At 37.6% G+C, this 72,089-nt stretch overlaps 3 protein-coding genes across 7 annotated transcripts; 2 read left to right on the forward strand and 1 right to left on the reverse strand.

Annotated features, from left to right (window-relative positions):
- Positions 1-4,637: 4,637 nt before the first annotated feature.
- LOC126701248 (uncharacterized) lies at positions 4,638-11,488 on the reverse strand. Of its 3 annotated transcripts, none has more exons than XM_050399357.1 (4): positions 11,264-11,488; positions 10,392-10,566; positions 5,772-5,889; positions 4,638-4,886 (listed from the first exon to the last, which is right to left on the reverse strand). In XM_050399357.1, exons 1-3 carry the CDS (start codon positions 11,427-11,429, stop codon positions 5,796-5,798), a joined length of 435 nt encoding a protein of 144 aa, XP_050255314.1. In that variant the 5' UTR covers positions 11,430-11,488; the 3' UTR covers positions 4,638-4,886; positions 5,772-5,795. The 3 variants fall into 3 exon arrangements, with proteins under 3 accessions (XP_050255314.1, XP_050255315.1, XP_050255313.1); XM_050399358.1 differs by having other exon boundaries at positions 4,638-4,954; XM_050399356.1 differs by lacking the exon at positions 4,638-4,886 and having other exon boundaries at positions 5,553-5,889; positions 11,264-11,487.
- A 212-nt stretch (positions 11,489-11,700) lies between these two features.
- On the forward strand, positions 11,701-20,337 carry LOC126701247 (uncharacterized protein ycf45). Of its 3 annotated transcripts, none has more exons than XM_050399354.1 (9): positions 11,701-12,076; positions 12,846-12,908; positions 13,357-13,434; positions 15,414-15,634; positions 16,403-16,475; positions 16,652-16,936; positions 17,444-17,587; positions 19,135-19,185; positions 20,047-20,337. In XM_050399354.1, the coding sequence occupies exons 1-9, from the start codon at positions 11,777-11,779 to the stop codon at positions 20,077-20,079; spliced, it is 1,248 nt and encodes a 415-aa protein (XP_050255311.1). In that variant the 5' UTR covers positions 11,701-11,776; the 3' UTR covers positions 20,080-20,337. The 3 variants fall into 3 exon arrangements, with proteins under 3 accessions (XP_050255311.1, XP_050255312.1, XP_050255310.1); XM_050399355.1 differs by lacking the exon at positions 20,047-20,337 and adding an exon at positions 19,510-20,040; XM_050399353.1 differs by having other exon boundaries at positions 11,702-12,076; positions 20,063-20,337.
- Positions 20,338-38,000: 17,663 nt separating this feature from the next.
- Positions 38,001-41,446, forward strand: LOC126699114 (uncharacterized). Its single transcript, XM_050396696.1, has 2 exons — positions 38,001-38,291; positions 41,113-41,446. The coding sequence occupies exons 1-2, from the start codon at positions 38,032-38,034 to the stop codon at positions 41,315-41,317; spliced, it is 465 nt and encodes a 154-aa protein (XP_050252653.1). The 5' UTR covers positions 38,001-38,031; the 3' UTR covers positions 41,318-41,446.
- The last annotated feature ends 30,643 nt before the right edge of the window (positions 41,447-72,089 follow it).

A 72,089-nucleotide genomic window follows, 5' to 3' on the forward strand; every position in this document is an offset into this window, starting at 1 on the left:
AACGGGAGAACAATCAAATGCAAAGGCGACTAGACCATTTTCATGTAGTCCAAAATGCTAGGAAACATCTATCAGGGAAGGTGCAAGAGTGAGCCATCAAGTCTAATGAAATTACTACTTTAGACGATGATAAAGATATTTCAAATTTCTTAGATTTAAGAAATGATGATTTTAAAAAATTCCTACCTACAAAGATTAAACATTATTGTTAATGTCTAGACATTCTATGTAAAACGTAGTGTTGTTGTCAATGTCTGACAATGATGATTATGTACGTTCAACTAAAGTATGGAATGTATTAATACATGATATGTGAGTTCCACCACCTATGGATGCATATTAACAAATAATAGATAGGGAGATTAGCATACAATTTCGTCTATAGTAACCACTTTTTTTGCTTTTGCATTGTTGATTTGTTAATAAAAGCCTTCTAGAGTTATTAACATGACCATAAATGCTATTTATCATATTCTTATAATTATGTGTTATCCTTCATTTAACTAACCATCTTATAACAATCTAAGAAAAATAAGGTATATAGTTGATTACTTCTTGCTATGCTAAAGATTCTCATTCTCTTGTGATTAAAATTTACTACAAGAAACAACCAAAAACACACTAATGTACTCACATAACACTCATTCAACCAAAAAAAATATATATATATGTACAATATCAAATGAAAATACCATTGCCATAAAATTCTGGTATTGAGATGATAGAAATTTCAGTTTAGTCCGAAAGGAGCCGTGGATCTGTGGAGTAGTAATGGAATTCAATTCGGACTGAAAGCAAGACAGTCTAAATGGGAGCAGATGTAATGGTATAACATAAACATATCTTGATTTTAGAAATATCAATTTTTCTTTATAACTCGATAATTTTATAGTCGGGCATATAACTTGATTTTACAGTAATCGAGTTATGTACGGATTAAAAAAATAAAAATGCCAAAATCTCATAAAAACATGATTATAAGATCATCGAGTTTCATGTAGAACTCGATTATTTTAATGTTGAGTTTTAAAATAGGAGTATATTCCTATATAGTTTCAGAAAAGGGGCAAAACGCTGAAAAGTTTTGCTGAAAGGGGCAAAACCCCATTTTGGCCCTTATAACCATTTCCCACTTTCATTTTTTAACAAATGGATGTTCTCTTTTAATGAAAGGAAAAATACAAATTTATAATAAGTTTTTTGAACTCTATTCAATGGCACGCAATCTATTGATAATTTAACCGTGAGTGCTTACTTGCTTTTGAATAAACTTGTAATATTTGTGGTAAAATTCTTACTCACTATAGATTTTGTTGATTTCATGGATTTGAATATAATATATAATCCATTTATAGAATAATCATAGCTATAAAATTTTAGTTCTATATTGACTTATTTTCATTATACTAGAATAATATTAAAATTTTATATTGTATATCAGAATACTAACAAATTACTAGCCTTGCCAACTTAAAGTGCAACTCTCAAGTACGTGTATACAGATGTAATCCATTTTGATTGTTTCCCCAACCTCACTGTAGCACTTGATGACCCTCACATCTTGAAGGTCCTTACTCTCAACATCAAAACCCATGGAACTCTCCTGTTACATGGAACCAGACAGCTTGCCCTTATAGACAGAGTGTATTATAAGTGCATGAGAACAAACATGTCTATCCATGCTATAGACAAAAGAAAGGCTGGTGAAACCACCCTTAATAAAACCAAATCTAGTTTAGCACAGCAGCCAAGTTGGCAGTTACAAGTCTACAATAATGCAGACCGTTACAATCCATAGCTAGAATGGTATCAAAATCAAAAGAGGGGAGAAAATCAAAAAGGGCAAAATCTTCCTGCATTGAGCAGCCCTTCTTAGCCAAAAGGTCAACGCATTTGTTAGCTTCCCTAAACACATGAGCCACCCTGACTTGTGGAATCCCAGCGAGGAGTAACCTGCAATCGGATAAAAGAGGAGAGTAGGCTGTGTTAGGATTGTTATTGGAATTAAGCAAGTCAACAATCACCTTGGCATCAAGTTCAACTTCTATCTGTTGTAATCCCAGTTGAATGGCTAAGTTCAGCCCGTCTCTCAATGCCCATAGCTCGGCAGTGTTGCTAGTAGTGAAGCCAATAGATCTCGAATAGCCTTTAATCCAATTACCTTGGCTGTCTCTAATAATGCCCCCACCCCCAGCCTTACCTGGGTTCCCAAAGGATGCACCATCAGTGTTGAGTTTATGCCAACCCTCCAAAGGTTTAATCGATCTAACTGGGATAACAACTTTCGGAGCTGTGAGCTTAGATTTGCTCACACAAAAGGAGTATTCAAGAGCTTGGCTCAGGCAGATTTTATGGAGAGAGGGGTTGGGGATGGCATTGTCAAAAACTATCCTATTTTTTGTTCTGCCACAAAGAACACAAGGTGAGCAAGAAAAGTGTGCTCCACGGGTTGGCGGTCTTATGCCTTGCATTGCTTAAAACAGTTAGATTGTAGCCATTCCTCAAGATTTCTAGAAAAAGTGCAAACTAACCTGGGGGGACCTCAAGCTTCCTCCAGCAATCTCGGGCTAGTTCACAATCTCTGAGAAGGTGTAGTATTGTTTCTTCTTGGGATTTACATAGGGGGCAGATTCTGTCACACTTGATGCCCCTAGAAGCCAGGACATCTCTTACAGGGACCGTTGTGTAGACATAGCCATAAGAACGTAGTAATCTTTGGTAAAATGTCTAGCTTCCATATCCATGATCCCTTAAAGACCGGGCTTGGGCTTACTCCCTTGATAGATAAAATATAAGCTGAGTTAGTTGAGAACTCTCCGTCTTTTGTATGCTTCCACATAATGGTATCCTTCCTATGGCCATAGTTTTGGATTGGGATTGCTTTGATTTTATCCTTGATGATTTCAAGGAGATCAAAGGTTAATAGCTCCCAATTCCATCTATATTTCCCACGGATATCTTCCATAGTTAGCATATAATCTTCCTAACTCAGTGGACCTTCAATCATTTCCCTTAGAGATTCACTTTGTATCCAACTATCCAACCATACCCGGATACTTGAACCATTTCCAACTCCCTAACAAACTCCTTTAAGGAAAAAAGGGAAGCCCAATTTGACTACCTTCCAGTTAGGGGATGAAGGAAGCTTGTCCAGGTCCTTGGCTCTTGCTCTCGAGGTGGAGCAATATTTCTTTAAGAGTACTCTAGCCCACAGTGCTTCTTGGTCCTGGTACATTCTATAATTCAGTTTAGCAAGTAAAGCTATATTCTTGGCTTTAGCTACTTGTATCCCAAGTCCCCTTCTTCTTTGGGTTTCACAATTTTGTTCCAACCAACAAGGGGATCCCCATAGAAAGTCTCAATTTGTCGCATACATGTGTAGGGAGAGCCACCCCTTGCATCACATGGTTAGGAATGGCAAACATGAAGGATTTGATTAGGACAGCATGTCCTGCAAATGAAAGGAACTTCGCCTTCCAACCCGCAAGTTTATTCATACCCTTTCAGCAATGAAGTTGTGCTGCCTTGTACTTGCTCCTCTATGGTTTATAGGGAAGTCGAGGTATTTCCCATTGTTTCGGGTTACTTGGAGGCCCAACTTCTCACAAACTTCCTCTTTTACATCGTCACTCACATTAGCTGAGAAGTAAATGCGAGATTTTTCCATGCTGATTTTTTGGCCAAACTCGGAGCAAAACTTCTCTAGAACCTCTTCCATGGCATCACACGTTGAATTTTCAATTTTGTTAAACAGAATGATGTTGTCTGCAAAAAGAAGGTACGAGATGCCCAAGTTGCCTCGGGATGCTCTCAAGCACACATATTTTCAATACTGGAACTATGACTAATGTTGAGAATATAAAGCTGCAATTCCTATTATTTATTTTTCTTTATATGTGTCACCTTTAAAGTATCCTAACTTTTTTTATTATTTATTTATTATTTTTTTTTTTTAACAATTGAACCTAACATGGTAGTTGACATGATATGGTCCACATCTAGTTTTTGTTTCTCTCTTCTTTTTGTGGAGAAGGTAAGATTAGCGAAAAATTTTGGACTATATAACCTCAAGTATTTATGTCTTATTTAACTTGGATGGTGTAATTTTAATATTTTATGTAATAGTTAATATTTTATTTTGAAGTGAGTTTGATAATTTGTTCTTTTGTTTGTATTGAAAGGAAGATAAAGACAATAAGATTAAGTTTTTTTTTTTTTTTTTTTGATCTTTTAATTCTATATTATTTTTTCATGTGAAAAAAGTAGCGTCATATAAGGTCGACCTAGCCCTTGAAAGACCAGATTAGGGTCACAAATTTAGTACCCCATTTAGAATGACATGTTTTCTTACCCAATCCGATTGGCCCAAACCCAACTAGATTGAATTCGAAACCGATCAACCCGACCCAATTCGAAACCGATCAACCCAACCCAATTGCAAGGTTTGAGAAAGAGCATCTTTCATATTTTAAACCAATTTATTCAAGTGATAATCCTATGACTAAATGTCGCAAATCTATTCTCCTTTTACAAAATTGGCTTCACCAATCTCCCATGTGATATTTGCTCCGTGGATTGTTTCATGATTAACTTACTTGATCGAAGGCTGGGCTAATTACACGAGTCAAGATTGGAATGGATTGGTCCTGTAGAAAATTACCGTTTGTAGGACAAACTTCAATTATTGTAGTCCATCCTATATAGGATTCAAGATTCTAGTGCAACATTTTAATATTCCCAAAGGTCATTGCTATTAACAACTATAGAGTATAGAATACAATTTTAATCAATTCCTTACAAGATTCAAACTCTGAGAACACTTTTTTTCTTAGATAGTTACAATATGCTCCTTAACCTGCAGCTCGAATTCTCTTTCCTTCCTAAACCTGCAAGCAATTTGTGCATAAAAAGGTGCTAATTAAGTTTCAAGACTCTTGGCAACCTCTGAGAACACCTAAAAACATTAGGCTTTGATTAGCTCATGTTCACTATAACTCACTCATACTAACCCAAATAAGTTTCATCAACCATAAGGAAAATGATTTAAGATTAGTTACAACTATCCATGATTAAATATTCTTATACTTTAAATAAATGCACTATTATTACAAAAATCTATAACTAGAACATTAATTTAAATTAGCATAGTTTTAGAGTGAATGATAATGAATGGATCCAAGTAATCCAAATCTATATCTAAATCTTATTTTACATCTTAGACATCACCTCCATTTGGGTTTTAAGATTTTCCACGAAGTGCTCACCTTTTAAAAAGGACAAAGTTTGGGTCCAATCACCAATAATAAATTGATAGTTGTCCTTGTCATGTGCAATGTACATGTTGAGATTGATTAATGCACCTAACTCACTTAATTCAAACAATCAAGTGAGTTATGTCTATTGCACATGACAGGACATGTCACCTTTTTTTTATAGGTAAAAAAAAGATAACATGTGTCATCTTTCTATTCTTTCTATTAGGAGTGGGAGCCTGGGGCTCTAAATTGGAACCAAACCTTTTTTCATTTGGAAAACAAATTTCCAGTCACATCTATGGACAGAGATGAGTTTTTTTATAAGTACTGCTAGTGGAATCCACCAAAACAGACAATTGTCTCCAGAAAACCAGAAAGGGAAATAATTTTTAAAAATAACCCAGAACAGAATAGATACATGACCAAACATGCATGGAAATCAAAGATCTTTTTTATATTGGCCCAGGCAAATGCATGTATACAGAAACCAACAAGAGGGCAGCAACTAAGACGTACTAGATTAATTGATTTGATTATACATCATCTTTTCCACTTGTCAATCTCTCTCGAAGTTGCGCGGATAACCTTCTTGGTGTTAATAATAAGCTCATCAACTAGTGCACCAATCTCATCCCTGACAACACAGTCCAAATGAGAATTCCAAAATATAAAAAGAAGTTTAAAATAATAAAGATCAGCTAAAAATCTAATGCTGGTAAACAGAAGAATACTTTTTTTTTTTTTTTTTTCCAAAGTTTAGCTCCAAATCAGTTATGAGCTATTTCTTTCAATCTATTGCATGATGATGTATAAGACTATTTATGTCTATTATTTAAACAAGCCAAATGTTTTTTTTATTTTTTATTATTATTATTATTTTTTTCTGATAAGTAATAAATTTTATTGATATCAAAAAGGGGACACCCTAGTACACAAGGACTGTACAAGGGGTCAACAAAAATTACAAGAAAATCAAGAAAGGAAGAGAATGATTGGTTTCGCAAAGTAGCCAATCAATCTATTAAAGTTCTAAAGAAAAAAAGCTTAAGGTCTGGTATGGATCTCTCATTATCTTCAAAACACCTACTATTCCTTTTCTTCCAAAGACACCACAATAAGCAATGGGGAACAATAATGTGACTAACCAAGCCACATGTTTGATTAAAAAAATCATGTGACTACACGAATCTTCAATCGCCATGTAACATATAGTGGGCTGGAGGAAGACAGTTTGGGAAGATAACTCCAAACCAATTTAGAGCTAAACCTTTTTTCTTTTTCTTGGCATCACATTATGTGACTAATATTAAATTAGACAGTGCCACCCTTACCAGCATCCAAATTATATAAACTAAATAAATAAATATACACTGAGCTTTATTCCAAGTCAAATGCATGTTTATCAAAGAAACATATTCGTATTGAACAAAACATGGCAACTTTAGAGTATCATAAACACCTCTTATAACTACAAAATTTACATATCACAAAATCTATGGAGCTTATTCCACATTGGGCAAACCCAAGACAAGTATAAAGGCATGGTTCCTCAAAAAAAAAAAAAAAAAAAAAAAAAAAAAAAAAAAAAAAAAAAAAAGGTACAACAGCATGAATAATCTTGGAAATTTTTTGCCATATTTTGTATTCTTGTGAATTTTAACCATGCTTCAAGTTTATTAGTATTTTGTTTCAAGATGTTTGAGAGGGTTAATGTTGGTAAAAGGCTAAAATCTTGGGAAGCACTTAAGGGCAAAGGCTTCTAGAACCTAGGCACGATTCGCAAGCCTTGAAGTGTACATTCAAAAAATAATAATGTATTAAAGACAATATAACAATCAAGTGATCAATTAAAGGGTGAGCCAAGCACACAAAATATAAGCATGTATGATATTTGATAGCCATAATCAAAATGAAGACACAAAGTACATAGTTGTATCACAATATACCCAAAAGAGAAAAGGAAAAAAAACACTAAAATGTTAATTAATGATTTCTATGCCTAACAAAAGCAATGTAATGCGATCTTAAACGTATATGATTATCATTCTCATTAAGTGTAGAAACATTATCATTATAATTACATGATTTATAACCCTCATCATCTTACACATATACTTCATATTTTTTATGAGTAAGAAAATAAATCATTTGAGAAAACAGATGTCATTTCCAAAAATGACAAATCATGTAAGATGTCATTTTTTTCTCCTCAAAATGGGACACATGGGCTTCTTCAAGTTGTCTTTTTTTTCTTCTCCCCTGGACAGTATCATTGCCTTTTTTTTTCTTTTTTCTTTTTTCTAGGCAACATTGCCTCTTTTTTTTCTTTTTTCTTTTTTTTTTTCCTTTTGATTTTCTAGGCCTAGGGTAACTTTTTTTTTTTTTTTAAATAATAAATTTGGGTGATTGCTCTTTTTTGTTGTTATTTGTCACTTTTTTGTTTTAATTGGGCATCATTCTTTAACAAAGGTATATTTCAAACTCATTTTTTTCATCTCTCCACTTTTCAACTCCCAACCAAACAAAAATGATGAGAAAATAAAATCTTTTCTATCCTCCCACTTTTCCATCCTCCAACCATTTTCTATCCTCCCACTTTTCCACCCCTCCAACCAAACAGACCCTAAGGCAGAGGGTAGAGTGTTTGCTCTATTTTGGTTTTGCCTTATGGCTGTGGAAATTTTCTGGTGTTGGTTTGTATTGGTTTAGGGTCCTTCGTGCTTTTGTTGTAATATCATTTTGTGTAATATTCTTACTGATTCATAAAATTAAAAGGTGTTGAAGGTGCTGAAGTTGGATGGTTATGGCTGTGGAAGGCACATTATCAGATTCTCTAGAAACAAGAAAGCTAAAATTCTTTTAAAAAATGAATAAAATGAAAATTTAGACATTGTTTTTTTATAAGTAAAAGTTTAGATATTTTAAAATCAAATGTGAATTTATATTACCATCATTTTATCAAAACAATGAAATTTGTGATTCCTAGGATTTTAAATGATGGGACTTTAAATCCCTTCATCAGTTAATTTTTTTCTTTTTCTTTTAAGGTAAGAATAATTTTATTGAAAAGAGACTACTTCATGAAAAAAGACATAAAGCAGCCTAAAGAATTACAAATAGGAAAAAAAATATCAACATATGAATTGACTTTATGAAAGATTAATAGAATTACTATCTGTAAAACCCGAAGCAATAGACCGCTCATAAAGAGAACTAATAAAGGATGCTAGCAATTTAGTTGACGTGTACTCCACACCTTCATAAGTACATCAATATTTTTCCCTCCATAAAATCCACAAAAACATAAAGGAAAAAGATTCCAAACATTTGATGAAAAATTAGATCCTCCAAGTCCAATCCGCCACCCACATAATAAATCAAGAATTTTCTCAATACCCATTGGATCCCAAACATCCAAAATACAAAACTCTGCAATTCAGATGCCACACTGTAATTTATCAAAAGATGGTCCACAATCTCCCCACTACAAGGGTAGGGTCTATATAAGAGAAATTAAGGGTAGAGTCTATATGAGCATCCTTCTCCTTCTAAGGAGGAGGAGGAGGAGGAGGAGGAGGAGGAGCAGGAGCAGGAGATTCTTATTCTTCTTCTTCTTCTTCTTCTTCTTCTCTCTTTATAGTATTGTTCATACAGCCCCTAAAAACCATAAAAATCTCTCTTTCTTCTTCCTTACAACCCCAAATCAAGCCCTTTCTTATTAAAACCCTAGAACCCCCACATTCTTTTTCCTACCAAATACAAATAGACATCAGATAACTCATCTAACCACCTTTGATTTCCTATCTCAAGTTCAGAACCTCATAACCATTTCTTCAACAATTTTAAACCTTAGTTCCACAAATTTTCCTAACCCTAAACCCACCACAACCATGGGGAGACAAATTCCACCAATTTGTCATACATCATTGCCTCAAACTAGCTAGGGTGCACAATTGGTGGGAGGGTTCACAATGTATAGAGGACAGCTTCAATGTTACCAGATTGCAAAGCAAGATATTGGGAGCTACAACTGTGATCTCAGCTGTGTTAGATTTTTCTAATTTTATCTCTAGTACATCTTCCTCTTGAAGGGGGCTCATACACGTGGTCCGACAACCATACTTAGTGTATATTTTTCAAATTCCCTTTCTTCAATATAGTGCTTAGTGCTTGCCACTGAAGGTTTGAGTTAAAAAGGAGCTTTTTACTCCATTTGGTTGCTCAGAAAATGTGGAAGAGGAATGAAAAATGAGAATTTTAAGAAGGGGCCGCCGCTGCCCACTCCCGCGGGGGGGGGGGGGGGGGGGGTTGTTGAACTAAATATAGAACATATATAATCAAAATCTGATCAAATTATTATGATCTGCTTAAGTTTGTGTTATGTGTTTCAATTGGATGTATTTGGATTTTTTGTTCTTTGGAGTCGCTGGTGGTTGTAGGTATTTTGAAGGTGGAGTACAATTTTGTGGAGGCACTAGCCAGTCAGTGAGGAAAAAATTTATTATGTTTCCACACACAAATAGAAATACAATTTTTTTTTTTTTTTTTTTTTTTTTTTTTAACATTTGCAATCTAAGAAATAGCAAATCCAAGTTGTTTTATGCATTTTAGGGGCACAATCTAGATGGTGGTTAATGGAAGCAGAGCATTGAAAATGGATGAAAGTAGGGGAACTTAAGTGAAAAAATACTGGAACCATTGAAGGGCGTTACTTTTCAAGTTTTCTCTAAATATAGCGGGTAACAGCGTTTAAGTAGGAAGTTAAGGAGCTATTTCATGAAATTATCTTCAATTTGACAAATTTTTTAAGTGATGTTAGGAGTAAATTACTCAATTTCATTATTCAAAGGCATACTGTAAACTGAGTGATAGTTTAGGTATTAATTTACTATACCTAAATAATTGCATTAGATTATGCAAAATTCAAAGAATGACACACTATCTTCTATCAATTGCATTTATCGAGTCATCCAAAGATGATATTTCCTTCTCCCTCAGAGCAGAGTGCAAAGCATTTAAAACTACCTTCTTTTTTTTTTTTTCTTTTTTTAGTAAGAGCAAGCATAGGCATGTAAGTCAAAGATGGAAACAGAAAAACAGATAAATAAATAAATAATAAAAAGATAATGAACATACTGAGATGGAAAATTTATAGGACCACGGGAGAGATGTCCCACATTAGAGTATCTCTGATTCTCATCCAAAGCAATACCCTTTCCCACACCATAGCCAAACCCTAAACCAACCCCACATCCAGCACCAATTCCAATGCCAACATGCAAGCCAGGAATTCCAGGACCAAACCCTGCACCTGAGTAATGAGGAGACAAGAATAAGAAAGAAAGCATGACATCTCGCTCCCAGATTTTTATGAAGATATATGTGAATGTGAGTCCTCAGCATAGATCCCTCCATGATAAGAATTAAGATATTACATAAAGACTGAATAACACTTGTTGGATGACGTGTATCACTATCACATACAAATATCCTAACAAAAAGTAGGTGCTAAAAATGAAATTTTGAGTATCAGGTTTCTTATAGATATACACATATAGTATAACATAATTTAGCAATTTTAAAAAAAAAAAATGTAAAAATTCTGTTATTTCTCAATTACCTTTTTTTTCTTTAAATTTTATTTCTCAAAAATTGAAAGAAAGTAATTTGGTGTAGGCAAACACCTGGAGTTCCATTTCCTTACATCAGACTAAAATAAAAACCAATCAAGAGGATATATATATATATATATATATATAGTAATAAAAAACACACATATATATATAATTAAAATCTAATCGTCCTAAGCTAAGTTGACACGCACCTTTTTGTGTGTGTGTGTGTGTGTGTGTGTTGATTAGGGAAGGAATCCAGCATATGGAAATTTGGCATGAACATTGGTAAATAATAATATGAAGAAAAGAAATGCAGAAAGTGATGTTGTATGTTATGTGTTATTGTTAGATAATCATGAAATCTGGAGAGAGAGAGAGAGAGATGTAGCTTACCACCAAGAAGACCGATGCCAAGACCAAGACCGCAGCCAGCGCCGAGGCCGAAGGCAGGGCCTAGCTTACCCAGTTGCTTGGACCTCAACTGCGGAAGCTTCCACAACAAACCTTTATTTGCCTCCTCCTCATTATCACCTTCCTCTCTGCTTCTTTTCTTCTTCATCTTCCGAGATTACTTTCAATTTTCGAGGGTCTCAGGTTTTTCTGAAAATTTTTTTTTTTTTTTTTATTACAAATAAATACTAGCCATATAGAGTTTTTTTTTTGGTTTGCTAAAATGGCCCTCTAGAGTCTAGAGTTTAACACAAGCCCCCACAGATGAGATCCACGTTACATGAGACACCCGGTCCGGTAATCCTGGGTCAACTCTCGGACTCAACCAACCCCATCAGGCCCACTTATCATTTATAATAGAAATTAACAAGAGCCGAAAGCCCAATCCTGACTAAGCCTGATGAAGTTATCAGGCACAGACACAGACACAGAGAGAAAAACAAAGGCAGAATCAAAATGAGTTGGAGTTCAACTGTCAGTTCAAGTGCAATAATATTGTTGCCGGCCTCGGCCAAGGCTAGACCATCATTATCGTTGAACTTGAACTTGAACCCACTCATCATCGATATCAATATCATCATGAGTAGGAAAATGAAAATGAAGCGTAGGCGGAATTCAGTTGCAGTTTCTGGTCTTCAGTTGCAGCAATTGGGTGTTGTAGGTGTAGCACCAACACAATCTCACTCTCAATCACAATCTCAATCTCAATCTGATTCTTATATAGCGGTGCAAGACGATCTCGACGCTTTCTTGCGGGTAACTAAACTCAATTGACTTTCTTTCCCATGTCATCTTCTTCATATGTTAAGTTAATTATGTACACACACATCTTATCATCAACTCAATCACCATCTTCTTTCTTTTTTTCTTTTTTAAGGGAAGGAAATACTATTCTTTTTCTAATCAATTTAATTTGTTTCTCCATTCCGTTCCATTGCCCTTATCCCCCTGGGGATTCTAAACTCTTTTATTAACTGGTGACCATCTTTTATTTGTCGACTCTGTTTGTTTTAATGCCAAAATGAAAAAACATTGAACAAGTCTCTAAAATATAGTATTATTGTAGCAACTGCTTGCTGGGTGTAAATTTCAGGTGCAAAAGGGTTGGTTGGGAAGTGATTGGACTAGGTCAGAGAGAGAGAGAGAGAGAGAGAGAATTTGGTGCAAATTGCTTACTCTCGCTGTGAAGTAGGAATGGGAGCCTGTGAAGAGTTTTCTACAACTGGCTCTACATTGAAAATTCAGGGAACATATTAAGGCCCCTCATTCCACATTACTTAATTCTTTTCATGCAAGTCAGAAATTTCTTTTCTATTGACACTGTTCAGTTTAGCATTTAATGTCTTATTTGATGGTAAATATTCCATTTTGTATGTTTAATGCAGGAGTTAGATTGAATTATTGTCCGGTCTTTTTTATGATTTTTTATTTTTATTTTTTATTTTTTTTGGCTATTTCCTTACTACTTGGACTTGTGATTTGCTTTCTGAAATGAATCAATATCAATTTGTTATTGTCTCAACAGATTCTTCCATGTGATTTGCGTGACAATCTCCTCAATGAACCCAAGATAGCTCAACTTTTAGAGGTGACTATTCTTTTATCTCTGTGGAATTTCTTCTTCTTCTTCTTCTTCTTTCTTCTATATAGTTTTTATTTTTTATTTATTTATTTATTTATTTTTCTTGCAACTAGTGGGGATGAGGGTATTCAAATCTAGGTTTTTCCCAAAGAAAGATCCGGGCAATGCCACTAAGCCAGAAGGCTCTTGGCTTTTATATGGTTGCTACTTATGCTTTTATTTTTATTTTTAATAAGTAATTATCAAACAAGAGGAACTACCTCATGGACACAAGTTGTAGGTGTAGGTTTTTATGAAGAATTACAATCTAAAAGAGAGAATTGATTAAATCTATGATAGACTGAACTCAGTATGGCCGTAAACATGGGACCATTTCTTTACATAACATGATGCTTATGTAGGTTTACTTTACTTTATGAAATATAGTAATGCTTATGTACTGTAATGTCAGTAGGTTATATTGGATCTAGGCTGTTTTCCAGAAGCACGCTATCTTGGCGAATTTGGAAGGCATTATCTGAGGAACACTAAGGTAAATGCATGCATTAAGTGTTCAAGATTAGAAATTTTTTTTTTCTTATGATGTGTTTGTATGGCAGGATTTGGGCACACAAATTTGGATTTGGGTGATTAAAATTCAAATACCTTGTTTGGATAGTTTAAAAAGGGTCAAGGATTTGGATTTGACAACTCCATCAATGATATCAAACCTTAAAATTCTTGAATTTGAAATAACTTCTAAACCCATAGAATTTTAGAAGTCCATAAGACATACTTTAATATTTATAGATTTGGAAGTAAGGCATATCAAGTCCATAACTTTAAAATTCAAATCTAAATTCAAGTATCCAAATGCAACCTTAGGGAAATGTATAATTCTTCTTCCTTCTTGAAACGCATTTGTTTAGTTCTGTATTTCTTATAGTTGATTAATGGTTCCAGATTTGCAAGACTTATATGACCTAAAAAGTTTGGGTTAATTATTTGCAAACCCTTCCAACTTTGAGTCAGTTTTATTGATACCTTTAACTTTTTTATTAATTTTTATCACATCCCTCAGGCCTTTTGAAATACTCCGTTAAATCCTTCCGTCAATGTTGTAAATATGCTCTAATGGAAACTTAACATGGGATTATATGCATCCACATTTAAGTGCATATGTTACTAGGACTGTCCTTAGTTTTTTACCCCCATTTTTTTTTTCGTGAACACATTTGGAAGCCATTCATGCATTGTCTATGTGATGTAGGACAAAGGAAATGATCCGAATCAGATTTGGAATTTTTGACAGTTCGGATTTTGAAAAATTATGGTTAGGGTTTGGTTGGAAAAAAAAAGGCCTGAAAATAGGAAGAAACTTAGGGTTTCTAATGGTTGAAAGGAATAGTAGAATTTAGGGAAACAAAAGATAAATCTAAGTTATAGGTTGTCGTTCCAGAAATGTGAACAATACTTTGGCTGTTTGAGTTATTTAGGTTATTTGATGGATGTGTGGTTTTAAGTTGCTTGAAATTTAAGGATGAAGAAGTAAAAAAAATAAATAAATAAACTTCTTCTTGGCATCACGCATAGGATTTCCTCAGCATCAAACCTTGGAGATGGTAACCACACAAACCTCAGACAAAGTTTCATAGTTTAGATTGTATCCAAACAAAGTAAGCAACTATTTTGGGAGTTTTCTATGCCATATACTTCTCCAAGGGACTGAAATCTCATTAGGCCCTCTCAAAGCCTCATAAGAAGAATGAATATCAAACTTTCTACATTGTGTAAGTTTCAAACCAAGCTATCCTCCCATCATCTGTAGGGGTTATTTGATACCAAGATCGATTGTTCCCCTCTTCAGTAGAAACCAAGTAAGAATTGATAGATGCAACTTACCTTCAGCAATCAAAAACAGATCTGTATACAAATCTCTTAAAGCAACAGCCCCACACAAACTTACTTTTCCCCCCTCCCTAAAATTTTTGGAGTAGAGTTTTGTTGTTGTTGTTGTTTTCGGATTAGAATTATTGATCATACTTCTTTAGGTAGAGACTTTGATCTATCAAATCCTTTCGTCCTTTTGATTTGTAAAAAAATTCTGCTTAAGGATTGGAAATTCTGTCAATGAAGGTGGAGCATGAAGCGGTGGAGCTGCAAGTGTGATGGCAAATATAATGGTTTTTGGTTATGACTTGAACAAATTTATTTAAAAAATATTCCCTTTTTCAGTGTCATTTAAATTTGTATTTGATATGTAGAAACTGTCAAAAGTGCCACTTGACATTTCAGATAGAACTTGTTATCATGAATACATCATAAGGGCTGTACTAAGAGATTTACAAAAGCACAAGAGGGGTAATTAAAAAAAAACACTAGTGGTTTGGTTGAATATATTCTGATTTGGAGGGTGATGGTGAATTTTTTCCTTCTTTTCTATTTAAAAATTAAAAGACAGAATAACTTATTAAAGTCGATGAAAAGAATTTAGGTGAGATTTACTGAGCTACTCAATATGTTATTAACTAGGTGTCAATGAAAGAGTTGGACCATGCTCAAAATGCTGTTGGAGAGTTTGGAGGGGATAATAGAGCTGGCATCGAAGGTACCTTGCATAGGATATCTGCAATCAGGAGTACGAAAGGGATGATAGTTGGTTTGACTTGCAGAGTTGGTAGGGCAGTCAGTGGACATGTTGACATGATTTATGGCCTGCTTCAGTATGGGAAGAGCATTTTATTTGTTGGAAAGTATGTATGCTAAATGAGACTAAAATAAATTATAAGGCCAATCCTTTCTGGTTACTTATTATGATACAGCCTTAAGATTAGGACATTGGGATTTAGGGCATTCTATATAAATGAAATCACTCCATGTCCTAATGCCACGCTGAAATGAGATTTGTTTATTTTTAATGGATGAAAGCTGAATAAAATAAATGATTTATTATGCATCATGTTCATCATTTTTTGGATTTTCAAAAAAGACTTTATGTATATCTCTTAGGCTAAAATACATTGTTTGTCCCAATACTTTAGCTCATGAGTGACAAAAATGTCCCTGAAATTTAAATGATTGCTTTTAGTCCATATCAAAATTAAAGTGATCAATTTTAGTCCCTAAACAAAGTGATTGATTTTAGTCCCTATCTTAAAGTGGTCACTTTTAGTACATAATGTGTCTAATAAATTGATAACATATCAATTTTTAGTTTGACCACATAGTCTAAGGGACTAACAATGATCACTTTAAACTTCAGAACTAAAATTGCCCATGGGCTAAACTTTGGCAACCATGTAGTGTACTTAATGCTATCTTTTTTTGTCAATGCCTTCTGGCTTCAATTATTGTCAATGTAGGAATTGTAATTTGATAAAACACTTGAATGAACTGTGTTAAATTTAGTAAAAGTAGTCACCCATTCTCATGACTCACTCCCTAAACAGAATATTTAAGATTCACCTTAACTAATATGTTTTGATTTTGTGATTTTTTTTTTTTTTTTCAAATTCTTAAAGGCCTGGAGTTGGCAAGACTACTGTTATGCGAGAGATCGCCCGTGTCTTGGCTGATGAATTTCACAAAAGAGTGGTGCGTTCAGTTGCAGTGGGGCATCTCTCCCCCTCTGTCTCTCTCTTTCTCTCTCTCTCTCTCTCTCTCTCTCTCTCTCTCTACACACACACACACACACACATCACATATACAAACATTCTGATAATTTTAAGCTGAACCTCATTAGAATTTCAAAGTGAACTTAATTGGAGTAGGTGATTGTTGATACAAGCAATGAAATAGGAGGTGATGGGAATATTCCACATTCAGCAATAGGAGGTGCACGAAGAATGCAGGTACCAGATTCATCCATGCAACATGCAGTCATGATTGAGGCTGTAGAGAATCACATGCCTGAGGTAATCATGGTTGATGAGATTGGCACTGAAGCTGAAGCTCATGCATGTCGCTCAATTGCTGAGAGAGGCGTCATGCTTATTGGCACTGCTCATGGACAGCGGCTTGAGGATATAATAAAGAATCCTATTCTCTCTGACCTGGTTTGTGGATCAAAGTTTTGTTTAGTTCCCTCTACACCAACTTATATTCTGAATGCATGCATCAGTTTCTATTCTTAATAATTTGAAGAAATACTTTATCACTAATATTCAACACATTCCTGAAAGGCTGCCAACGTAGAAAGTAAATTTTCTAAATCTCATCTTGCTTTTTCTCCCACATATTGACATTAGTAACAATAGTGACAAATAGTTATAATTTTGTGAACGAGTTTGATAATGACCTTGTTTCATGTGTTTTTAATGTTCCCTTATGGGACTTTGTCTGCAATTGAGCCCTTAGAAGGGACCGAAAAAATTAAATTTTGGCATTCAAGCAGATCCCCTTAATAATTATAAGTCAAAATTTATTTTAAGTATATAAAAGTTTGGAAATATTAAAAAAAAAAAAAAAAGAAAAAAAAAAAGGATTTGTTTATGAATGAGTTTGCAACTTCAGTACATGAATGTTGGATCAATTTTCCATGTTTGTTGCCTTTGCTTTTTTAGGTTGGGGGAGTAGAGACTGTTACTTTAGGTGATGGTGAAGCCCGAGCTAGAAATACTCAGAAAACTGTTCTAGAAAGGCAAGCTCCTCCAACGTTTCATTTTTTGATTGAGATGAGAGAGAGGCACTATTGGGTTACACACCAGGTATGTTGATTGACATTTATCACGAAGTATTTTTGTTTTTGTAAATGCAACGGATAACTCTATACCCCCTCTTACCATGACTTCCTAACAGAATATTCCTTTTTAAAAAAGATTCGTACTCATTTACAAAGGGGGAATGTTATTTCATCTTTAGTTTCAAAGTGATTATAATTTGTCTTTTAAAATTCCAATTTTATTAATTTTATCCTTGAAAGTTTGCAATCAGTGTCAGTGTATAAAATGAACAGGTAAAAGGAGAAAAAATTTAAATATATATATATATATATATATAATATATAAAGGAAAAAGGAAACAAAATCCACTTAGCGCAACCACAATTTGTAGGAAACAACTTTTATTATTGGTACTCTATTTTAGATATATGTGCTTTTGTTTTATTAACAATTCCAACTTAGTAGATCTAATTCAGAGGTTGATTCAATTGGTGAAAGTAACCTCTAGACTCTTTTATTGCATTCTCTTCAACTTTTACGATTGTGAAAAAATGGATTGGACAGAAATTGGACACGCATTATGAATTGCAAAAATGAAGATACTCTTAAGATGTCATGAAGTTTGCACTTATCAAAAAATGAAAAAAAAAAAGATGTCATGAAGTTTGCATATTTTTTACCTATCGGGAAATGTTTGCTCCTCTTTAATCAATGATACGAGCTTAGCGGAGTGCCTACTCTAATTTTTGTTCTTCACAAGATTATTTTTCCTTTTCCATCTTTCACTTCTTTTATTTATTTATTTATTCTTGGATAGTTCATTTTGTTGAGGCACTATAAATTAGGATATAACATGGTTTGTACTCTTGAACGGCTGATACATTCCTAAATGGAACTTGTGATGGTTACGATATCATATCTTTTAAGTGCAAAATGGAATGAAATATATTGTTTATAATAAATATGAACTCTTTTCTCAAGAGAAAGAGAAACAATCATTATTAGTCAATAAATTGAAAAATAAATAGTCAAATGAATGTATATATATATATATATCTAGTGTTTATTGAGAGTATTGTCAAAGAACGATTTGGAATCCTTGGATGATGCTAAAGAAGGTGATCAATGTGTTATCTAGATGGAAGAGTTGCTTTGGAAAGTACAGGAGTTTTACTCAAAATGTTGGTCCCTGTTTGCTTAATGTGGGCAATTTGGTGGGAAAGAAGTAATTGTACATTTAATGGTTTGGAGCTATTAAGCTGAAATCAATGTTTTTGAGGTCATTCTTGAGTGGTTTGATGATCTTGGCCTTATTCTTTATTCCTTTTTTTTCTTTTTCTTTTTTTTTATAGATTTTATGATCCTTTTCCATCATTTTCATTAGCCTTCCCCATCATTTTAATAGAATTTTTATTATTTATCCTGGAAAGAAAAGGTGGGGAGGGAAGGAGGGAGGAGCTTTACCTTTTTTATTAAATAGTGAAGATGATGATAATCTAAGATGAATTAGATGCATAAATAGTTTGTACTACTTAGTTGTATATTTATTATCATCATTAACTTATCTTAAATCACTTCTCTTGCACCCTGCAGATACAGAAGAGTGTGGATATATTGCTTCGTGGGCAAACCCCACAGGTTGAGGTAATTCTCAAAGATATATGCATAAGTTGGAATTTAGTTGATTTGATGGGAAGCATTTCATCTGCAAGTAGAAATGTGCTCTTTTATTTTAGTTCTTGATTGCTTCTATCAAAAAGAAAGGTTTTGATCTCAACCTTTATCATCCTTTTCTGACTTATGAATAACTCTCTCTCTTTCTCTACAAGTTTCATTGTTGTTTTTCCTTTCTCCCATTAATTTGAGATAGATATACAACTAAATCAGTGCAGTTCTTTTCAATAGAATTCATCTTTTGAAAATGACTTTCAAATATTTAAGACTAAGAGTTTCCTTCTTTGACCCCAGGATTGTTAATTAATTCCATAAGAATTCTCACATGATTCTAAACCAAAAACATGTCACCACCCGAGCCAAATGCATTATCAACAGATGAGAGGGAATCAGCCCCATTGCTTTCTAATATTTTCGTGGAGTTCTGTACATTTTAATTTTGGGCAGTATAATGCTCATGTACTTGTGCTATTATTGTCTGTATTTGTTTTTAATAATGCAATTCTTTATATATTAAAATAAAAAATGCCCTAGAAAGGGCATAGTAAATTAGTATTGGCCAAATGTCTGTTATAAATCACAAATATTTGTTTTTTTTTTTTTTTTCCTCATCCTTTAATGTTTATTATTATTATTAGAATATTTATTATTATTTTTTGGAATATATTTTGAGTAAGTTACATATCTGAAATTTTATTGCTTGGAAAGAAAGCCCTTAAAGAACTTTTATTGTGGTCTTGTACTCTTTCTCGTGGGCCAAATTTTTCTTCGACACTGTATTATTGTTGTACTGTTGCTTTTAAGCTGTGCTGTGACTGGTAACTACTATAGAATTTTGTTTTTGCAGGTCAGGAAAAGGAATGAAAAATTCAAGGTTGTAATAGAAAAATCAAAGGCGTATGATAAATGTGACCCTTAGGTTTTTTTTTTTTTTTTTTCCTTTTTCCTTTATGTTTGACATTTTTATAATATTTGGCCATATATTCTTTTTCATGAAAATTGACGCACATGTTTTCATTTTCACAGCATTGCTGTAAATAAGTCTGTAATAGTTGAAAGCCACTAAAAACTTGTGACATTATTTGGTCTCCTTTCAAAAAAAATTTCTCTCTTCCCCACTTACTTATTGTAATTGATTCAATTATCTCTATATATATGTGTGTGTGTGTGTTATTTTAAGTTATGCAAACACCTAATGGGTATTGAACCCACAATCTCACCTCTAACCAAATCTTAAAGGAAGGTGTCAATTGAACTAGAGCTCATCACAAATAAAATAATAATAATAATAATAATAATAATAATAAATTTAAAAAAAAAATCACCAAAAAACAATTAAAATTCATTTTTAAATTTGATTGTATATATTATTTCACAAGGTATTAAATTTGATGAATTTCTTTTTAAATATGTTAACATGAATTTGGTGGCCAATCCCTTTCATCAGTTCCTATGATTCTGCATTGTGTAAATATTGTCCATTTTAGGGCTCAGATGCCTCAGAGTTTTGTTTTTCCTCCAAAGCAAACAGTAGTGAGGAAATGGCTTTCACACATTAAAAGAGAGTTCACTCCTTATTAGTACATCTCCATGTGTTTTTCTATGTGACGTGAGATTCCATGGATTACATGGCTCCCTTTTAGATCTCTACAATCCACCCCCTTACATGGATACACATCCTTCCATGTGAGGCCCACACTTCCAGCTAGAGTATGGTTCTGATACCATCTATTAAATGGATTACATGTGCTTAATTCCTAAATAACTCATCTTTATCTCAACTAACTTACTAACTAACTAAAGGAAATATAACATCTATTAGGAGATTAAAAGGCATATGGTATAATTTGGGGTTCCAAACATTTCCATACCCTTCAAAACACCTTGCCAACAAGGTGTTGTTGAGAGATGACTCTTCATGAGGGGAAACTTGCCACTTACCTAATATGCCAAAGCATCTTGACCATCGATCATACGAATAGTTCCAAAGCAATTAATCAAAGCCCGTAACTTGAGAATTGGCAATGTCTTATAGTTCAAAAGCCATGTCTTTTGTCCTTTCAAGGTCTCTTCCACAGCTTCAAACACTCAGTTAATTTGTTGGACTCCAACTATATTGGCCCTTTCAATAACAACAACTTCATCATACTCATAATTAGTAGATTGTAGAGAGGCACATTGTATATTCTTCTTTTTCTTTGCCTCAAGATTTCGTAGCTCTTCTTTAGTCATTGCCTTAAAATCCTCTTTAAGTTTTGGTCCATTTGGTGCAACATGACATGGCACGACGTAAGCTGGGTATACAATTGTCAAAAGAGGGAAAAGACTAAATACTACACTAAGTGTAGAGCTCCTTCCATTAAGTTAATCTCCTGCCTACCTGACTCAAGCAGAGGTATGGACGAGGACTTCCTTATCGTCTCGGGAGATTGGCATGACAGATTGCACTGTCCTACTCGAGAAAGGGAATTAGGTAGGGTTCCTAAGGACTATAGGCACATATAGGATCTTGCCTAGCTCTTACAAGTTTAAACTTTTTTTTTTCTTTATAACTCCTATTGTTTTCATTGGTAGACGAACACCACACTACTCTATCCAAGCATTTGGTGAACTTTGTTGACTTAAACCGGATCCTTAAGTTAGAAATTTTTCTGCACAAAGACGGTCAACTTCGAGCCACGCACATCATCCTCGAATACAAGCCTTTTACCAAATTCTTTCAAAACTCGAAGAACATCATTAAAGCCAAAGATGCTCGGTTGGCTTTAATAGACGTAGTTGTCCCAAGCTTCCTATTACCTGAACCTCCTCTAGCGGGAACTCCGGATGCTTAACTACTAGCCCTCCTTGTAGCCAGGCTTCGTACTCACAAGAACCTCCCATTCCCTCGGATGATGAAGCTAAGGAGCCCACACCAAAACCTGTCCAACAAGTAGTAACGAACAAAGACTTTGAGGTCTTTTACCGGCAAGAGGACCCCGAAGACACTTCTAGCACCTCACAACGCCCGCTACGTCTCGCCCAAGTCAATTCTAGCCAAAAGAGGACTAATATTCCTGAAGGAATGGGTTTTGAAGAGAAGAACCTGGACCTTCTTGCCTTGCTTACGGCCCAAGTGGGGGCTCTACTCCAGCTATTACGGTGGTACCCCGACCACCTACTCCTGTCCCAACGCATGCATCTTCTGCTGATGCCACTAACAAAAGAGAAAAAGGGCTCAATGAGGCAAAGGCACTAAAGGTGCCGAGGAAGGAGAAGTCACCCATTCCTTGCACTAGCCCCCAGTCAAAGAGGCCCAAACAACTAGGGACCAATAGAAGAAAAGTATCTCTTTTGGGACCTCAAAAGAAACTGAGGGAGACTGGTCACCCAAGCCTTCCATCTAGAGACCTTTGTTCACACTGAGCTCTGGCAGTCCTATGTTGGACGATGCCAACCTGAGGGACCACTAGAAAGGTAGCTAAGGCCTAGTGGCAGAATGCTTAGAGAAGGCTCTTTGCTTGCCTGAGGATATGCAAAAGCTCAGGTCCTTCAGAAAGCGTGAAGTATTCCTTGCCCTAAAACATGACCTAGCAAAGGTATATGCTTATTCTCCTTAGCTTATAAAGTTAAACCACACATGCACTAACTAATACCAATCTTGCAGTCTATTCAAGCTGCCTTCATGGCCGAGGAGTGGGTGACACGTTAGACCAGGCCAGACAAACTAAGGGTAAGCCCGCAGCAGCTAAGAAGGCCCATGCGAAGATGGACAAGAAGTTCAAGGAGACTCTTGCCCAACTGACCGAGGCCGAGAAGGCCTAGAAGAACATCGCAGCTGCCCTGAATAACTATGAAAAACAAGCTACAAAGTGCCTAAAGGCCTAGAGAAAGGCTGAGAACAAGCTAGCCTTAACCGTGGTAGAGCTTTAATAGTTGCAAAAAAAGCTAGAGGCCAAGGATGTTGAAAAGGCCAAGGCCAAGTAGGCAGCCTACAATGTAGGCATGGCTAAAGCTGCAAAAATCCTCACTGCCCAACTTAGGGATGTTGCTTGGGCCTTCTGTCTGGAGGTATAAGGTCAAGCCCTGACTGCAGCGGGGGTTAATACTAAATTAGAGCTTAGGGCTCCTAATAAGGTTTACTACCCTTCTACCTTGCGCTTGGCCCCCAACCCCCCTCAGCCTTCAGTGGACCCCAGCTCCGCCCCTACCTCTTCTTTAGCGCAGCCCACCACTACTCCTTCTGCCACATCAGCCAAAGACAAAGAAAGAGAAAAGCAAGTTCCAAAAAATGTCGTGGACATGGAGACAAAGGAAGTAGCAGAAGTCACACAATTAAAAAGGAAGAAGAAGGAGAAAGAGCAAGAGAAGAAAGGGGGGAAAGACAAAGAAGCTTCAACCTAGCTTAGCCAAAAATTTAGAAGCAAACAACTAACTTTGTAATCGGGTTTAGACTTAGTTGATGCCCCCTCTCCCCTTCTATTGTACTTTACTTCTCAAATTTAATAGTAAAAGTTAAACTTTAGTTTATGCTTTTCCATTTGCTTAACTTTTACTTGACAGCTTGCATTTTATGCTATTTTCTTTTCTTGGTAACGAATACAACACACTGACTTGTGACTCACTTATTAAATATTTCTCATCAGTTTATTCAATTTGGAATAACTTGTAAAAAAATTACCAAACTAACTCAGAGAGCTTGATAAAAATAGCAATCAACACTTATCTTAAGTTGGACTTGGAATCCCAAAGCAAACCTATTAGCAATGATCCTGAAACTTGAAGAAGTGTTCAAACTTTTTAACCTTACTTCTTACTTAGACAACTTCCTGTGTGACCTGAGAAGCCATATCAAACCTATATGTTTGGTCAAAACTTAGACGTTTTTTCTATAACTATTATTTTATCCTAGGCTTGTGACCCATGGAGTCAAACAAAGCCAAGGTTCTATTCAACACTTAGGATTTTTCATACAATGTTAATTTACCCAAGGTTTGTGACTCGAGGAGTCGAACCAAGCCGAGGTTTTGTTTAACATAGGATTTTTCGTACAGTTTTAATTTACCCAAGGCTTGTGACCTGGGGATTCGAACAAAGCCGAGGTTATGTTTAACACTTAGGATTTTTCGTGCAATGTTAATTTACCCAAGTCTTGTGACCTGAGGAGTCGAACAAAGCCGAGGTTCTGTTTAACACTTAGGATTTTTCGTACATACTGATTGTTTCACCAAACGCATCCATAATGAAACACAGCTAAACCAAATATGAATAACAAAGAAGTTCATAGCATTAATAATAATAATGCTGCAAATTGTTTACATTCCATGAACGAGGAAATACATTTTCATCCAAGTCTTCTAAGTAATAAGCCCCAATTCCAGCAGTGGAGGTTATTCTATATGGCTCTTCCCAGTTAGGGCCCAGCTTTTCCCAGGTAGGGTTCTTTGCTGTCCCCACCACCTTTCTCAAAACCAAATCTCCCAAAGCTTACGGCCTCAACTTCACCCCCTTATCACACCCTTGCTTAAGTCTCAGTTGGTAATGTGCCAATTTTACGACAACCACCTCTTTCCTTTCCTTGGCCACATCTAGGCTATCCAAGAGTAAATAATTATTCTTCTCAACATTGAACCAATCAGTTCTTAGGGTTGGAAACCCGGACTCAAGACAAAATTACTGCTTCTGCCCCATAAGTCATAGAAAAAGGAGTTTCCCTTGTTGATCTTTGGGGCGTAGTACAATAAGTCCACAGTACATGGGGCAATTCATCCACCCATTTCCCTTTGGCGTTGTCTAATCTTTTCTTCAGCCCAGACACTATAACCTTGTTGGTGGCCTCGGCTTGGCCATTCTCTTGAGGATAAGCAGGTGTAGAATACCCGTTCCTGATCCTCAACTCCCTACAGTATCTTCAGAAAGCTTTACTATCAAACTGAAGACCATTATTCAAGATCAATGTGTGTGGAACTCCAAAACTTGTGACAATATTCCTCCAAATAAACCTCTTAGTGTCCACGTCCTTGATATTAGCAAGTGGCTCGACTTCCACCCACTTGGTAAAATAGTTCGTCCCTACAAGGAGCCACCTTCAATTCCCTATAGCTTGGGAAAATGGTCCCACTATATCCAAGCCCTACTGAGCAAATGGCCAAGGGATGGAATGTGGATTTAGGACTCCCCTCGATTGATGAATATTTGGGTATATCTTTGAAACTGCCTTAGGGTGCACACACAATAGGTATGGCTTTGAATAAGAATGCTTATACAACTTCTATTCTTTGGATAGCCAATAACTGGGAGCATTCTTGTGCACTTTTTTGGCCTCTCCCTTATCTTTGAGCAACAACCCTTGCTTTAAAAAAGCTACCAAAGAGTCCATCCAGTTTGGTCCAACTTGGATGCTATGCACCCCGACCAGGGGCTTCTATGTGAGACTAGAGCTAGTTATGTCTTCAACAATAACCACCCAAGGAAGGTTTGACCCTAGAGAAGTTGCCAACATAGCCAAAGAATCTAAATGGGAGTTTTGACCTCTTGGAATCTGTTTCAGAACAAAGCTTTTGAACTGGGCTCGAGCCTGCTTCACTTTAGCAAGATATCCCTGCATCCTCTCATCTCAGGCCTCAAACTCTCCATTGACCTAACCCACCACCAATCGAGAGTCAGAATACAAGTTGACCACTTCTCCTCCTAGCTAATTAATTATAGCCGCTCCAGCCAATAGAGCTTCATACTCAGCCTTGTTGTTGGTAGTTAGGAAACCCAACCGCAATGATTACTCCATTACCAGCTTCTCAGGAGTGATCAACACAATAACTATCTTTGCTCCTTTTCGGTTGGCTGCTTCGTTAGTGTAAACCTCCCAAGGGAGAATAGCCATGGCCGAGGTGACCATAACACCTAAAGCTTTTTCTTCCTCATTCATTGTACCCTCGGTGAATTTTGCCACAAAGTCTACTAGGACTTGCCCTTTTATAGCAATTCAAGGCATGTACTTGACATCATAGGCACCCAGCATGGTTCCCCACTTTGCAATTCTGCCCATGCAATTTGATTTTCGTAAAAGAGCTTACAAAGGAAGCTCAGTGAGCACCACCACAATGTGAGCCTGAAAATAATGAGGAAGCTTCCTAGTGACATGCACAATGGCCAATACTGCTTTCTTGAGGGGTAAATAGCGTGATTCAGCCTCTTGCAAAGATTTACTAACATAGTAGATAGGCCTTTGAATCCCATCCTCACTTTTGACCAAGACCAAACTAATAGCATAATTTGTAACTGCCAGGTACGCGTATAGCATTTCCTCCTTCTTGGGCCTGGAGAGAATTAAAGGGCTTAACAAATATTGCTTAAGCTCGTCAAAAGCTACTTCACACTCCTCAGTCCAACGAAAGTCTTTCCACTTATGAAGAAACTAGAAAAAAAGGACTACACTTGTTTGCATACCAAGAAATGAACCTATTCAAAGTTGCTGCTATCCCAGTCAATTTTTGTACCTCTCTAGGATTTCGAGGAGAGTGCAAGCTATCAATAGCTCTAATCTGATCGGGGTCTCCATATTCCTTTCAATCTAAGACTCAAACGTCCGCGTCACCATTCTTTGATACGTGGATCTTGTATTCTTGAGGCCAAAGGGCATCATCCGATAGTGGTAGTTCCCATTAGGAGCACGAAAAGCTGTCTTCTCCTAATCAAATAGTGATAAGGGTATTTGATGGTACACCGGAAGGCATCTAAAAAACTCATTCGAGGATGCCCAACTGTTGCATCCACCTACTGATCAATCCTACGGATGGGAAAGGGGTCCTTCAGGCAAACCTTATTCAGATTAGTGAAGTCCACGCACACATACTACTTCCTATTCTTCTTCTTTACTACCATAGTATTAGCTGTAAGGTTGAATTTATTCAACCATCTAATTGGCTTTATTCCGTGCCAAATTTGCTTGTAATTCAGCATTTAGTAACCCTGTATTTAGGTGGGATTGTTGTAAGGGTAGTGAGTGAGATAGTGTGAAGATTGCTCAAGAGTGTGCAAGAAAACAGAGTGTCGCGGCTGGGACTCGCGGGTGGACTCGCGGCTTCAACCCGCCAGAAGATGCACACGTGCCAAGCATGCTGGAAGATGAACAGTCATGCTAGCTGGAGCACTACAGGACAAAACAGGACAACTGGCCATACGGTTAACTCGCGACTGGATCTCGTAACTTGGTCAAGCCGCGAGGTCAAGCCGCGAGCCACCTCTGTTTTGGAAAAACCTGACGTTTCGCATTCCTCTTCACTCCAGTATAAATACCCTTTTAACCCACGATTGAAAGAGAGCTTCCAAAGAGAATTTTGAGAGAGAAACCCTAAAGAAAAACCAGATTGTTTCACCCACAATCTCTACCTTAGAGTCTCATCAAATTCCCTCACTCTCTTCCTCTCCATTGTCAAATCCTTGAGAGGCATTATACCAAACCTGGTTCTCACCATTATCATCTCTGTGAGACAGACGTTTGGAGTTCTGGGAAGTAGTTAGGAAGGAGCCAATCTTCATTGGTTGATGCTACGGTGTAGTAGCGGAATCCGGAAAGCTAGAAAAGAAAAAGGTTCGGCGCAACCTCGTTGGAGCAAGAAGCTTGGAGGGCTTAGGTGCATTGGGTAGATTAGGCTTGGAGGGTCTATTGCTGTCCTTGTATCCCAACTGTATTTTCTAGTGGATTGATTACCGCTTGGAGGGCGGCGGAGAGGTTTTTCGCCGAGGTCTTCGGTTTCCTCTTCGATAACACATCTGGTGTTATCTCTGTGTTTGCATCTTCCTTCCTCTCTATCTCTGCCTTTACTTTATCTGCTGTGGTTTATTTTGTTATGGCTTAGATAGTTGTTTAACCAATTTCATATTATAGCATATGTTAAGTTTCCGCACACTTGTTGTTTAACATATTGCTTGTGTTGGTTAAGTTGGTTTTTGGGGGTCTAAACGTTCAAAAGTGTTTTTGTACACGTTTTTGAACTTTCAATTGGTATCAGAGCGGGTACACTTGTTGTGGTTTAAATACCTAAGTGTGATCCTTGACCCCTTGTGTTTATTTGCCATGGATTGTGCTTTGTATGACTCTTTGCATGATTTGGTTGGTGATGAATGTAACATGCCACGTGTTTGTGAAAATGCCTCTATGAGTGTTAATCCTCATAAGTGTGATGACATGTTATTTGAATCTATGGGTGTTGTTGACAAACTCTTCAAGAAAAATGCTAAGAAGTTTCAAAAGAATTTGAGCAAGTTATTTTGTGAAAAGGATGATTTGATTGCTAAGCTCAATGAATCCAACAAATTGGTTGAGAAATATAAAAAATTTGCTGAAATTTCTCTTGAAAAGCTGAAAGAGTTTGAATGTTTGAATATGGACTTGGATGCTAAACTTATTTTGTCTAACAAACTTGTTGATGATCTTAAATGTGAAAATGAATCTCTTAAGATGCATGCCAAGTGTTTGATTGCTGAACCTATTGTTAAAAAGGATGATAACGTTTGTTGCAATCATGTTGTGGTACCCGATTTTGTGCCTAGTGTGTGTTCTACCTTAAAGGACAAATCGGTGTACATTCCTCCACATAAAAGAAATCAAAAGGTGGAGAGAAAGGCTGTTAAGTCAAAGCCTTCGTTTAGGTCTCAACCTAAGGCTTTGGATGAATCTAAGTTTGTTCCAACTTGCCACCATTGTGGTGTGATTGGTCATATAAGACCTCAATGTCATAAGATGAAGAGGGAACAAAACCATGTTGCTAGATCCATTCCCAAAAAGCCTAGTGGACCTAAACACATTATTTGTCACCATTGTGGTGCCTTTGGTCATCTAAGACCTCATTGCTCTAAGTTTCAAGCTCTTAAGAGAATCAAAAGAAAAGAGAAACTTGAGCTTTTTGGAAGTTGTGCTAAAAAGAGTAAACTGGATTTGAGTGAAAATAGCATGTTGTTAAAGAAAATGTTTAATGCTCTTAACTCCTTGACTATGTGCATCTCCGGTTCTCATTCTTCCAACCCTCGTCTCGCTTCTCTTGAGACACTCATTCCAAACAATCGTTCCGTTTGGATGAGGAAGGGTTCCTATGGTTGAGCTTTTGCTCTTTTGGTCCTTGATCTAATTCTTTCGATCTTTGTAGGACCCTTCATGCATTAAATGTCATATCTTCATGCATTTTGTGCATCTTGCATTTATTTGTTTGCATTGTTTCGTTTTTGATCTTACTTTTATGTTTCTATTTTGTGTGAGTAAAAATCCAAAACCACATAAAAAGTGAAAAATTCAAAAAGTTTGATCGTATATGTTTGAGCACATATCACATGTGAGTTTGGCCTTGTACCTTTGTACAAATGGCTTTGTGCATTTTCGAGCTTAGCTTGTTATTTTTGCACTTATATCTTTGTGGGAAAAATCTTGACATCTTTGTGTGATTGTTGTAAATCGATCTTCAAGCTTGTCATGAATGATTTGTCAATAGTCATGTTGGTTTTGATACATGCGTAGACTTGTGCTTATATCTCTTCCCACTCTTTTATCTTTATTGCTTAAAGAGCTCAATAAATGTAAATCTCAAAATGAAAAGAGATAATGAGCTGCAAAAGCCGTCACACATACTAGTATTCGACTAGGAAAAAGGGAAAGCGACTTATATGAAAATGTATGATGCCCAAAAAGCCAAAGGCTTGTTCATCAAATTGAAATATAAAAAATTTCAGGCATCAATCTCAAAAATGAGATGTATTGCTCAAAATGAGTTGTATTGATTCAAAATGATCAAATGATATGAATTGTAAGAAGCCAAATGAAAAGCTTCAATCTTATATAATCATTTTCTTGTGGGAGGTCATATATGTTCACTTCTATAATTGAGATATACCACTTGACTTAGTACTAGTTGTGTATGACTTGATTGAATTGATCATTGAAGCTTCATTCTAGACTAAGGACTATTCCACATTTGATACACACACATAACACACTTGCCTTATGTTCAATGAATGTCTTATTCATTTGTTAGATTGTACTTGTCTAAATGTGATGTGTGTGTGCTCAATCATATATGGTTCAATCCAAAAAGATTTTTGATCATTTTATATGTTTTTGGAAGTGATTTTTATCACTCTTTAAGTTTATGTTTAGTGCTTACTTTGTTTTTCAATGTTTAAACATGTTCTGGTTTGAAAAACAAGTGTCAGATTTTTTGGCCACTCATTTTGGCTACTTGCGTGAGCTGCCAGCAAGCTGCCAGTTTTGGCTGGTCGGTTTGGCGGCTTGCAAGCCGCGAGTCTAAGCCGCGAGCTCAGACAGAGAGGTTTCGTGGCTCACTCGCGACTTGGCTCGCGACTCGCCAGTCGCGAGTCGCCCAGAATCAGCTTTTTAAAGAGCTTTTTCGTGGGAAACTTGTTTTAAACCTCTCCCATCCTCTCTAAAACCCCTCTTTCAATATTTTTACATCAAAACCCAACCAATTTGAATGGTTTTTCAATCCATTAACATCTCTAAGGTAATTATAAACTCTTTTCATTGATTTTGATCCTTAGATTATGTTTTGGAGAGTTTTGTGCTCTTGGTTGGGATTTTTATCATTGGGGTTGGGAAAACTTAATTTTTGTCAAATTTCTTCATGGGATTGGTTTCTTTTGTTGATATGCATTGGTTGTTGGCCCCTTGTGGCAGAAAGAACATGTATTAAGGGTGAATTTCATGATGTTCATGCATTGTTTCACATTTTTGTTCATAGTGTGCATGCTAGGTGTTTGATAAAATACCTCTTAGACTTTTTCTCGCTTGTTTGGACTCCGATGAGTACCAAACTTTGGGGTTTCTCATGTTTCCTCATTAGGAACATGTTTGGTTCATTGGTTGTGTATTTAACACACCTTGCCCCACATGTGCATTTTTCATGCATTGATCATGCATTGCACTTAGCCACCTCTTGCACACACCTTTGCTACCCTTGTCATGCATTGGTCTTGACCTTGCTGTTTCATCCTAGCATGTCATGCTTACCTTATGCTTTGTAGCATGTTACTTTGTCTTAGGTTTGAGCTTCATTTTCTCATTCATCTTGCACCTCTCATGCATCATTAGCATTGTTCATACCTTCATCTCTTGCCCTCGTTTCTTCTTGACCCTTTGTCTATTCCTGACAAAAAGGGGGAGAGTATACTCTAGAGAATGTTTCGGAGTATTTTGTCTTTTCTATATGACTCTTGTGCACATCCTTAGGGGGAGAAATTCTATTTCTCATGCACATTTATAGGGGGAGAGATATTCCATAGGGGAGATGCATATACCAAGGGGGAGAAGACATTGTGTTAACTAGAAAACCTTGTTCTGTTTGTTTTCTTGTTGGCTTTATGGTGCTTTGTGTTATGCTTTGGTGTTCTCATTGCATCATGTTCGTGCTTTGGACATGTACATATCCCTATGTTATTATACTTCATTGAATGCATGTTCAAATGATCATTTGCTTTGCTATGTGATCATTGTAGTCATTTCTATACTTGTCATTTATTACTTGCTTTACCTTGAGGGTCTAATGTGGTTTGTGCAAGTGTTTCAGGGTACAAGTATAAATATGTTCCAAGTGCATCACAGCTTCTCATCACTTTGAAGGGGAGAAACTTTAATCACTTTGAAGGGGAGAAACTTTATGCACTTTTAGTTTATATTGTTTAAGTTTTTATTCAATATAATGTGTTTGTACCCATATGCTTATGTAAGCTTTTAGGGTTATTGTTTTATGCATAGTTTGTAGGCTTTATGGTATGTACCATGCTTTAGTGCAGCCTTTATGCTATGTTGAAATCAGTACTTTAATCTAAATGTTCTGCATTGTGGTTGTTGTACTGTCACTCTTGTGCCCTTGTAGGATTGTTCCTAGATGCATATGCCGTGTGAGCTATGCATTGGTTGAGTGTTGAACATACAAGTGTCTTGCCTTGTGCTTGTTAACTTGTATGTCCTTGTGTTCATTCCAAGTGTGAATGAGCACTGTGATCACTACCTTGTGGTGTTCACTTGGTTGATCAAGCCATGGTTTGTTTATTAACTCCATTTTTGCTTGATCTCATATTGCCTGTTTCATATGCATTTATAATTTTCTGCTTACAATGATCATGGTGTATTGTTGTGTTTCAGGAGTTTATGTTCATATGATTCAAGTGCTTCACAGCTTCTAGAGTTAGGTGTGAGTGAGTTTTGATCAACTGTTCCCAACTCACATGTTAAGTCTAGAGTCTGTTTTAGGGTTTTGTCACGGAATAGCCAAAGGGGGAGATTGTAAGGTTGAATTTATTCAACCATCTAATTGGCTTTATTCCGTGCCAAATTTTCTTGTAATTCAGCATTTAGTAACCCTGTATTTAGGTGGGATTGTTGTAAGGGTAGTGAGTGAGATAGTGTGAAGATTGCTCAAGAGTGTGCAAGAAAACAGAGTGTCGCGGCTGGGACTCGCGGGTGGACTCGCGGCTTCAACCCGCCAGAAGATGCACACGTGCCAAGCATGCTGGAAGATGAACAGTCATGCTAGCTGGAGCACTACAGGACAAAACAGGATAACTGGCCATACGGTTAACTCGCGACTGGATCTCGCGACTTGGTCAAGCCGCGAGGTCAAGCCGCGAGCCACCTCTGTTTTGGAAAAACCTGACGTTTCGCATTCCTCTTCACTCCAGTATAAATACCCTTTTAACCCACGATTGAAAGAGAGCTTCCAGAGAGAATTTTGAGAGAGAAACCCTAAAGAAAAACCAGATTGTTTCACCCACAATCTCTACCTTAGAGTCTCATCAAATTCCCTCACTCTCTTCCTCTCCATTGTCAAATCCTTGAGAGGCATTATACCAAACCTGGTTCTCACCATTATCATCTCTGTGAGACAGACGTTTGGAGTTCTGGGAAGCAGTTAGGAAGGAGCCAATCTTCATTGGTTGATGCTACGGTGTAGTACCGGAATCCGGAAAGCTAGAAAAGAAAAAGGTTCGGCGCAACCTCGTTGGAGCAAGAAGCTTGGAGGGCTTAGGTGCATTGGGTAGATTAGGCTTGGAGGGTCTATTGCTGTCCTTGTATCCCAACTGTATTTTCTAGTGGATTGATTACCGCTTGGAGGGCGGCGGAGAGGTTTTTCGCCGAGGTCTTCGGTTTCCTCTTCGATAACACATCTGGTGTTATCTCTGTGTTTGCATCTTCTTTCCTCTCTATCTCTGCCTTTACTTTATCTGCTGTGGTTTATTTTGTTATGGCTTAGATAGTTGTTTAACCAATTTCATATTATAGCATATGTTAAGTTTCCGCACACTTGTTGTTTAACATATTGCTTGTGTTGGTTAAGTTGGTTTTTGGGGGTCTAAACGTTCAAAAGTGTTTTTGTACACGTTTTTGAACTTTCATTAGCCAACCACTCGGGGTAGTAGATCTCCTTAATTGCTCCAGCTCGTTTCAACTTGTTTACTTCTACCCTTACTGCCTCAACATGCTCTTTAGATGAGCACCGAAGAGGTTGCTTACGTGGTGTAACCTTGGGATTCACATTCAATTGATGACATATAAAGTCGAGATCAATCACTGGTACATCATAAGTGCTCCAAGCAAACACATCAATGTTGACTTTCAAAAACTTCACCAACTCCGCCTTTTCCAATGGTGGCAACTAAGATCCCACTTGAAAATATCGCTCCTCATCCTACCCTATTACTACCTTCTCTAGTTCCTCGGACAACACTTCATACAACTTGGCCTACTGCCCCCTTATAGGGCCCTTTAATTACTATGGGACTTGATCCTTTGCTACCACAATAGGATCTACAGGATGCTGTGTAACTACTAACACCAAACATTGTCTGGCCATTGGCTGGCTACCAACCAGCTCCCCCACTCTTCCTCGAGTGGGACACTTGACTTTCAGATACAAGGTTAAAGACATTGCACCCATAGCATAAAGCCAGGGTCTGGCTAAGATGGCTGTGTAAGGGGAGTAGGCTTCTACAATAATAAAATTGACTTGCACGTCCTCGTCCCCAGGTTGCATGGGTAACCTTGTCATTCCACGGGGGATTACCATCCTCCTGTCAAAACCCATCAAGGGTGAATTATACTTTTCCAGGTTTTTAAGTTTTAAATTTAACCCCTTATACAAGTCAAGGTACATGATCTCTGTCCCGCTTCCCTGATCTACCAGTACCCTTGTTACGTCATCCACCAATCCTTATGGTAACCACCAAAGCATCATCATGTAGCTAAATGTTCCCTCCTTATCCTTTTTGGAGAAAACCAAGGTAGGGGTGGCCATCACTGTAGTTATTTAGGGGCCTGATCTTTGGCCTTTACGTCAAGGCCCCCAACCACAGACATGACACTAGAACTCATCCCAACATCACTCCTTGGCTTGGCAAAGATCACGTGAATAGTTCCCAACACTGGCCGAGGAATACCATTCCTATGAAGCTCAACTCTCGAGTGCCCAAACTACCCTATAGGCTGATGTAAGAACTGATTGAGTTTCCCTGCCTTAACAAATTGGTTCAAGTTATCACATAGGGTCCTGCAGTCCTCCATAGTATGTCCTTTGTCCTGATGGTAATGGAAATAGAGGCTTTAGTTTCTCCTAGACGAGTCCCCACCCATCCTATTGGGCCATTTGAAATAGGGTTCATTCTTTATTTTCTCCAATATCTGATACACTAGTTCTTTAAACATCGAATTAACCAATTGAGCCATTGTGGATGGTGTCTGATTAGAAAAATCCCTTCTAGGATGATTACCTTCATATCCTCTTTCCCGAGGGTCCCTCTTCTATGGGAACATCTTAGCCTTGCTTTTTCCCAGTATTTGGTTCTCCTCTACCTGCTTATATTTATCTATGCGATCCATAAGCTGACGCATATTCAAAGCAGACTTCATCATTAACGATTTCCTCAGCTCGTGCTCGGTAGGGGGCCCAACCTTAAAGGTTTCATCGTCACACCCTCAAAGTTCCCATCTATCTCATTATACATTTCCCAATACCTACCCAAGTAAGTATTGAGGGTTTTTCATTCCCTTATTGCCATAGATAGAAAAGAATCTATTGGCTTAAGGATTCTACTGCATGTTATGAATCTAGCCCTGAATGTCCTTGTTAGCTCCTCAAAGGACCCTATTGACCCCTCCTCCAAGGCATTAAACCAACACATAGCTACCAGCCCAAGGTTGGAGGGGAAAACTTTGCACAAAAGGGCTTCATTGTCGGAATGGACCGCCATCTTCTGATTAAAGTGGCTGACGTGCTCCATGGGGCCAGTCCTCCCATTGTAAATGGTGAACATTGGCTGAGAAAATAGATGAGGGAGTTTGGCCTTGTTAATTCTTCTAACAAAAGGTGACTTAGAAATTTACTGTAGGGCTTTACTCATCACATCACTCCCTATGCCACGGTAGGAAGACCCCTTCTCACGCTTGTTACTGCTTCTCTCCAACTTGTCTTGGCATGAAAAAGTTGAATAGGACTCACTAGGTAGAGATCTAGACCTATAATGATATGAGTGATCCCTTCTTTCTCTTGAATCATCACTTGATGGGGAAGATGGACTCCTTCTATCACGCTCCCTGCGCCTTAACTTCCTATGCAAGTGATTTACCTCTAACTACAACTTACGTGTCTCCTGATCATGTGAAACATGACTCCTAGTCCTTGAGTGACTTCGCTCAGCACAATCGGTATGGTAAGACTCCACCATAATGCTTGGGGTACATTGCCTATCTTTCCTTCACTCCAAGTTAACAAACTGGTTCTCCCTTTGTGAGCTAACCAATTCTTCCCTATCCTGGCCTACATTAGCCATAACTACTCAGAACAAATCCACAACACCTTGATGTTTCCCATAACCGACGCCAATTATAAGGACCAAAATATCTTTCAGCCCAAGCCCATTTAGAATAGTGGATTTACACAGTTCAACTATGGCCCAAATCAATAATTTGTAAGAGAGGGAATCAAACAACAAGAGAAGGCCTTGCCTAATGATGAAAATAAGGAAGAAAGGCTTAATATTAAAGAATGTGTGAGCAAATGTCTCAATCCAAGCCTAACTGAGGAGGCCAATGATATATAGAAAAAACACACTATTCACTCACTTCTCTCAATATTCTTTTTGTTCCTTTTCTATTTTTGATCCTTTTTTTTTCTCTCTCTCTAAAAACCATCTTTTTTCTTATATACTCCCTCCACTTCACATCTTGACCCCCCATTTTTACCTACCAAATTTCTCCTAGTGACACCTGTCCTTTTAAACATCTGAGGAAGGTGGTAGAGGGAGTTGCTTAGCTGTGAATTACACTATTCAAGTCACTTCCTCATCGATGCAGCTGATAAAACTGTTGCACACCATTTAATGCGAAGGCAATAGACTACTTCTCTCTAGAAACTTCCCCTATTCCTCATGATTCTCTTTCCTCAGCCAATCTTTCCCACTTGAAGCTCCTAAAAACCTTTTGCCTCTTCATTTGCCCGCCTAGGGTGAACTCCCTCCTTGGGCGTATGATGCCCCAACACCAACACTACAACCTAACAATCCCTTCTTCGGTCCTCGAGCCCCCACAATATATATATATATATATATATATATATAATTTAAGTTCAAGTTACACATGGTGTAATTATAAGCAATATTACATCACCGAATAACTTATTATTAAATTCATATTTTGAAAATCTAACATTTGAATTACATGTTCTTTATGTTCTTAACTTACATGCTAATTTTCATGCCAATCAGATGTAATTTATTATTCGAATCATAAACTCATATTTTATGCATTATTTTAAATTACAAAAACTGGAATTTCAAAAACTAATTGATAGCATAGTTATTGATCTTTGATCATTTTTAAATTTTGTAAATATGAAAAATATACGAAAATAATGTAATCCAGCAATGGATTTATCAAAATTTACATCTAATGAATAAATTTTGGGTAGTGTAACATTACTTAAAGTTACTTCAGGTATAATTTGATCCCAAATTTTATGCTATTTAGGTTTTTTTTCCCCCCTCAATTTCTCTTCTTTACAAAACACCAATCCGTAAATGGGTATAAAACTATAATGAAAAAATCTATTGCTCATAGTGTGTTTTATACTTTGTGTGCAATAAACATTGCTCAAATTGTAAACAGTAAATGAGCTTTGACTATTACATATACTGTACACACAAAAAAGTTTTTAATAAAATTGTCAAATGTGACTTTAAGAGTAATTTCCCAATGGTAAATATAGTTTGTAGCCTGTACCTTTCCTCGGCTCATCCGGTTTGGCCTTAAGCTCTTCATAGGTTTCTTGCTTGTTTTGTTCCAAATTCCAAATCCACCTATGCCAAGCAAGGACCAGACAAATTGGCTTCAAATAATTATTGGAAATCATTTAAATATGTGGCCGCTTCTAGCTCGACCCTAAAAGATAAGGCGTGAGTGGATGAGAAATTGAGAATGAAAAGAAAAAAGGGAAAATAATTATAATTATTACACATACTCATTATTAATACGACTACGCTGTAATCGTGTACGTATTCTTCTAAATGCTGCAAGTAACTGTGTGACCCTTGCTTTGACTGGATCTATAAAAGAACAAGGAGGATCTTAATATTTGGTTAGAAAAGATTTACTCATTTTAGCTATGCATCCTGAATAAAATTGGTGTTTGTTGTAATAATTAATAATACCAGTAGACTATGCATCTAATTTTTTTTTTTTTTTTTAAAGAAAATAAAATAAAATAGGAAGATTAAGATTTTTCGTTTATATATGTACAGTATAAAAGGACAACGAATGAATAATGAAAATCAGTCAAAGGCATGGCGTGTGTGGGGAGTCTCATGCTAAGGCCAAGCCAGTGTTTAGTGTATACTACTACTGCTACTACTTGTAAAACCAAACATTCTTCTTCGTTATTACCCTTTACTCATCCAAGAAACAGCAGCAGCAGGAGGATAGTGTCAGTGAGAGCGGAGAGCAGCACCAGCATGGCTACCGAGTCTGAGAAACTTGGAATCAAGATCGAGAGGAACCCTCCCGATTCCAAGCTCACCCAACTTGGTGTCAGAAATTGGCCCAAGTACGTCTTACCTGATTCTCTCTTTCTCCTATTCATTTTTTAAGCTTATGTTGTTTTTGTTGTTTTACTTTTACTATTTATTATCATTTTTTTTTTTTTTTTTTGGTGTTTATTTTCATTAAGGGAGAAGGAAATTAGTCATCTCTGACAATCTTCACCTCATTTTCACCCAGCTAAATTATTTATTGGATATTCCAAAAATCACATCCCAACGTATATATTCTCTGCCACATCCACATCACAATTGACAAACAAATTTAACTCAGAAACTCTAAATGCGTTGCCATTCCAAACCATTTTTATCACTGATTTAAATTTCTTTTGCTTAGCTATCACCTGGTATATATTGCACTCCTTTCATTTTAACAATATGATCGGTAATTATCAGTGTGCACGGAGCAATAACCGCATTGTTTTAGCTCAGGAAAACTGCTTACGAAATGCCAAATAAACAATATATTAGCAGTATCATGTTTATGACTTAGAAGGTTTACGTTTGAAAGGAATGGCTTCTCCCAACAGGAGGGGGAGAGAGAGAGAGAGCTTTAAGGCCTTGGTGTATAAGCTGTTGTTGGGGAGATAATAGCTTTAGGAGATTCCAATTAAAACTGTAAAGTTGTGATTTACAAATTTGTATTTTGTTAGTTTTTATTCCATACCAAATTTGATTGTAATTTTATTCAATCTTGTGTACCCTGTATTTATTGTGGGATTTGATTGTAAGGGTTGTGTGCTAGAGAGAGAGTGTGAAGACTCAAGCAAATGAAGACAGAAGACTTCTTGTGGGTGTCTCGCGACTAAGCTTCCCACGAAGTGAAGCATGTGCCTTAGAGGCCTTCCCGCGAGACACCCGCGAGACATTCTGTTCTGCCAGTCTGTACTTTCTGATACACATTTTCTGTATCCTCACTATATATACCCATATTACCCACAAATGTGAAGGAGTGCTTCTGAGAGAAAACCCTAACTAAAACACTTGAGAGTTAGAAATTGTTATACCAACAATTCTCTATACCTTTGTTTGTGGGATTTCCTCATATCCTACCTCTTAATTTCTATACCATTGAGAGGTTGATAGTCCAAACACTTACCACACCTTTTGAGAGTGTTCAGTGAATTTTTGGTACTGCTAGGAAGCATTGGAAGAAGCCAAGGATGGCGGATGTAACATGGAGCTTGTTGCGGGATCCGGAGAGCTAGACAAGACATGGTTCCGAGAAACCTTGTTGGAGTAGGAGATTGGAGAGCTTAGGTACAGAGGGTAGATTAGGGTTAGAGGGTCTCTTGCTTACCCATGTATCCCAACTGATTGTCTAGTAGATCAATTTCCGTTTGGAGGGCGGCGGAGAGGTTTTTCGTCGAGTTCTTCAGTTTCCTCTTCGATAACATGTCTCGATGTTATCTGCATTTGCATCTCTCTTCCCTACTCTTGTTTATTTCATTTTACTGCTGTGTTGATTTAATTATGAAGTAGAGTAGCTCTCTTGCTTGTTTGCTTGCGTTTACACTATTCCGCACTTAGTATTAAGTTAGTGTAAAATCAATCAAGCCGTAATTTGAATTGGGGGTCTAAACAAACTCTTGTGTTTTCACACATTTCGAGCTTTCAAAAACCTTAATATAACTTATTGGGACACCACTTAACCCAAAAGATTAAAAGCCTTTTGTGCCCAATTTTGTTAATTATATTAATTCCTCAACTATTTTATTTTTTCTCCATTTGAAAATTTTACTTACATGTGCATACCCAACAATATGTATTTTCCTCCTCTCTTTTTAGGCTACAAACAAGTCCTACTAGCTCCCCCATGCATATGGAAAATTTTCTTCATCACATGTCATCCATGGTCCCTTGTATACCATCCATGGAAACTTCATGTCAGTCTCTCACACTCATGCGTGCCATCCATGGACTTGGGAACCATATTTCAGCTTTCAGCCCTGTACGCTCATTCTTGGGACCCAGGGTGTCCACATCCATGGAACCTCTGACTACATCATTAATTCTTGTTTGATCTAGCACCATTGGCAATACTACTCTAAGATAATTTGTTGAGCTTTGTGGACTTGCCTTGTGCAATGCTCAATTGTCTAAGCTCCATGTGTAGACACCTTGTCCCCTCTCTAATTGCAAAAGGGATCTTGATAGTCTTCCTCCTTGCCACAAACTACCATGCATGTTGCCTCTGTTTGTTGTGAGGCAATACAACAATTAATAATGGTGTTTATACTGCCAAATCTATTTGGAACATTGGCATAGTCAAAATGATTTTCTTGAAATGTTTAAATGAACTCAAATTGCAACTTTGAAGTTAAGATGTGGGCACCCACATACATATAATAAACTAGTCATCAGTTGAGGATGCTTTGGTCTTTGGATTGAGAATTTGAGCCAATTTTAAATGAAGCTGAGCTTGACATCAACTTTTGGCATGAACTTTGAGTTTAACTCTACTCCTACTAATGGAAGAATCTTCTTTCATGTGTTGAATGCATGTGTAATTCACAATGCTCATTATTAAGAGTTCCAATTGATGTAGTGCAATACATCTCTCATGTCTTAACTCACTATTGCTAGGAAGAAGAAAATAGGAATGAATGTAACTATATAAGGATAATTGAGGCTGAATATTTCAAAAGAATACGGAGAAAGGTAATGTTGCTTACAACTTACAAGTTCATGTTCATGACATGCATTTATTATTATAAAAGAACTGTCTTCTTCTATACCTTTTTGAATTTATAGATGTGTTTCTTTTCCACAATTGCGGTTCCATTCTGGCCATCTTAATGCAAATTGTGCTGCATTTTGAGTTAACAGGTGGGGCTGTCCTCCAAGCAAATTCCCATGGACATACGATACAAAAGAGATCTGCTATCTACTTGAAGGAAAAGTGAAAGTTACTCCTGATGGGTCTTCTAAGTCAGTCGAGATAGGTGCCGGCGACTTGGTCGAATTCCCAAAAGGAATGAGCTGCACTTGGGATGTGTCAGTAGGTGTTGATAAGCATTACAATATGGGCTAGCGATATTCCGAAGCCTTTTTTTTTTCTTCTTCATATTCCAGTATATTTATGAATCAAGTAAACCTAAATGTCCTGTCTTAATGCGAGCATTATAATATGGCCAGTGATGTGCCGAAGCCTTTTGCCTCATATTGCAGTTCATCTATGGATCAAGTAACCTGGATTGCTTTCTTCCCTATTGTGTGGTTAAATATGCTTACTTTTTATAGGAAAATTATCTTACGAGACCACCCTTTCACATTATATGGAGGGGTGTTCATGGGCCGAGTCAGTTCAAGTATGAAACTCACCCAGTATGTGTAAGAATCAAGTAAACCTAGATAGCCTTCTTCCTTAATGCAAGCATTTTAATATGGGCTAGTGCTGTGCTAAGGTGTTTTCTGGGTATGAAATATGAATCGAGTAAATTTAATGCAAGCATAATAAATGGGCTTAGGCAACATAAACTAAAATAACGATCATCCAATCCCTCAATCCCAAACAACTTGGATGACTTAATCTTGCCTAGCCTGTCTCAAGAAGATAAAGAGATATTATCAAGGCTACCTTCAGTGGATTAAAAATGTGGTTTTAATTTTGGATTCCAATAAAGCTCCTGGACCAGATGGATTGTCGGCCCATTTTTTCAAGTTCTTTTGGAATATCATAGGAGGAGAGGTCACTAAAGCAATTACAAGTTTTTTTAGAAGGGGATACATGTTGAAAGATATCAATCACTCCTTTATTGCTCTTATTCTTAAGGGCAACAATGCAGCTTTAGTAAACCAATTTAGGCCGATTAGGCTTTGCAATGTGCTTTATAAAATCATCTCTAAACTCCTTCCAAATAGGCTCAAGCAAGCCCTTAACAGGTTAATTTCTCCATGGTAGACAGCCTTCATTCTTGGTTATAAAATCCAAAAAAATACCTTCTTGGCTCAAGAAATTCTCCATGCAATGAAGAAGAAGAAGGGTAAAACATGTTGGATGGCTTTAAAAATAGATATGGAAAAGGCATATGGCTGCCTGGAATAGGGCTTTATTGAGAAAGTCCTACGCTGTTTTGGGTTCTCTGATACTTGGATACAATGGGTTATGCAATGTTGATAGGCCAAAAATGTATTGATCCCTTGTGACAAATTAATTGATTAATTAGTCAAGTATATTAATTAATCAAATTAACATGCAAATGCGTGGTAGCATAAACAAATCACCAATTAAACTAAGTATGCAGCGGAAAATAAATTGACATGGTGATTTATTTACAAATAGGGAAAACCTACATGGCAAAAATCCCACTGGGTGATTTTAAGGTCACCACTCCAGAGAATCCACTATTATCAAAACAAGCAGTTACAAGTAAAGGAATCCCAGTACCTTATACCAACCTACAATTGAACCCTTACCCCAATACCCAATTGGACTTATTCTGGAGTGACAATCTCTCCTTGTAATGCATGGCTCCCAGTATGTGACTAACCAATTGCACGGATCTTAGTATGCAACTTCAATCACCAACTAGAGAAGGTTGTTGGCTACAAGGTTCTTTAGTTTATCACACGATGAAGATCAAGAAGCTCATTGGTTACAAAATCCTACGGTGCACAAACAAAGCAGTTTCTTCACAAGAAAGATCAAGAAGATCATCACACGATGAGATGCAATGTATAAAGTTTTATTTTCTTTGCATATTTTTCATTTTAAGCAAATCATGTATAGGCATATAAGAGAGAGAAAAGAAATACCCAATGATGTTAAGCTTTTGACATTGCACTTTTGCTATGCCGAAGCATACAAATGTCATTTTATGCCTTTTTCTTAGGATTTTCTAGTCCTTCCCGTCAAAAAGAGTAATATGAGTGTTAAGTACAAGAGATCACTTAACCTTACTCATCACCAACATGAGCCACAGAGCTCACTTGCTTAGTTGTGCATAGAGATGCTTATTTAAGCTATAATAGATACAAAATTTAGAAAAGGTACATAAGTACCAATGTACACATAACACACACTATTTTTGTATTTTTCAATTTTTCAATTTTTTTATATGAAAACAAAATAAACCAAAACTGAAAAGAAAACAAACAAAAACGAATTAAACACAACAAAACATAGAAGTAGACTAACTCAAAACAATAAAGCAAAACACAAAAGTAATGCAAACAAAAACAAGAAGAGAAAGAGAGAAGAAAGTGATAGAATCACTTGGAACCTTTTTCCTTCCACACATTGGAAGAACCTTTCCTTTGAGTGAACCCTTGGACCGACGGTGAGGGAGAAGAATTGAAACCGTTCAAGTTCGAAAGGAATATGAGGGCTTTGAGAAGATATCCAAGGTCCAAGGAGAGCAAAAGAGGATGGAAACTGATTTTGGTTTCCTGATGCAATCATTCCGTTGCTTTGTTGAGTGGCTAACCACTTATAACAATTAGGTCAAGTATGACCGGCTGCTCCACAATGATGACATATATGCTACTTCTTCTGTTTAGGCTTTTGAGAGTTAGCCTTCTTAGCCCTAGGGTTTTTATCTTCTTTCTTATCCTGCCTAAGGGGTGCTCTTAAGATAGATTTACCCTTGTTTGTGTTCTCACTAGCTAAATCATTTTTAACAACATTGTAATCAGTTTCGATATCATTAGCAGGAGGAACAAAAACAGCAGTACTAGTTAAAGCAATACTAGAAGAAGATAAATCATACCCTAAACCAGTTCGATCAGAAGCAGATTTTTGAAGCCTAAGCATCTCATCAAGCTTAGCACTCGAAGTCCTTTCCAGTTGAGCTTTGACTTGGAATAGTTCTGCCTCAACCTTCTTGGTCTTCTCATCCAAGAAATTGTTTTCAAATCTCAGTGCTCCAATAGTTTGATTGGCTTCATCAAACTTTGTAGAGGTTTCCTCTCACACAAGCTCCACATCACTAAACTTCTTGGTGGTCAACCTATACAACTTCTCATGTTTCTCTAAGACCTTGTATAATTTTACATAGGCTATGTGGATGTCATCTTGTTCATCCATCTTCTCAAACTTGGACTCCACCAATTCCTTTTCTTCATCCACTTCTTTAACAATCCCCTCAGTAGGATTGACAGTGGTAGTGAAGGCATTCAGGATTCCGTCATCCTCATTGTTGGAATCATCCTCAGGATCGGTGTCACTCAATGTAGCAGCATGTGCCTTGCTCTTCCCAATGGTCTTGAGATATGTAGGGCACTCCTGTTTCATATGTCCAAAGCCTTAACACCTAAAACACTTTGGTCTTGAGGGAATAGTGTACTGACCACCATCCCTAGCATCCTTCTTCCCTTTGGCTTGGCTCTTGAACTGAGAAGAACTAGATTGCCTATGGTCCTTGTCAAAGCCCTTCCCGTTTGCATTCTTCATGAACTTCTTGAATTGCCTGGTGATGTAGGACTTCATCTTAGAATCTTCATCGTTTGAAGACTCATTTATGTCACTGCTCTTGGCCTTTAATGCCATGCTCTTGCTCTTGCTCGATTTCTGGATTCTTGTCAAGCCTAACTCAAAGGTCTGTAGATTTCCAACTAACTCTGTCAAAGGAATTTTGTCGATGTCCTTTGACTCCTCAATAGCAGTGATCTTGGCATAGAATCTCTCGAGAAGAGATCTAAGCACTTTTCACATAATCTTGGGCTCAGGAATGGTTTCCTCAAGATTAAAAGTTAAGTTAACTATGTCCTTGAGTTTGGCATAGAACTCATCAAATGACTCATCCTCCTCCATCTTAATCTCTTTGAAGCTTGTAGCGAGCCTCTGTAGTTTCAAATCCTTAACAGCCTTGGTTCCCTCATAGGTTGTTTGGAGGATGGTTTATGCTTCCTTTGCAATTTTAGTGGAGGATATCTTCTTAAAATTTTCATTAGTGACTGCACTGAACAAAACATTCAATGCCCTGCTGTTGAAGTTTACTGCCTTGATCTTAACATCATCCCAATTGATCGGCGCTTTTGTAGGCTTGGTGCAGCCTATCTCCATAGCTTGCCGCACTTTCTCATCTAAAGACTACAAGAAGGCTCTTATGCGTACTTTCTAGTATGCATAGTTAGTGTCATCATCATATAAATGAGGTATAATAAGAGACTGTCATATTTTCATGACAAACAGGGGTCAATGGATCACACAACAAAGATTAACCCTAATCAGAGTGTGAATGCTCTAATACCACTTGGTAGGCCAAAAATGTATTGACTCCTTGTGATACATTAATTGATTAATTAGCCAAGTATATTAATTAATCAAATTAACATGCAAACGCATGGTAGCATAAACAAATCACTAATTAAACTAAGTTTACAGTGGAAAATAAATTGGCATGGTGATTTGTTTACGAATGGGGAAAACCTACATGGCAAAAATCTCACTGGGTGATTTTAAGGTCACTACTCTCGAGAATCCACTATTATCAAAACAAGAGGTTACAAGTAAAAGAATCCCAATACCTTATACCAATTTACAGTTGAACCCTTACCCTAATACCGAATTGGACTTTTTCTATAATGAAAATCTTTCCTTGTAATGCACGGCTCCCAGGACGTGACTAACCAATTGTGCGAATCCTAGTATGCAACTTCAATCACAAACTAGAAAAGGTTGTTGGCTGCAAAGTTCTTCAATTCATCACACGATGAAGATCAAGAAGCTCCTTAGTTACTATAAGGTTGAATTTAATCAACCATCTTGTTGGCTTTATTCCGTGCCAAATTTACTCGTATTTCAGCATTTAATAACCTGGTATTTAGGTGGAATTGTTGTAAGGATAGTGAGTGAGATAGAGTATTGAAATGCTCAAGAGTGTGCAAGAAAACAGAGACTCGCGACTGGATCTCATGGGTGACTCGCGGCTTCAAATCACCAGAAGTAGTACACGTGCCAAGCATGCCAGAAGTTGAAGCGTCATGCTGGCTGGAGCACTACAGGACAAAATAGGACAACTGGCCATTCTGTTAGCTCACGGCTATATCTCGTGACTCAGTCAAGCCGCGAGCCAGCCCTATTTTGAAAAACTTGACTCTTCACATTCCATTCTCACTCCAGTATAAATACCCCTTATACCCACAAAAGAAAGAGAGCTTCCAGAGAGAATTTTGAGAGAGAAACCCTAGTGTTATTCAAGATTGATTCATCCACAATCTTCACATAAGAGACTCTTCAAATCCCTCAACTCTTTTCCTCTCTATTGTTAAACCCTTGAGAGGTCTTTTTACCAAAACCTTTTCTCACCATATCCGTTACTGTGAGAGGGCTGTTTGCTGTTCTAGGAAGCAGTTAGGAAGGAACCAATCTACATTGGTTGATGCTATGGTTAAGTAACGGAATCCGGGAAGCTAGAAAAGAAATAGGTTTAGGGCAACCTCGTTGAAGCAAGAAGTTTAGAGGGCTTAGGTATACTGGGTAGATTAGGCTTGGAGGGTTTATTGCTGTTCATGTATCCCAACTACATTTTCTAGTAGATTACTTACCGCTTGGTGGATGGCGGAGAGGTTTTACGCTAAGGGCTTCGATTTCCGCTTCGGTTTCCGTTTCGGTTTCCTCTTTGATAACACATTGTGTGTTGTCCTTGTGTTTGTATCTTCCTTCCCTTTTATCTTTGCCTTTTATTATCTGTTGTGGTTATGATTTTAATTGGCTTAGATTTTTACCAATTCTGTTTATAGCTTTTGTTCATTTTCCGGACACTAGTTGTTTGTCATAAAACTTGAATTGGTTATTTTGTAATTGGGGGTCTAAACGTTCAAGGGTATTTTATACACTATTTGAACTTTCAATTGGTATCAGAGCGGGTATACTTTTAGTGGTTTCATTACCATAGTGTGATCCTTGACTCCCTATTGAGATGAATCGGTTTCAATCCTTAAATGCACATCCATACTTTAATGGTAGTAATTATGCTGTTTGGAAGGTTCACATGAGAGCATTTGTATGCTCCATTGATGAATCTGTTTGGGATGCTGTTAATATAGGTTGGACTAGGCCTGAGAAAGCCAAATCCACATGGTATAAGGCAGCACTCACTGCATCTAATGCTAATAGTAAAGCACTTAATGCAATTTTCTGTGGTATGTCTCCAGACGAGTTTCAGAGGATTTTTCATATTACCGTTACCAAAGAAGCATGGGAGATATTGGAGACCACCTATGAAGGAACGAAGAAAGTAAAAGATACCAAGCTGCAGATGTTAACCACTCGGTTTGAGGAGCTAAAAATGAGTGAGGATGAGTCCTTTGACTCTTTCTATAGCAAGCTGAATGAGGTGGTTGTAAGCAAGTTCAATTTGGGAGAGAAAACGGAGGATTCTAAAATTGTAAGGAAGATCTTTCAATCATTGCCGGAAAGTTTTCGTGCCAAAGTGACAGCAATTGAAGAGAGTAAGGACCTTGATGACATCAAAGTCCAAGAGCTGGTTGGTTCTCTTTAGGCTTATGAAATGTCACTGCCCAATCAACGGAAGACCAAATCTCTTGGTCTTAAGACCATTAATGAGAAGGTGGAAGTCCATGACTCATCGGATGAAGATGTGGTTGACAAAGATGTTGCATACCTTGTAAAAAATTCCCAAAAATTCTTGAAATTCAAGAATAATGGCAAATTTGGTGATAAAGGGAAATTCCAAAGTTCAAGAAGGGAGAAAAGGGAATTCAAAAAGAAAGATGGAAAAGAATCACAATCTACACAAGGTGTTACTTGTTTTGAATGCAACGAGCACGGACACTTTAAGAAAGAATATCTGAATTCTTTGAAATCGAAAGGCAAAGTGCATGCCACGACATTGAGTGACTCGGATTCATTCGACTCAGATTCTGAGGAAAGCTATAATGGCGAAGGGAATTATTCAGCTTTTATGACTATTGCCCATGTTGAGTCTTCATACAAGTTGAATTTGCTTGTACGAGAACTTGGAGAACATAGTGATGAAGAATCATTGGACATTGTTAAAGAATCAGATGCTGAAGAAGATGAAAGCACAGCCAATCTTCAAGAGAATTATAACTCACTCCTGGAGAAGTTAGGTGAGTACACAAGGGTGGCCAAGACAGCTGTGAGAAAGATGAAGAAGGTAAAGGAGGACTATAAAAGTCTCCTAATTCACTATAAGGTGGCCAAATGTGAGATAGAAACACTGAATGATGAGCTATCAGAAGCCTACACAAAAGTAAGATTTCTTGAGCAAAAGGTTGTGCAAGCAAATGGTAAGATAGAGGGGGTCACCACCAAGAAGCTTGATGATGTTATTTCATCACAAAAGAGCTTTTCAGATAAATTCGGGTTAGGGTATACCGGAGCGAGTAGCTCATCTGTCATTATCACTAAACAAGTGAAGTTTATAAAGGCCAAAGAGTCAGTTGAAGTTGGCCCTATTGCTGAAAAGCCCAAGATTGAGGAGAAGAGGAATGTGGAGAACCAACAGATGGTGAACAACCCTCGTAATCAATCTGTGGGCAGGTTTGAATCTCGAGCCAAGTCTTGTCCACAATCACAAAGAGGTCCTAGATCGAACTATATGTGTCATCATTGCGGACTTCAAGGGCATACTCGGCCAAATTGTCAAAAGCTGAGAGCAATGAATAATGCAACTACTCCAAGGTCACGAGGACCTAGAAATGATAGGAGAAATTGGGCTAGTGAACCATCAAGAGATCAAAGTGGTGATACCGGAATGATGGACGTGATGAAGAAGATTGGTGCTTTCACCAACTGCTTGGAAAGCTTTACACGAAGGTTTGAAAGCCCTAACTCTCGTACCCAATCCTATAGGGAAATCACCCCAAACGCAAGTGACGTGTGGGTGAAAAAGGGTACTTATGCATAAGCATTACAACATATCCATGCATCAATACTTCCTATGCTTTGTGACTTTGTTTGGTTGTTTGCTTTTAATTGTGTTGGTTGAAATGTGTTTGTTTATTTTTGCATTCTATCATTTATTCTTTTTTGTTGTTTTTGACCAATCTTTTCCTTCTTATGTGTCAAAAATACAAAAACCACATAAAAAGTAGAAAATCAAAAAGTTTGATCCACATTGTTGAGTTTTTCTCAAAACTTGTTTTGCCTTGTACCTTTGTGCTAATGGCTTTGTGCATTTATGAGCATAGCTTGTTTCTTTGCACTCTTATCACTGTGGAAGAAATCTTGAAATCTATGTGACTGTTGTAAATAGATCTACAAACTTGTCATGAATGATTAGTGAATGGTTATGTTGATCTTGAGACATGCATAGATTTGTGCCTATATATCTTCCCACTCTTTATTCTTGTTTTTGCTAAAAAGAGCTCACCAAATGTAAATCTCCAAATGAAAAGAGATATTGAACTGCAAAAACCTGTCGCACATACTAGTATTTGACTAGGAAAAAGGGAAAGTGACCAAAAATTAAAGTGAATGATTATTCAAAAAGCCAAAGGCTATCTCATTAAGGTGAAATATCAAATATCGCTCTCACAATGAGAGGTGATTGTCTCAAAAGGATCAAAAAGATCAAATATTTTGATTGAAAGTGGAGTCAAATGTAAAGCTTCAAAGTATGTAATCAAGTCTTGTGGGAGGTCATATATGCATACTTCTGTAATTGAGATGGGTCACATGATCTAGTGCTAATTATGTATGTCTTAGTTGAATTGATCATTGAAGCTTCACATTAGACTAAGAACTATCTCATTGTCGATACCCACACACAACACACAAGTTTATGTTCAATGAATGCCATATTCATTTGTGTGATTGTACTTGATAACATGTGTTTTCATATGCTCAATCTTTGTTAATTCAAACACAAAAAGATTTTTGAGTGTTTTAGGTGTTTTTGGAAAGTATTTTGTTCTTCAAAAACTGAAAATTTCAAAAAACAGTGTTGCCCTATTTTGGCGACTCAGTCGCGGGTCATTCAAGTTGCATGCCACAGTCACGAGCTCGCAGGTCAATTTTGGCGACTTGTTCGCAAGTGGAAGGTCCAGTCACGAGAGGTACACAAAGATTTTCATGGCTCAGCCGCGACTCCTTCGCGAGTGAGACTTCCAGTCGTGAAAAATACTTAGAAAAATTTTCAAAACTTTTGGCTTAAAGTGTTTTGGCGGGTGTATCTGGCGACTATATTGCGACTTACCTCAGCCGCATAAAACTCATGTTTTGCACAGTAAGGGCAGTTTTTAAAATCTTTTTCAGTTTTCCCTTGAACTTTATGTGACTATTCACTTTCTCTCTCAACTGTCTCTTTCCCAAAAACTCCATGTAACCCTCTTCGAACCCCATTTTTGCTTCATTTCAACTCAGAATCTTCAAGAAAAAGGTATGGGTTTTCATTCTCACACTCAGTATTTCATGTTTTTGAGCTTTTCCCTCTTGATTATATGTGTTGATTTTCTGACTTGCGATGTGTTAGTGTTTCGGCATTGTTCTCTATCCATGATTAGCTTGTTGAGGATCTTAGTTTATATGAACTTGTTTAGGTTGCTAGATTTGTTCTTTATTATTTGTCCTCTTTATGCTTAGGGTTTGTGAATTGACTTACACCCATTGTGTTTGAACCCACTTTATTTAGTTGATTCAAAATGATTGTGTTTTGATTGCTCGTTTATATTGATTTGATTCTGTGTTTATTTATCTAGTGTGTGCATCTGTCTTGAGTTTTCTGTGTCATTTCATACTCATCAAAATATATGTCTCATTGACATATGTTTGTTCTTTGGGTGATGTCATACTCTGCAACATTAAAACTCTTCTGCAAAATGTTGGTTGTCATTGAGTATCTCCCATTGAGTACACTCATTTGAGCTGTTGGTTTAAGTTTGAGGCTTTTCCTTTATACATGTCTTTAAGCCTTCTTTGATCTTGGTGCTCTACACTTATCATATTTTGACACTAATAGAGTACTGATTTGTTTTACACATGTACTATACTTTGTTGTTGTGGCCTTTTCTGTTTGTTTCTAGATGGCTCCTTCATCCCCAAAGAAGAAAACACTTGCCAAGAAAGCAGATAAGAGAATGAAAATGGACCCCAATCTGTTTAGGTCTATTTCCCATTTTGAGAGATACAAGAATTTCATCTTAAAGGTAGGAATCATTCAAGAAAGGTTTGTGGATTTAGAGGATTTGAGAGATACCTTCATCCCTAGCTGTTTTGAGGGGAGAGGATGGGAAAAACTGCTAAGTGATTTCCCAGTTGTATGTGAACCCTTGATTAGGGAGTTTTACTCCAATGTTGTGATCAGGGAAGATGAGCCGAGCTGCTAGGTTAAAGGTATAGAATTCACCTTAGATGCACATGACATTGATGATGTGCTAGGTCTTGAGGTGTTAGAAGATCATGAGTTTGTCAATTATAAGGATAGGATGCTGTCTATTGAAATTGTACAACAGAGGATAGGTGGACAGAGAGAAGGGAAATGCCTAAATACCACAGCTTTTCCAGTGGACATGAGGTGTCTCACTATTATCATGATGTTTAACATGTATCCCGTAAAGAAATTGACTACAATTAACAATGCTAGAGCAATTTTTCTGATGGAGCTCAAGGTAAAGACATTCATTGATATCAGTTCCCATATATTTGATACAATTGTGGATGAGACTAGAACCACTTCTATGCCTAAATTGATCTTCCTTAGTCTGCTCATGAGAATTTTTAGAAAGAAGGGTGTTGCAATCCCTCGAGACATCAGTCCCATGTCTACACCTTCAGTAATTAACAAGCTAACCTTCAAGAGGATTAGTGTTCATCTTCCAGGTGAGGAAGATGAAGGTGATGAAGGAGAGGGTGTCCTAATGGAGACTAAGGCAAAAGCAGTAGGTCAGGCATCAACTTCAACCACCAAAAGGAGTGGCAAGAGGACTAGAGCATCAACTTCTTCAGATACACCTCCAGATGCATTTTAGGTCAATCTGGAAAGACTTGATGGAATCAAAGAGGTCCAGATCGAGCAGTCTGAGAAGATAGCAGCCATGCAGGACTAGCTTGATGTTATCTCATCAAAATTTGACAACTTCTCCACACATCATGGGCAGTGACCCTTTGGCCATTCCAGTCAAAAAGGGGGAGAAGTTTTCTTTTGAAGCAGCTTTTGAGGGGGAGTAGTCAAAAACAGTGTCTATCTTGTTAATTTTGTTTATGTTTTGGATTAGTGTTGTCTTTATGGTTTTGAAACTTTGTTGGTTATGGTTTATGTTTAGTTAAAACTCATAACTCTTGGATGGTTTTGAAACTTGGTTTACTTTTGATATATATATATATATATATATTGTTGATGTTATTCTATATATATATTGTTGATGTTATTCAGTTTATAATGTGTTTTGTACCCATGTTGCTTTTGTAAGCTTTTAGGGTTTATGTTCTTTATTTGTAGGCTTTATGGTTTGTACCATGTTTTATGCAGCCTTTCATACTTTTTTAAATCAGTACTTTTAACTAAATGTCATGCATTTTCTTGTTAAGTACTGTCACTCTTACGCCTTTGTAGGATTGTTCCTAGATGCATATACTTAGTGTATTGTACATTGGTTGAGTGTTGGGCATGCAAGTGACTTGCATTGAGCTTGTTAGCTTGTTTGTTCAAGTGTTCATTTTAAGTGTGAATGAGCATTGTAGTCATTACCTTGTAGTGATTCCTTGGTTGATCAAGCCATGGTTTGTTTCTTAACTCCATCTTTGCTTGATCACATATTGCCTGCTTCATATGCATTTTATGTTTTTCTGCATACAATGATCATGGTGTATTGTTGTGTTTCAGGAGTTTCATGTTCATATGATTCAAGAGTTTCACAGTTTCTAGAGTTAGATATGAGTGAGTTTTGCTCAACTGTTCCCGACTCACATGTTAAGTCTAAAGTCTGTTTTAGGGTTTTTTCGCGGAATAGCCAAAGGGGGAGATTGCAAGGTTGAATTTAATCAGCCATCATGTTGGTTTTATTTCGTGCCAAATTTACTTGTATTTCAGCATTTAATAACCTTGTATTTAGGTGGGATTGTTGTTAGGGTAGTGAGTGAGATAGTGTTGAAATGCTCAAGAGTGTGCAAGAAAATAGAGACTCGCAACTGGATCTCACAGGTGACTCGCGGCTTCAAGCTGCCAGAGGCAGCACACGTGCCAAGCATGCCAGAAGTTGAAGCGTCATGCTAGCTGGAGCACTACAGGACAAAAGAGGAGAACTGGCCATTCTGTTATCTCGCGGCTGGATCTTGCGATTTAGTCAAGCCGCGAGCCAGCCCTGTTTTGAAAAACCTAACTCTTCACATTCCATTCTCACCCCAGTATAAATACCCCTTATACCCACAAAAGAAAGAGAACTTCCAGAGAGAATTTTGAGAGAGAAACCCTAGTGTTATACAAGATCGATTCATCCACAATCTTCACATAAGAGACTTTTCAAATTCATCAATTCTCTTCCTCTCCATTGTTAAACCCTTGAGAGGTCTTTTTACCAAAACCTTTTCTCACCATATCCATTACTATGAGAGGGCTGTTTGGTGTTGTAGGAATCAGTTAGGAAGGAACCAATCTACATTGGTTGATGCTATGGTCAAGTAGCGGAATCCGGGAAGTTAGAAAAGAAATAGGTTCAGTGCAACCTCGTTGGAGCAAGAAGTTTGGAGGGCTTAGGTACACTGGGTAGATTAGGCTTGGAGGGTCTATTACTGTTCATGTATCCCAACTACATTTTCTAGTGGATTACTTACCGCTTGGAGGGTAGCAGAGAGGTTTTACGCCAAGGGCTTCGGTTTCCTCTTCAATTCTGTTTATAGCTTTTGTTCATTTTTCGCACACTAATTGTTTATCATAAAGTTTGAATTGGTTGTTTTGAAATTGGGGGTCTAAACATTCAAGGGTGTTTTATACACTATTTGAACTTTCAGTTACAAAACCCTACGATGTACAAACACGATAGCTTCTTCACAAGAAAGATGAACTAGGGTTGTGGGAAAAGAAAGCCCAAACATAAAATCACAGATTGAACGAAAAACAGTCCTGAAAAACTGAACTTCATATACCTCAACAGATACCTATCTGTCGAGCTGCTATTGAGCCATAGGTTGGAACAGCTCTACAGGTCTCGATAAATACTAGCTGTCGAGCTAACTGTTGAGCTTTAATGAACAACACTTTTCTCACTTGAATCTTGGATAGACTTGCTTGGCTTTAACACTTGAACTTTAAACAAGGTTTCTTGAAATATTAAACACATCCTAGATCTACCCAAATACAAGTAAAGTGCATTTTGTCAAAGGATTAGTAAATTACATAACATAGTCATATATGTTCCTAATAAGTGAATCACATATGTCCTAACAAATGTGTTTCTACAACATCCTTCTCCATCCTTATAAATGGAAGTTCGTTTGGGTTTATTAGACCTCAAAGAGGGGTGAGGTAGGGTGGTCCTTTTTCTCCCTTCCTTTTTGTTTTAGTAGGAGAGGTTTTGGCTTTATTGATTAAGAGGGAAGCCTTGTGTAATGGGATAAAGGCTTTTAAGCTAGCTAGAGATCTAACTCCTATACTCATTTGCAATTTGCGGATGATCTTTTTATTTTTGCTCAAGCTAATGAGGAAAATTTAGAAAGGATAAAATTTTGCCTAGATGTTTTTTCAAGCTGGTTGGGGCAAAAGATAAACTTCTGTAAATCTGTTATAATTTATAGCAGAAATACTCCTCACTATTTGAAATCTCGACTAGCAAACTCTATTGGAATTAATGCTTCAAATAAGGAGAAATGTCTTGGTATTCTAATCACCTCTAGCAGAGACAAAAAAGCAGCACCTGAAGAGATTATTGAGAAGGTTAAGCAAAGGATGCAAGGGTGGAAAATGAAAACACTCTCTTAAGCAGGTCGAGCGACACTCATCTCATCTGTAGCTTCTTCCATTCCATCTTACCAAGCTTCATCCGTAATCCTCCCAAATGAAGTTTGTTCAAAACTTGATTCCCTTAACTATAGATTTTGGTGGGGTACAATGGATGATAGTAGGAAAGGTTGTTGTCTCAAAAGTTGGGATTCAATATGCACTCCTAAAAATGTCGGAGGACTTGGTATTAAAAAAATAGCAGACATGAATCAAGCTTTGGTGACCAAAATGACTTGGGATGTGGTCAATAACAGTGGTAAAATGTGGGTGATGGCTTTCAAGAAGAAATATGTTCGGAACAGAAACTTCATGAAAATGCCCATTCTGAAGGGTGCTTCTTAGGCATCTCAAAGTATCTTTGAGTACAGGAAGGTTATTAGTAAGGGGTTGTGCCATAGAAATGGCAATGGCCTTAACACTTGGATCTTTGAAGATCCATGGGTCCCTAATGAGCCAGGGTTCATCCCCCAAACAAGAAGCAGTATTTCTATTGATGTTCACTTGGTAGCAGATCTGATTAATCAAGATATCGGACAATGGGATAGAGGTAAACTTTCAATATTATTTGAACCTCCCACAGTAAGTGAAATCCTAAACATCCATTTATCTCATCAAACCATGAATGACCAAGTATTCTGGTGTCTTACTCCTTCAAGTGAGTTTTCAGTGAAATCCGCTTATAATGCTATTATAGGGTTGAATTCTCCAAACCACCCTCACATGCTCAGTAAAGATTGGAAGGATTTATGGAAGCTAAAAGTAAATGCCAAACTTAAAAACCTTTTGTGGAAAATGTGCTGGAACATTCTTCTAACTTGTTCTATTCTTAACAGTTGATTTACCATTTCTTCTTTGAATTGCTTTTTGTGTTATAATGCCCTTGAAACTATTGAGCATTTGTTTTTGCAGTGTGATTAGGCTATTCAACTTTGGTTACTAGCCCCGTAGCCTATATATATGAGTAAGTTATCCTCTCTATCTATCTTGGATTGAATTAAGGTTATTTTAAATCCAAAATCCATAATGGGGTTGAATGAAGAATCTGTCAAAGACTTCTAGCTTTATGCTACCATTCTCTGTGATCATTTATGGGTGGCTAGAAATAAAGTTGGAGTGGAGGGTTCCAAAATTGATCTAACTAATCTTTCCAAGCAAATTTTTAGAGTCTTCATGGAGCATAAAGAAGCTTGGAAGGAGCAAAATGAGAGACCATCCAAAGATGTGGCTAGGTCTCCCCCTCCAAAGAGCTAGATCATGCTAAATTTTGATGCTACAATCTATGAAGAGAAAACCACAGTTGCAGTTATGGGAAGAGATACAGCTGGCAACCTTTTGTTGGCATGGCTAGAGCAATTTAAGAGTGGAAATTGCCTGCTAGGGGAAGTGAGAGCAGCTTGGTATGCCATGTGGTGCTGTGAATGAAGGATTTCAAAATATAATCTTGGAGGGTGATGCTTGGAATGTCATTGAGCCACTGAAAAGTCAGATGTAACCCCACATTGGAGTATCAGGTCTATTCTAGAAGATATTTTGTTCTTTGCTAATTGTTGTTCAAATGTTGAATTTTCTTTTGTTCATAGAAAGGGTAATGTATTTGCACATTTGCTTGCCCAATGGGCAGCTTTTGTAAACTGGTCTGGCCGATTCCTATCTCCAATCTACCTTCTCATGTTTCTCAGGCCTTTGTTAGAAATGGGTCTAGACTCGATCTTTTTGTTTCTCCCCTATTTTGGGTTAAGTTTTTCGAACAATAAAGTATTTATTCAGAAAATAATAATAATAATAATAACAACAAATAAATTACTATCCAAAAAAACAGGGCTCAGTTTGAACTCTTGGGTTTTAAGATAAGTCAAAAGACTCAGAACATCAAAATAGATTTGATCCACTGTGATGCCTACCTTCTCGTACTTAGTGCAAAAAAAAAAAAAAAATGAAAGTGATTGAGAGAGAGAAATTGCGTCCTCATCTAAGAAATGGTCAACCTTTCCACGTCTCGTTTTCTCTCTAAAGAAGAGGAAGTTGAACTTGCCTGGAGTTATAACAAAGTAAAAGATGTCCACCATGCTAATTTCAAGATTAGCCAAGGGGAGGGTCCTCATCAACAATATAGGGACGACTTCTCTGCGAGGAATGGCTTAACATTCAAAGACAAGCTCTTGGGTGAAAAACTAGGTGCTTACAACTGGGCTTTTGAGTTGGATGGCCACATGGATGCTGAGGATGACTTAGATGATGAGATTGCTAAGCTCAGAGAAGGTGTAGCAGCTGTGACCTTGTCCAGAAAGGTAAAGCAACGAATTAAAGCTCCCTGGGCAAATTCGCTGATAGTCAAGGTTTATGGTAGGGTGGTGGGATATCATTTCCTGTAAGCGAGGCTTATTGCATTGTGGAAACTCACTAGGAAGTTGGATTTTATTGATTTAGGGAAAGAATTTTATCTCATCTGATTTGGACTAAAAGAGGATTACTTTGAGGTTTTGGAGAAAGGCCCCTGGTTCATTGGGGAGCATTTCCTTTCCATAAGATCATAGGAGCCCAACTTTAAACCATCCTCAGCGAATGTTTCCTCCATCGTAGTATAAGTTTGACTATCGAAGTTGCCAATTGAGTACTATGAATTAGAGGTACTTAAGCTGAAAGTTCAAAAACGTGTACAAAAACACTTTTGAACGTTTAGACCCCCAAAAACCAACTTAACCAACCCAAGCAATATGTCAAACAACTAGTGTGCGGAAACTTAACATATGCTATAATATGGAATTGATTAAACAACTATCTAAGCCACAACAAAATAAACCACAGCAGATAATGTAAAGGCAGAGATAGAGAGGAAGGAAGATGCAAACACAGAGATAACACCAGATATGTTATCGAAGAGGAAACCGAAGACCTCGGCGAAAAACCTCTCCGCCGCCCTCCAAGCGGTAATCAATCCACTAGAAAATACAGTTGGGATACAAGGACAGCAATAGACCCTCCAAGCCTAATCTACCCAATGCACCTAAGCCCTCCAAGCTTCTTGCTCCAACGAGGTTGCACCGAACCTTTTTCTTTTCTAGCTTTCCGGATTCCGCTACTACACCGTAGCATCAACCAATGAAGATTGGCTCCTTCCTAACTGCTTCCCAGAACTCCAAACGTCTGTCTCACAGAGATGATAATGGTGAGAACCAGGTTTGGTATAATGCCTCTCAAGGATTTGACAATGGAGAGGAAGAGAGTGAGGGAATTTGATGAGACTCTAAGGTAGAGATTGTGGGTGAAACAATCTGGTTTTTCTTTAGGGTTTCTCTCTCAAAATTCTCTCTGGAAGCTCTCTTTCAATCGTGGGTTAAAAGGGTATTTATACTGGAGTGAAGAGGAATGCGAAACGTCAGGTTTTTCCAAAACAGGGGTGGCTCGCGGCTTGACCTCGCGGCTTGACCAAGTCGCGAGATCCAGTCGCGAGTTAACCGTATGGCCAGTTGTCCTGTTTTGTCCTGTAGTGCTCCAGCTAGCATGACTGTTCATCTTCCAGCATGCTTGGCACGTGTGCATCTTCTGGCGGGTTGAAGCCGCGAGTCCACCCGCGAGTCCCAGCCGCGACACTCTGTTTTCTTGCACACTCTTGAGCAATCTTCACTCTATCTCACTCACTACCCTTACAACAATCCCACCTAAATACAGGGTTACTAAATGCTGAATTACAAGCAAATTTGGCACGGAATAAAGCCAATTAGATGGTTGAATAAATTCAACCTTACAATCTCCCCCTTTGGCTATTCCGTGACAAAACCCTAAAACAGACTTTAGACTTAACATGTGAGTTGGGAACAGTTGATCAAAACTCACTCACACCTAACTCTAGAAGCTGTGAAGCACTTGAATCATATGAACATAAACTCCTGAAACACAACAATACACCATGATCATTGTAAGCAGAAAATTATAAATGCATATGAAACAGGCAATATGAGATCAAGCAAAGATGGAGTTAATAAACAAACCATGGCTTGATCAACCAAGTGAACACCACAAGGTAGTGATCACAGTGCTCATTCACACTTGGAATGAACACAAGGACATACAAGTTAACAAGCACAAGGCAAGACACTTGTATGTTCAACACTCTACCAATGCATAGCTCACATGGCATATGCATCTAGGAACAATCCTACAAGGGCACAAGAGTGACAGTACAACAACCACAAAGCAGAACATTTAGATTAAAGTACTGATTTCAACATAGCATAAAGGCTGCACTTAAGCATGGTACATACCATAAAGCCTACAAACTATGCATAAAACAATAACCCTAAAAGCTTACATAAGCATATGGGTACAAACCAACAAAAACCTGAATAACATCATCAACATATATTAAAGATTAAACCAAGAGTATATGAAAAGAGTTAGAAACAGTTATACACCAAAACACAGTGTATCAAAACCATAAAAACACAAAAAAAACCCAAATCATAAACACATTACTCCCCCTCAACTAATTACTCCCCCTTAAGAGCTGCTTTTCTGCTTCTCAATCATCAATGAACTTTCTCCCCCTTTTTGACATGGAATGGCCAAAGGGTCACTTGTCATGCTAAGTTGTGAAGCTGTCAAGTGTAGCAGCCAAGACCTCAATCTGGTCTTGCATGGCTCTCATCCTGTCAGAGTGCTCAGTTTGGACTGCCCTGATCCCATCAAGCCTTTCCAGAATGATCTGGAAAGCATCTGGAGGTGTGTCTGCAGAGGTTGAAGCTCTGTGTCTTTTGCCACTTCTCCTAGGTGTTGAAGTTGATGCAAGTCCAGCTGCTTCTGCTTCAGTCTCCATTGGAGCAGCCTCTCCTTCATCACCTTCATCTTCTTCTCCTGGAAGCCTAACACTTATCCTTTTGCAGGTGAGCTTGTTGATTGCAGAGGGTGTAGACATGGGACTGATGTCTTGAGGGATTGGAACACCCTTATTCCTAAAAATCCTCACAAGTAAACTTGGAAAGATCAATTTAGGCCTAGAGGTTGTTCTAGTCTCATCCACAATGGTGTCATAAATGTGGGAACTTATGTCTATGAAGTTCTTTTCCTTGAGATCCATCAGAAAGATTGCTCTAGCACAGTTGATTGTGGTCAATTTCCTAATGGGATAGAGGTTAAACATCATAATTATTGTAAGGCACCTCATGTCCACTGGAAAGGCAGTGGTATTCAAACATTTCCCTTCTCTCTGCCCACCTATCCTTTGTTGAATTGTTTCAATAGACACACTCCTATCCTTGTAATTGATAAATTCTTCATCATCTAATCCTTCAAGCCCTAATGCATCATCTATGACATGAGCATCTAAGACAAACTCTTTACCCCTCACCCAGCAACTCAATTCATTATCCTTTATCACAGCATTTGAGTAGAATTCCCTAATTAAGGGTTCACACACAACAGGGAAACCACTCAGAAGCTTTTCCCATCCTCTTCCTTCAAAACAACTGGGAATAAAAGTTTGCCTTAAGTCCTCCAAATCCACAAATCTCTCTTGAATGATTCCTACATTCAAGAAGTTATCCTTGTATCTCTCAAAGTGGTGGACTGACCTAAACAATCTAGAATCCATCTTAAGTCTTTTGTCAGCCTTCTTCGCAGTAGATTTCTTCTTCTGAGGTGAAGGAGCCATCTGTGAACAATCAGAAAAGGCCACAACAACATATAGCAATATATGTGCAGAACCAGTCAGAACCATGTAGTAAACAGAGAGAGATATCAACCAAACAAATGAACTTCAAACACTTAAACAGCAAGCTATTTAGTTCAAACATATGGATAAACCAAGCCTAGGATAGGAAACACATGAACAACATGGTGAAACTATCCTGAAGGCAGATAAATGACATTGAGGCAGATAATGGAAAAAAGATATGACACTCAAACAATATATTGATACAAACAGAAGCTACCCACAGATAGACACACTAGAACATGCAAATCTAGCACAGTAAAACTCACAACCTCAGAACGAACCAATAGAAATCACTCAACAGCTCAAAGATCAGATTGAAATAAAAGAAACACTTAGCTAAGCACAAGATGAAGAGCAAAAAGCATATGACAATCATTTAACACACACTATAGCAACAGCATCCACAAGCTAAGCAAGAACAAGGAGCAGAGACCGAAACACAAACCCATTTCAGAAACTCAATCATATGCGAAAAATCAAGGGTAAAAGCACAGAATCAAGTAGAAAAGAGTGAAAATCAGAAAACCCATACCTGTAACTTGACGATTTTGAGCTGCAAGAGTGCAACACAAGAGATTGGAAAAGGGAGCACGGAGTGTTTGGGACGGAGAGTGTTTAGAGAGAAGATGAACAGTCACAAAAATTCGAGGGAAAAACTGAAAAAGTTTAAAAACTGCTCCTGTTTCTGCAAAACACGCGATTTTCGCGACTGGATTAAGTCGCCACATAGTCGCCAGCTCAAGTCACCAAAGCACTCAAGAACAAAATTTTGAAAAAAATTTTTCTAAGTGTTTTTCGCGACTGGAAGGTCTACCCGCGAGTGAGTCGCGAGCTGAGCCGTGAAAATCTCTGATTGAATCTCGCGACTGGACCTTCCACTCGCGAACAAGTCGCCAAAACTGACCAGCGAAGATGCGACTGAGTCTCGCGACTTGACACACCCGCGACTGAGCCGCCAAAACAGGGCAAAACAGTATTTTTGAAATTTTTCAGATTTTTCAACAAAATACTTTCCAAAAACACCTAAAACACTCAAAAATCTTTTTGTGCTTGAATTAACAAAGATTGAGCATGTGAAAACACATTTTATCAAGTACAATCACACAAATGAATATGGCATTTATCGAACAAAAACTTGTGTGTTGTGTGTGGATATCAACAATGAGATAGTCCTTTGTCTAATGTGAAGCTTCAATGATCAATTCAACCAAGGCATACACAATTAGCACTAGATCATGTGACCAATCTCAATTATAGAAATATGAATATATGACCTCCCACATAACTTGAAAACATAACTTGGAGCTTTTCATTTGACTCCACTTTCAGCCATAACATTTGATCTTTTGAGGCAATCATCTCTCATTGTGAGAGGGATATATAACATTTCTCTTTGAAGAACAGGCCTTTTTGAAAGAAATTTCACTTTTAATATAAGGTCGCTTACCCTTTTTCCTAGTCAAATACTAGAATGTGCGACAGGCTTTTGCAGCTCAATATCTCTTTTCATTTGGAGATTTACATTTGGTGAGCTCTTTTTAGCAAAAAATAAAAAGTGGGAAGAGATATAGACACAAGTCTATGCATGTTTCAAGATCAACATAACCATTCACTAATCATTCATGATAAGTTTGAAGATCTATTTACAACAATCACATAGATTTCAAGATTTTTCCCATAGTGATATGAGTGCATGAAAACAAGCAATGCTCGAAAATGCACAAAGCCATTAGCACAAACGTACAAGGCAAAACGAGTTTTAAGACAAAACTCAACACAGTCAATCAAGCTTTTTGATTTTCAAATTTTTATGTAATTTTTGGATTTTTGACTCAAGAAACAAAAAGATTGATAAAACACAATTAAGAAATATTCACAAGAAGAATAATCAAACAACCAAGAACAAACACAACAAGCATACCAAACAAACATAGTCACAAAGCATAGGAAGTATTAATGCATGGACATGTTGTAATGCTTATGCATGAGTACCCCTTTTCACCCACACGTCACTTGCGTTTGGGGTGATTTCCTTAAAGGATTGGGTACGGGAGTTAGGGCTTTCAAACCTTCTTGAGAAGCTTTCCAAGCAGTTGGTGAATGCACCAATCATCTTCATCACGTTCATCATTCCGGGATCTCCATTTTGCTCTCTAGGTTGATCACCTGCCCAAGTTCTCCTATCAATTCTTGGTCCTCCTGACCTTTGAGGAGTTGCACTGTTCTTTGCTCTCAGCTTTTGGCAATTTGGTCGAGTGTGCCCTTGAAGTCCGCAATAATGGCACACATACATTCCTCTAGGACCTCTTTGTGGTCGTGGACGTGACTTGGCACGAGACTCAGACCTGCCCACATACTGATTACGGTGATTCAGCATCCGTTGGTCCACCACATTCTTCTTCTCCTCCACCTCGAGCTTCACACCAGTAGGGTCAGCTACAACTGGATCTTTGGCTTTGACAAACTTCACTTCTTTGGTGACATTTCCAGTTGAGCTACTTCCTCCGGTATATCCCAGTCCGGATTTGTCTGAAGAGCTCTTTTGAGAAGATATAACATCATCTAGCTTCTTGGTGGTGACCCTCTCTATTTTTGCATTTGCTTGAACAACCTCATTCTCAAGGAATCTCACTTTAGTGTAAGCTTCGGACAGCTCACCATTCAGAGTTTCAATCTCGCATTTGGCCTCCCTATAACGGATTAGGAGACTTTTGTAGTCCTCCTCAGCCTTCTTCATCTTTCTCACAGCAGTCTTGGCTACCCTTGTGTATTCACCCGACTTCTCCAAGAGTGAGTTGTAATTTTCTTGAAGAGTTGCTGTGCTTTCTTCCTCTTCAGCTTCCGATTCTTCAACAATTTCTAGTGAGTCATCCTCACTATGTTCTCCAAGGTCTTGAACAAGCAAACTCAACTCATCAGAAGACTCAACATGAGCAATAGTCATGAAAGCTGAATAGTTTCCTTCTCCATCACAGCTCTCTTCAGATTCTGAGTCGGACGAGTCTGAATCACTCAAGGTCGTGGCATACACCTTGCCTTTCGATTTTAAATAATTAGGACATTCCTTCTTGAAGTGTCCATGCCCGTTGCATTCAAAACAAGTGACACCTTGTGTGGATTGGGATTCTTTTCCATCTTTCCTTTTGAAATCCCTCTTCTCCCTTCCAGAATTTTGGAATTTTCTCTTATCATCAAATTTTCCATTGTTTTTGAATTTCAAAAACTTCTTGAAATTTTTAACAAGATAGGCTACATCCTTGTCCACCATATCTTCTCCCGATGAGCCTTGGTCTTCCACCTTCTCACTAATGGTCTTCAAAGCAAGGGATTTGCTCTTCCATTGATTTGGCAGCGACATCTCATAAGTCTGCAAAGAACCAACCAGCTCCTGTACTCTGATGTCGTCAAGATCCTTGCTCTCTTCAATGGCTGTCACTTTAGCACGAAAACTCTCCGGCAATGATCGGAGGATCTTCCTTACAATCTTTGAGTCCTCCATCTTCTCCCCCAAGTTAAACTTACTGACAACCACTTCATTTAACTTCCCATAGAAAGAGTCGAAAGACTCATCCTCACTCATCTTGAGCTCCTCAAATCGAGTGGTCAGCATTTGTAACTTGGTATCTTTTACTTTCTTCGTGCCTTCATAAGTTGTTTCCAGAATCTCCCATGCATCTTTGGCAATGGTAATGTGAGAAATCCTGTGAAATTCATCTGGAGACACACCACAGAAAATAGCATTTAGTGCTTTACTGTTAGCATTAGATGCAGCAAGTGCTGCCTTATCCCATGTGGATTTGGCTGCCTCAGGTTTGGTCCAACCAATCTCAACAGCATCCCACACGGATTCATCAATAGAGCATAAAAAAGCTCTCATACGAACCTTTCAAAATGCATAATTACTTCCATCAAAATATGGAGGTGCATTAAGGGATTGAGACCTATCCATCTCAAAAAGGGAGTCAAGGATCACACAATGGTAATGAAACCAAACAGCTGTGTACCCGCTCTGATACCAATTGAAAGTTCAAAAACGTGTACAAAAACACTTTTGAACGTTTAGACCCCCAAAAACCAACTTAATCAACCCAAGCAATATGTCAAACAACTAGTGTGCGGAAACTTAACATATGCTATAATATGGAATTGATTAAACAACTATCTAAGCCACAACAAAATAAACCACAGCAGATAATGTAAAGGCAGAGATAGAGAGGAAGGAAGATGCAAACACAGAGATAACACCAGATATGTTATCGAAGAGGAAACCGAAGACCTCGGCGAAAAACCTCTCCGCCGCCCTCCAAGCGGTAATCAATCCACTAGAAAATACAGTTGGGATACAAGGACAGCAATAGAACCTCCAAGCCTAATCTACCCAATGCACCTAAGCCCTCCAAGCTTCTTGCTCCAACGAGGTTGCGCCGAACCTTTTTCTTTTCTAGCTTTCCGGATTCCGCTACTACACCGTAGCATCAACCAATGAAGATTGGCTCCTTCCTAACTGCTTCCCAGAACTCCAAACGTCTGTCTCACAGAGATGATAATGGTGAGAACCAGGTTTGGTATAATGCCTCTCAAGGATTTGACAATGGAGAGGAAGAGAGTGAGGGAATTTGATGAGACTCTAAGGTAGAGATTGTGGGTGAAACAATCTGGTTTTTCTTTAGGGTTTCTCTCTCAAAATTCTCTCTGGAAGCTCTCTTTCAATCGTGGGTTAAAAGGGTATTTATACTGGAGTGAAGAGGAATGCGAAACGTCAGGTTTTTCCAAAACAGGGGTGGCTCGCGGCTTGACCTCGCGGCTTGACCAAGTCGCGAGATCCAGTCGCGAGTTAACCGTATGGCCAGTTGTCCTGTTTTGTCCTGTAGTGCTCCAGCTAGCATGACTGTTCATCTTCCAGCATGCTTGGCACGTGTGCATCTTCTGGCGGGTTGAAGCCGCGAGTCCACCCGCGAGTCCCAGCCGCGACACTCTGTTTTCTTGCACACTCTTGAGCAATCTTCACTCTATCTCACTCACTACCCTTACAACAATCCCACCTAAATACAGGGTTACTAAATGCTAAATTACAAGCAAATTTGGCACGGAATAAAGCCAATTAGATGGTTGAATAAATTCAACCTTACATAAGCAGATTAGGAAATCTATTGGTCATGTCTTAAGGATCGACACGCATACAGAGGCCGAAACTAGAGGAAGATATGTAAGGCTTCGCATTCAGGTTGACATTGAGAAACCTTTAACCACCTCGATTATCCTTGGAGGATGAGAACAATCCATTAGCTATGAGGGCATCCACAAGCTATGCTTTACTTGTGACCAGATTGGGCATCGGCGAGAAGACTACCTTTATTTGATACGTGTCGCCTTGCTGACGGGAAGAGTGAATGCTGAGAAGCAAAATGGAGCAGATAGGATAGCATGTTGGCACATTAACCGGTGATCCCTACACCAGGAGAGGAAGCCACGCTACATGCAGACATGTTAGGCATGAATCCAGGTGTTGCGTATGGGCCGTGGTTAGTGGTAAACAGGAGAAGGAACACGAACAAAAGTCCAAAAAAAGGACCCAGCCCAGACAAAAATCTGTTGCACAAGCAAGATAAGACAAACTTCTTTAGCGGATCTTTGTCTAAAATTGATCCCACTACACTGGTAGAAGGGAAGGCAAAAGGAAAGCTAGCTTACCCACGTGTCCGTAAGGGACTTAAATCGCCCCATCTAATAATAAGTTTTCAGCCAATATAAAGAGACAACCAACCCAATAGTCACTAAGGACAAGGGCCATTTCAACAGTGGGCATTCATAAAAACCTAGCCTAAGGGGCTCCATTAAGGGCAAAAAAGACTTTGCCAAGAATAGGGCATAACCTTTTGTCTTTAACATTTTGATAGGGGACACAAAGTCTCAGTCGCTTCAAGAGTGCTCATCTCCTTCATCATCCCTGTCCTGTCCAAATGTTGTGCTCGAGTTTCAATTCTCAACCACCCTTGGGATCAAGATGGACCATAAATCTAGAGGGAGCAGTGGTGGAAATTCCAAAAATAGTGATAGCAAAAAAAGGGTCAAATCTGACCCGTGTGATGGGATGGTTTAATGCTAAGCTGAGGAAAGCATGGAAGTTTGTCTTTCCACTGACGGAATCAAATGTAAGGGAGGGGTCCTTTCCTCTAACAGATCCGTTTGGGGGGAGATCCCAAACTCGTGTTGGATGTTACCATCTGATGGTCCCACTTCTAGAGGAGGAACATCAGAGAGTATGGGAGACAATCCCTCAAATTTCTTCATATCTGACCCTCTGCAAAGTGAATCCACTAAAGTGCTTGTTGGAGAGAAGGACGTTGGAAACTATGCCAATCTCAACCAGCTTCACAAGCAGTAAGAATTCAATGAAGCTCATTCAGATTTTTTAGGCAACCCTAGAGTTTAACCTACACTCCATTTCACACAAGATGGAAATGGGGGTTCTGGAACATTGCCTAACCTTGATGCCGAGGAAAAGGCAGATGGAGAAGATGCTAAGGTGGATTGGATGGAATTTGAGGGAGGACATGAAAGCTCAACCTCAGATGAATGAATGTCCTACCCCTTATCATCATCTCACCGTGAATATTATAGTATGGAATAGTAGAGGTGTTTTAAAGCCCAATTTTTAGAATCATGTTCAGGAGCTAACTCGAAACGACGACCCAACTATTTTGTGGTTACGGAGACTCATCTTAGAGGAGAGAGGGAAAAGGTGTTAAGGACATATTTTGTATAATTGACTAATCCTTTGACAAAACGCACTTTACTTGTATTTGGGTAAATCTAGGATGCGTTTAATACTTCAAGAAACCTTATTTCAAGTTCAAGTCTTAAAGCCATGTAAGTCTGTCCAAGAATCAAGTGAGAAAGTGCTGCATTTTAAAGCTTGATAACTGCTCAACACCTCTCAACAACTAGGTTATCTGTCGAGCTCTTAAGTTGTTTCATATCACAATCTCGATAGCTCCTCGACAGCTAGTGAATTGATCGAGAAATCTCCTGTCTCCTCGATAGCTCCTCGATAGTTGTATCTTTCGAAGTTTAAAGCTCGTCACCTCCTCGACACCTCTCAATCGATTGAGGTTATGGGAATTTGGATTTTTAGATCTGATTTTCTGCCCATGCTGACATGTATGTGTAGCGTTTCTTTTCTCACAACCCCAGACCTATATAAGGCCTATTTTAGAGGCTGTCACATAAGAAAATACAAGGAGAACATATGCAAAAGGTGACCGATGCCTTATTCTCTCTAAAAGAAGCTACTACGTCTTTACGCCTTAGGATTTTGTAACCAAGTGTTTCTTGATCTTCATTGTTGATGAAGTAAAGAACTTTACAGCCAACATCTTCTTCAAGTTGGTGTTTAAGTCGCGTATTGGGATTCGCGCAATTGGTTAGTCACATACTAGGATTCATGCATCAAAGGGTGGCATTCATATATTGAAGAGTTCAGAGGTTCTGAAGCGGTAGAAAGTTTCTACTGTAAGTTCATCTGTGGGGATTGTAGAATCTAGGGACAAAAGTTTTGTACTAGATCTGAAACTTCTCTTTACTATAGTAATTTTTTTTTTTGGAAAGGTTTCCCCCCATGTTTTTTTACTGTGAAACTAGTTTGTTTCATTGGTTTTCCTAGGTCATCATATCTTGTCTTATTTATTTTTTCCACTGCATGATTTTGAAATGATATTGATGTTTTTTTTTTATTTAAAAAAATTTATTCATAATAAATTTAATTAACAACTTGGGTTTAAAACTTGTTAATTCTATTAACTGGGGTCTAAATTTCCCAACAAGTGATATTAGAGCGGCTACACTCCGATTGGATTAATTTCTTGAGTGTGATCCTTAGCCCCTATTGTCATGAATCGTTGACAATCTCTTTTGATTCCTCCTTTATTTGATGGAACTAACTATGCGTACTGGAAAGTTCGTATGAAAGTTTTTTTGCAGGCTCTAGGTGAACAGGTATGGCAAGTTCTTGAAGTTGGCTGGATTAAACCAAAGGAAGCGCCGATGGATTGGGATGATGCAACAATCATAGCCGCAAATTTCAATAGTAAGACCTTGAATGCTTTGTTTGTGGGGTGACCAATGAGAAATTCAAGAAAATATCATCCACGGAAGTTGCCAAGGAAGCGTGGACCATTCTTGAGACCACCTATGAAGGTACCGAGGTAGTAAAGATTGTGAAACTTCAAAGACTCACTAGTAGTTTTGAAGAAATAAAGATGGAGGAGGATAACCCATGATGAGTTCTATGCTAAACTCAAGGATATTGTGAATTCTGCCTTCAATCTTGGAGAATCTATTGCGGAATCCAAGATTGTTAGGAAAATCCTTAGGTCCTTACCTGAAAGATTCCATGCCAAGATCACTGCCATTGAAGAAGCAAAGGACATCGATCAAAATCCTTTGATTAAGCTTGTAAGGAACCTTCAAACCATGATGATGAGGATGAGGATCTAACCTTCATAACTGATAAGATTATCAAGCTTCTTCAGTTCAGGAAAAATGATAAGGGTAAACCTCCTAGGAAATCTAAATCCTTTAGGAATGACAAGAATGAGAAACCCCTCATCCAATGCCATGAGTGCAAAAGTTTTGGTCATATGAGGATAGAGTGCCCAAACTATCTCATGAAGGAAAAGACCAAGGAGTCCAAAGATAAAGGGATGGCTGCTACTTGGAGTGATACGAAGAATGATTCTTCTGATGAGTATGTGGATGAATGTATCCACATTATGGCCTTTGATACCTCAACCGATAAGTTGGTTGTGGAGAGTGCTAGTGACAGTGAGGATTCTTCTGATGATGAAGTATCCAAGAAGTTAACCTTTCAAGAAGCCTATGATAAGCTATGCACTGAATTCATAAAATATGAAAAGACTTCTCATCTTTGTAGAAAAGAGCATAATAAGGTAAAAACTGAAAAAGCTGATTTGTTAGTCAAATTAGATGATATTACAAGGTTGGTTGAGACTCTTGTTATGGAGAACACCTCGTTAGAAGAGAAGGTCAAGAATCTTGAGGTTAAGCTTAGTCAAGCTAGAACTCAAATAGAGAGGATGTCTAATGCAAATCTTAATGAGGTCCTGAGTGCTGAAAAGCCTAGTTCTGATAAGACTAGCTTAGGATATGCTGTTTCCTTCAGCCCCTCCTTTTCCACGACTTTTGGATCAAGGACTGTCTTGTGCCACAATTTGAGAAAGGTAATAAAGGTATGAAATCCAAAATTGATCTGGCTAATTCCAAATCCTTTGTTAGAACTCATGTTTGTCATCATTGTGGTGTTTCTGAACACATTCATCCTAATTGCTTCAAATTGTATACTCAAAAGCAAGTGTCCAAACGGTCACAGGTTTCTTCTCAAGGGCCTACACCTTTGTTTGGAGAGTTATTAAAAGCCTTGAGCTTTTTAACTCAATTTTAGGAGAATTTTAATTCTTTTATGTCCTTTAGTAGACATACTAAGACACGTGCCTTTCCATCTTCAGCCAAAGACTCGTGCTGTGTGGGTGAGAAAGAAGCCTAAGACTTAATTGTCTTTTTTGTTTGTTCTCTACTTTAATTCTTTCTATCTAAAGTAGGACTATCTTTGCTGGATTTCTTATCTACTTTTGGAATCATGCTTTCATGCATCTGCACCTTTCTATCATGCCTTAATGCACATGCATCTTTCTTTCATGCTTTCATGTGGCTGTCTGTTTTTGTTTGGTGGTTTAGTTTTTATTTTGTTTTATTTTCAAAATAAAAATAAAAATAGAAAAATAAAAAAAAATACAAAAACAGTGTGTGTTATGTGTACATTGGTATTTGTGTACCTTTAGATGGCCATTGAAACAAAGTTTTCTAAACTTTGTATCTCTTGTAGCTTAGATGAGCATCTCTATGCAAAACTAAGCAAGTGAGCTTTGTGGCTCTTATTTGTGATGAGTAAGATTAAGTTATCTCTTGTACTTAACACTCGTATCACTCTTTTTGATAGAAAGGACTTAAAAATCTTAAGAGAAAGGCATAAATAACCATCTCACTACTGTTGCCTACCAATCATAATATGACACCTGTATGTTTCAGCATAGCAAAAGTGTAGTGTAAATGACATTTGTGTGCTTTGGCATAGCAAAATTGGAATGTCAAATGCTTACCATTATTGGGTATTTCTTTTCTCTCTCTTATATGCCCATGCATGATTTGCTTAAATAAAATATGCAAAGAAAATAAAAGCAAAAAGATCAAAATACTTTTAAATATGATTGTAAGCGTGTATTCTAGGAGATGTTGGAGTTATAGGATGTACCTCGAATGTGATAGTCTCCATCAAATAGTTATGATTGCGTGTGAGTTAAAGTGATTTTCTTATATCTCAAATCATCATAACATGTATACAGTTATGCAATCTTGCGATGTTTTTCACACACAACATGCAATTTTCTTTGCTACTCCTGATACATGTGCAGGTACAATATGATTTAGCCATCACAAAGTTTTACATGTGTTAATGTATGCTCACTAAATTGTCTTGACTCGTTTTTGAAATATAAAATTGGTTAGACTTGTTTAGTGTATGTGTGTGTCTTGAGATCTATGTGCATAACATTTTTCTTGTTGAGAGATTTATTTTTCACATGTTTTGCATCCTTCTATTATCTTGTCATCTATAGCATCTTGTTTCATTACATTCATGCAGTTAAATGGATTTCTTGTGTCCCCTTGATCATCCTTGATCATTTTTTTTATGTCTCTCGGGTGAAGCTTTATAACTTCCTGTACCCTTTGTCAATCATGACAAAAAGGGGGAGAAATTGTGGAGAATATGTGATTTCTTTCTAATATTCTACATGTTAAGGGGAGAAATACATTCCTTGTAAGGGGGAGATGTGTTTCATCTTGTTAAGGGGAGTGCTTACTTCCTTGTTCTTGTACACCGGTTTTGTGACCATGTTTACATACATTGTGCTTATCTTTGATGATGTATGTCTTCTTCACCTATCCTTACATATGCTGTTTTTTTTCTCTCTTTATGCACATACTTCTTATTACGTGTATGCAATCTATTATTTTTGTTTCACACTAAAATGCCTTGATGTTTAAAAGTGTTTCAGAAATACAAGTTGTCAAAGTCTACTTGCCATAAACTCTCTTCTTGCAAAGTTTTTCAAGAGTTTGTATTAGAATAAATTTTATTGTATTCAACAAGTGAG

Source organism: Quercus robur, chromosome 9 (genome assembly GCF_932294415.1).
Source record: "Quercus robur chromosome 9, dhQueRobu3.1, whole genome shotgun sequence".
Lineage (NCBI taxonomy): Eukaryota > Viridiplantae > Streptophyta > Magnoliopsida > Fagales > Fagaceae > Quercus > Quercus robur.

Bases quoted from the DNA above. Each gene is read 5' to 3' on its own strand.
- LOC126699114 (XM_050396696.1), top strand. From the start codon at position 38,032: ATGGCGTGTGTGGGGAGTCTCATGCTAAGGCCAAGCCAGTGTTTAGTG. The intron at 38,292-41,112 runs GTACGTCTTACC...TTGAGTTAACAG, and splicing joins GGTGTCAGAAATTGGCCCAA to GTGGGGCTGTCCTCCAAGCA.
- LOC126701247 (XM_050399353.1), top strand. From the start codon at position 11,777: ATGAGTTGGAGTTCAACTGTCAGTTCAAGTGCAATAATATTGTTGCCG. The intron at 12,909-13,356 runs GTGACTATTCTT...TAATGTCAGTAG, and splicing joins AGATAGCTCAACTTTTAGAG to GTTATATTGGATCTAGGCTG. The intron at 16,937-17,443 runs GTTTGTGGATCA...TTGCTTTTTTAG, and splicing joins ATCCTATTCTCTCTGACCTG to GTTGGGGGAGTAGAGACTGT.
- LOC126701248 (XM_050399357.1), bottom strand. From the start codon at position 11,429: ATGAAGAAGAAAAGAAGCAGAGAGGAAGGTGATAATGAGGAGGAGGCA. The intron at 10,567-11,263 runs GTAAGCTACATC...CTCATTACTCAG, and splicing joins TGGCATCGGTCTTCTTGGTG to GTGCAGGGTTTGGTCCTGGA. The intron at 5,890-10,391 runs GTATGTTCATTA...CTGTGTTGTCAG, and splicing joins CCTATAAATTTTCCATCTCA to GGATGAGATTGGTGCACTAG.